The 72,089-nt window shown below is 43.2% G+C and overlaps 1 protein-coding gene across 1 annotated transcript; it reads left to right on the top strand.

The window, feature by feature from the left end:
• Nucleotides 1-18,850: 18,850 nt before the first annotated feature.
• Nucleotides 18,851-55,424, top strand: SEPSECS (Sep (O-phosphoserine) tRNA:Sec (selenocysteine) tRNA synthase). The gene is made up of 11 exons (XM_028508200.2): nucleotides 18,851-19,109; nucleotides 19,931-20,085; nucleotides 22,194-22,312; nucleotides 22,652-22,810; nucleotides 25,406-25,559; nucleotides 29,291-29,393; nucleotides 34,917-35,046; nucleotides 35,178-35,269; nucleotides 47,175-47,268; nucleotides 48,899-48,989; nucleotides 51,030-55,424. Exons 1-11 carry the CDS (start codon nucleotides 18,996-18,998, stop codon nucleotides 51,289-51,291), a joined length of 1,473 nt encoding a protein of 490 aa, XP_028364001.1. The 5' UTR covers nucleotides 18,851-18,995; the 3' UTR covers nucleotides 51,292-55,424.
• The last annotated feature ends 16,665 nt before the right edge of the window (nucleotides 55,425-72,089 follow it).

Genomic DNA, 72,089 nt, shown 5'->3' with positions numbered 1-72,089 from the left:
CGTTGTTAGGAAACCAAACCACGTCCTGTCTGCGGAGACGAAGTGAGAGACTGAGGCTGCGTGAGCAGCGCTGGTTCTTCCGGAGGCAGACCTTCAAATCACAGCTCTGCCACTGACTGGTGTGCCCCGGGGCCAGTTCCTGCCCTCTCTGAGCCTCGGTTCTTTACTTGCAGAGGGGGAGAGTTGCTTGCTCATTGCTTCATTCATTGAGGCACTATGATTTGGGCATCCACTAGGTGGTAGTGGCTGGGGATGCAATGATGAGCAAGCACAAACACAGTCCCTTACAAATAATACTTTCTATTTCATAGGATTGTTGTGTGGATTAAATGGAGTAATTCAAATAAAGGGTCTGGTACAGCATTTATTGTTAGTATTAACTTTAAATTACATGTGATCCAAATGCCCAATTAGAGCAACCTGCTTTGGAACGTGGTCCTATTGGTTGAAGATGTCCAGCTTTTGGGGGGAGAGCTTGCAGGCTCTTGCTCCCCACTGCTTTCTCTGGCCTGCAGAAGTCTCACCACCACCTCACCGACCTTGGATAGTGCTTTGGATCTGAACAAATTGTTAGTAAAAAGGGAGAAAGGGGACAAGAGATATGTTTCCCACCCTGGCTGGCGTAGCTCAGTGGATTGAGCGCAGGCTGTGAACCAAAGCATCGCAGGTTCGATTCCCAGTCAGGGCACATGCCTGGGTTGCAGGCCATGGCCCCCAGCAACCACACATCGATGTTTCTCTCTCTCTTTCTCCCTCCCTTCCCTCTCTAAAAATAAATAAATAAAATCTTTTTAATAAAAAGAGATATGTTTCCCTTCCCCTTTACTCTTCCCACTGCATCCTGGATTCCCTTTGATTCATGCATTCTAGAGAAAACATTTCATTCTTTCAGCATTATTGAATGTCTTTCATACATTGGATTATGTACTAAATGTGGAATGTACAAAATCAACAGACTACGGTTCTTGTCCTTCAGAAGCCATGAATATTCCGAAGCCAAATTCTAAAAATGGACCAGACAGACCAAGAGTGTAAGATGGGTATTCTCCAAGTAATGTTCAGGGCAGTGTTTGGCAAATCCCAGTTCTCATAATTTTATAAATTCAGATGCTACACGGTGTCACCTGGGCATGACATTTTCCCTGATGCCTGACCCATCTGCTCACCGTTTTCTGCCTCAGTTCGTACTGACTTTTTGACTTCGGCTGGACATCTCCTAACATCCTGAGAAGGAAATGTTTCTAAGCTATAAAGAACTTGGCCTGTGTTTTTCAAACGTACATTTTTAAACATTAAAAGAATTTTAAGAAATGTACCATTTGCCTCCGGGCAGATGATTTAAAAGATCTCTCTTGTGATGGCTTTAAAATAAGTTGGTGATTGGAAAGCTGATGCATGAATGCAAGCATTATTATTCCACAGTGATGCTTCAGAGGAGGAAACTAGTTAGGGGAATATTTCCTCCCTCACATTTTATCCCTGCTGAAATAAGTCAAAACACCCAGTGTTCTTTGTATTCAGAGGTGACACCGGTACAAGCACGACTGTCAGCGGCTGTCAATCCCGGGCTTTGGAAGCAATGTCACGGTGCTTTAACTTGCTTTTCAGTTTGCTCAGCATGTCTTTGAAGCACTGCCTCTACTCATCTCCTCCACAGCTCACTGTTCAGCCAAATTACACTATCTCAGCAGGAACTCAGCTAAATACTTAAAAGGGAGTGGGCCAGCCTCCTCCTTGTCGAAGATTAAATGCGGTGTTTTTCAAAGAGTGATCTTCAGGTAGGCAGCAGCCGCGTGCCTGGGGTGGATTTTACACTGCATATTCCCAGACCTCATTCCCAACCCAGGCATTGGGAGACTCAGGGCACGGGAGACCAGGGAACCTGCATTGGCCCCAGTGATTCCTGTGCACTGATGGTTAAGACCTCTGAGGTAGGGCTTTCACAGCCGCTAACTGTGTTTTGGTTGAGCCTGTTGTATTCTTCACACACAGGGTCACAAACAGTCTGCAGCAGCTGGGTCCCAGAACGATACACCTCAGTATCACAAAGGACAGGTCTATTCCTATGATTCGAATCTTCCCAGAAAACTTCCCGTCCCTTAAATATTTTATGGCTTATATTTTGAAAACGTCCCACATCCAATCAAATATAACTTTTGAAATGGCCAGCTAGATCCTAAACAATGGCAGAGAACAGGTCAAATTCAAAACACTGACATACCCTGAAAGAAGGGGAAAAGCCCTGAGCTTGGCTGACAGGCAGGCCAAGAGCCCTTTCACGTGTTGGTTAAGAACATACAAATAAGTGCAACACCACCCTGGGCTTCCTCCCCAGACAGGCAGCACGCCCCCGCCCTGCTCAGGGCAGGCCGCACTTCTTCCTCTGGCCACCTGGAGCTCAGAGCTCCACTTCTGCCTGCATGGTTTCTACAACCAACAGACAGCATTTCTACCCAGTTTTTTAAACTTGATTTTGAAATAACTATAGATTTGTAGAACATTGCAAACAAAATGCACAGGGATGTTCCATATACCCTGCACCCAGTCTCCCCAAGGGTAACGCCTTGCACAACTACAGTACAATAGCACAGCCAGGAAATTGACACTGGCCATGGGTACAATTCACAGAGCTTACCCAGATTTCTCCAGTTTTACTTGCATTGTATGAGTGTCTATGAGTGTCTGCATGTGTGTCTGCATGTGTCTGTAGTTCCGTGCAATTTTATCACATGTGTGGATCAGTACAACCTCGACCACAGCGCAGCTGTAGAACGGTTCTATCACCAGGATGCTCCCTGCGCTATCCCTTCAGAGCCATGCCCGCCCCTCCCACCACTGCCCCTAACCCCTAGCAACAGCTAATGTTTTTCATCTCTATAATTTTCCACAATTATTTTTTAATAGCATTTTAATAACCTTGAGGCAACCTCCACCCATGCTGAGCTTCCTGCCTGGACTGTCCAAGCTGTCTCTCAAGGTGCCAATTACTATTTTTGCCAGTGCTCAAGTTAGAAAGCCACATACATTTTTAGTGCTCTGATTATAATCCCGATGTTCCTAAAAGCATTCTTTTCAATGTCCAGTTTTGCTGAATGTGTGGTTCTTTCAGCAATGCCTATTCCGTGTCACAGCGGAAATAATTGTATAATGGCTCCAACATAATAGAAGTGTGTTTGTTTTGTTTTGCGTTGTCTTTCTGCAGAAGAGTCTAAGAAAGCTCATTGGTCTTGCAAGATTTCTTGTCAAGCAACCCAGACTCCTCATTTTGTGACTCTACCACTCTGATGGTTGATTTTCTGTGTCAATGCACTGGGCATGGATGCCCAGAGATTTGGTAAAACAGTATTTCTGGGTGTGTCTATACAGGGGTTTCTCAATGAGATTAACACTTGAATTAGAAAACTGAGTAAAGCTGATTGCCTCCCCGCTCCTACCCCAATGTAGTCGGGCCTCATCCAGTCTGTGAAAGGCCTGAAGGAAATCAAAGTCTGAATAAGAAAACTCTTTCTCTCTGCCTGACTTTGAGCTGGGACATTGGTCTTCTCCTGTCTTTGGACTCATACTCCAGCTAGAATTTATACCTCCCGTTCTCCTGGTTCTCTGGCCTTCAGACTCCTACTGGCTCTCCTGGGTTTCCAGCTTGCCAGCTGCAATCTCAGACTCCAGCCTCCATAGTCACATGAGACAATTCCTTGTAGTAAATCTCCTTCTATGCATACACAGCCTGTTGGTTCTGTCCCTCTGGAGACCCCTGGCTAACACACCCTCCCTCTAGGACCACGGTGGAGCTGCAGCTTTGGGCGCATCCAAGCAGATGGGCACAGAGAGAATGGAAGAAGCACAGCCGCTTCTTCACGTTGACTAGGGAACAACACATACAACTTTCATTTAAGTTCCATTGTCTAGAACTCAGCCCCATGGCCACGCCTAACTGCAACAGCAGCTGAGGAAAGTTGAGATCAAAGGATAGCTCTCTTCTAACCTCTAAAAATGGAGGTTTCCTTAGGAGGAAAAATGGGGAGAGTAAACGGCTTTGGATTAGGCAAAAATAGTGTCTGAAATGGCTGCAAACATTTTCATCCCAGAATTGTTTATAATGGTGAACACATTCTAACAGCTTAGATCCGCCATTAATAGGAGATTGGTCGAATGTGTTATGATGACTTCATACAACAGAATAAAGTGCAATGTTAAATACGGTGTTTTAGAAGAATACACGGTTTAGAACGACATGGAACATGTTTAGGATGCATTGTTGAGTGTATAAAGCAGGTAACAACACACATATGCAGTACGTTCCCTTTTTTGTAAAACAACCACAAAACGGCAAATACGTGGACTGACGAGAGAATGAATGGAGATCCAGTATATCACAATCTTAACAGTGGTTATCCCTCTGGGAAATTATAAGTGATTCTTATTTTTTGTAATGTGTAATGTGTAGTTTCTTTTTTTTTTTACATTTTAATCATTGTTCAAGTACAGTTTTCTCCCTTTTACTCCCAATCCAGCCCTCCCACCCATAATGTGTAGTTTCTAAATGTTTGGGAATATAAAAATGTATGACGCTTGAAATGCAAATAATAGACCATTTAAAAATAAAATAATGAATACCGATGACCATAAAACAAGGATAAAAGGCACAAGGTTGAAAGGAGTTGGCGAGCTAGATTTGAATCCTCCCTCTACAGCTTATTAATGGTTTTGCTTTGGATAAGCTATCAACCTTTCCAAGTCTTGATTTCCTCATCCATAAAACAAGAACACGGGAAATAAAAAATACTGACCTCAGTGGCTTGTTATGAGGCTTAAATAAAAGATTGTTCTCCTGGTTCAGGCCTTGGCACGCAGTAAGTGCTCCCGGAGCATAACCATTGTCACCGTGAGCGCTATTAACAGTCACAGAATTCTGTGGGAGGGCAGCGTGAGGTCGTGGGATAACTTGGGACACTCTCTCCACTTCTGGGCCCAACGTCAACCTTCAGAAATGAAGTCCTGCCTCTTCTCCCACACCCACATTGCATTTCTTTCACCTCGGTTTTCGCACTATTCTTATTCATAAACTTTCAAATATCCTCTGTGTTGTTAAGACCATTCAGCCTAAACTCTAATCTCATTTTTTTTGAAAAACCTACAAATTATAACCTTCATGATTTTATTTTAACAGAAGATCACACCACAAATTTGCCATCCTAAAAGATCATTTCTAAAGAATGTGGCTTTTAAGACATTTCTAAGCAGTTGCAAAGACCACAGTTTATAGAACATGTCTCCCTCATCGCTACCACCCGCATACCTGTCCCCATTCCTGGAGTTGCCTTGTATGCGGAGGTAACGCTCCTGGCTCCCTCCAGCCTCTCACCCACTCCGACCTTCTCCTGCATCCTCCAGCCAGGCCTTTCTCCTGCCCTCTCTCTGGGGAAGGCAGCAGCAAGACTTCACTGTGCCAGCACTGAGTATGGATAAGCCCCGTGAATTCCGGGTATTGTATAAGAAACCATTTGACAATGCCTCTGACGTAGACTTGATCAGTGTTTAAGATGAATTTTGGCCTCTACCTGCCTTCTGCTCTGTCTTATTTTCTTAATTGGTTTAAAACCTACATAGGGAAAGCAGTTCCATTTCTGGCCCTACTCAAAGGTGCCAAGAAAACACGCACACACACGTTTTCTTGAAAATACGACTTCAAAGAATATAGGCCAAACCAACAGTGAAATATCAGAAACAGAAATTAGAAAAAAAATCCCATTTGCTATAGCAACAAGAAAAATAAAGTACCTAGGAATAAACCTAACCAAGGAGGTAAAAGACCTGTACTCAGAAAACTACAAAACACTGGAGAAAAGAAATTAAGGAAGACACAAATAAATGGAAGCATATACCCTATTCATGGATCGGAAGAATTAACATCAAAATATCCATACTACCCAAAGCAATTTATAAATTCAATATAATCCCTATTAAAATACCAATGACATATTTCACAGATATAGAACAAATATTTCAAAAATTTGTATGGAACCATAAATGACCCCAGATAGCCTCAGCAATGTTGAGAAAGAAGAACAAAGTAGGAGGGATCACAATATCTGACATCAAACTATATTACAAGCTCACTGTAATCAAAACAGTCTGGTACTGGCATAAGAACAGACACATAGACCAATGGAACAGAATAGAGAGCTCAGAAATAAACCCATGTCTCTGTGGTCAATTAATATTTGACAAAGAGGGCAGGAGCATAAAATGAAGTAAAAGTAGCCTCTTCAACAAATGGTGTTGGGAGAATTGTACAGCTACATGCAAAAAAATGAAAATTGACCACCAACTTATACCATATACAAAACTTAACACAAGATGGGTAAAAGACTTAAATATGTAACGACACCATAAAAGTCCTAGAAAACAACATAGGCAGGAAAATCTCAGATATTCCATACAGCAGTATTTTCACCAAAGTATCCCCAAGAGCAAGAGATATAAAGGAAAGAATAAACAAATGAAACTACATCAAACTCAAAGCATCTGCACAGCTAAAGAAAACACCAGCAAAATAAAAAGGGAACCAACCATATGGGAAAATACATTCCAAAATATATAAAGAACTCCAAAATATATAAAGAACTGACGTGACTCCATACCAGGAAGAACAACAATCTAATTAAAAAATGGATAAAGGACCTGAACAGACACTTCTCCAAGGAGGACATACAGAGGGCCCAGAGACATATGAAAGGATGCTCAGCATCACTAGCCATCAGAGGATGCAAATTAAAACCACAACAAGATACCACTTTGCACAGGTCAGAATGGCCACCATAAACAAGTCAACAAACAACAAGTGCTGGAGAGGATGTAGAGTGAAGGGAACCTAGTGCACTGTTGGTGGGAGTGCAGACTGGTGCAGCCACTGTGGAAAGCAGTAGGGAATTTCCTCAAAAAGCTAAAAAGGAAACTGTCTTTTGACCCAGCAATTCTACTGCTGGGATTATACCCTAAGAATCCTGAGTCATCAATTCAGAAGGACCTATGCACCCCAATGTTCATAGCAGGATTATTTATAATAGCCAAGAGTTGGAAACAACCTAAGTGCCCATCAATAAATGAGTGGACCGAAAACTGGGGTACATTTACACAATGGAATACTACGCAGCAGAAAGAAAGCAGGAGCTCCTGCCCTTCCTGACAGCATGGAAGGAACCAGAGAGCATTATGCTAAGTGAAGTACGCCAGGCGGTGAGGGACAAATACCGTATGATCTCACCTTTAAGTGGAACCTAATCAACAAAACAAACAAGTGAGCAAAATAGAACAAAAGAAATGGAAATAAAGAACAAACAGACAGTGACCAGAGGAGGGGTGGGGAGGACAATGGGGAAAAGAAGGGGAAGGGTCAAGGAATATGTGTCAAGGACCCATGGGCAAAGACAACTGTTGGGGTGGGAGGGGAGAACTGAATGTGGGAGGTGGGGGTGGGTCGGGCAGGAGAGAGTAATGGGGGAAAATGGGGACAAATGTGATTGAACAACAATTAAAAAATAGAAAATGCAACTTCAAAGGATAAAGGCAGTTTTTAAAATTATTTGTGGGACAGAATTACCTAAGGATGTGGCTACTAGGAGGGGGAGCATTTGCAGCCGCTTTTGCAATCTGAATATTCAAGTTCAAATTGGCCTTTAAGGCCTTCCTCAGAGAGGCCCATCAGGTTTGCTTTTTCTCCATCCTGTTGCTCTTTCACTCCATTCCCCCGGGCCACTTTCTATCTACCTGTGAACAGAGCCCTGGACCAATGTTCCCATGCGAACTCCTACTTATAAGCTTGAACTCTAAATTGGACGGGCTCTTCAGCCATGTGGCACATCTCACTCAGACTCTTAAATTCACTTACGTACAGGCTGCACCCTCGCCTACTAGATCGGATATTTCCAAAGGGTTTTGGCTGTGGCTTGTTCAGTTCTGCATTCTTGTAACATTTAGCAAATAATATCGATTGCGACTATTTCTTAAATGCTACCATTTATTGAGTGTACTTACTTTAAATATCTTTTATCTCATACAAACTCAGTATTTTTATTGGCTCCTTTTTACAGATTAGGAGATGAAACCCAGAGAAACGAAGTAACTTGTCCAAGATCACAGAGCCAGACGTGGCAGACTCAGGATTTGAACACATTATCTGTTGGAACTCGGAACCTGGCCTTTTCCACATCTCCTCGTTGAGTCAAAGTAAATGTCTTTGAATAAGCCGCATGCAGATAATTAAGAACTGACCAAGGAATGAATATCCACTTGGTGGGAATGCAGGTCAGGCTTCAGGGGGTAAAAGAAGGTGCAGGGTTAATGGGCTTCTCACAAAGATGAGCTCAGACTTTCAGTCAAGTCTATAGGCTCACAAATAGTTCTTGGTTCTCGGTAGAACAGTTTCCAGGCTGTGTGGAAGAGAATCATTGATAAAATGATTTTCAAACTCACAAAAGACTGAAAGAAAAAAAAACTAGAATGCTTACTTATTCGTGTCTTAAAGCGGTGACAACCGTACCAGCGCAGATATTAGTTGATGAGCATAATTAATGCTTTATCAAAAGTGAAAGAAGCTAAGATGAGAAGGTTGCAGAGTGTGTTCACTTCCTGCCTCCTTCCAAAAAGGATCGGAGCCCACTGCAAAGGGAGTGGCTGCTCTTAAGCAACATAGTTGCTGCGGAGGCATGGTGAGTCATGCTGGATTAAAATGCTGAATCCGCCAGGCTGACGGGAAGATGCATATTGAGTCATCAATGCTCCATCTCTCTCCGGCAATACTGGAGGACTTCTTTCCTCTCAACGCCTCCATTTTCAATATTCCGTGAGCACATCAGTATTGATTGGGCTTCGCTCTCTTGGTTCGGGATTGCGAAGTCTGCTCTATTCTGACTCTGGTTAGTCACGTCCCAGCATTAGAGCAGCTTGGGCAGCTGTTGCCAGGGGATGACAGTGGCTTAGGTTTAGTTATATAGGGATGGGGTAATTGGTCAGTCTTTCTGTAGGTGTGACTAATGCAGGAAGAGCAATATATTACCAGGTGAAGCACATAAGGCTTTCAAATTTTTTTCCCTTGTAAAAATATGGTACACAATTGAGACTGTGGAGGAAAGAAATGTAAACAGCTCGTGTAGCAGTCAGGATTCAGTGCAGGAAGCAGATATGACCTTAGAAAGGACTTACTGTAAGGAATAGTGTGCTTACAAAATCTCTGGGAAGTCTAGGGAGGTGGGCTCTAGACTGGACTTCTAGAAACGACCCAGCATGCTTCAGTACTGACCCACCAGGGCAGCTATCACCGCTGAGGCCACCACTAGGGCTCCTGATGTCGAGAAGCCACTGCTGAGACTGTGTTTCTGGTATCAGGAAGCCACACTGCCTCTGGACACCCGGGAGGCCAGAGGATGGACTCCAAAAGGCTGAAAAGATCTCACGTCTCTACTGCATAGCTTGTCAGTGACGACACAGTTGAAAGAAGCGGGACATGCTCTCCACCTTGCAAGTCTCATGCAAGCACATGTAACTGGACAAAGTTGCTTTTAGAATTAAGAATTGTTCAGTGGAAGGGAGTCTGGAAACTAGAGTTTGTAGCTGTGCAGCCTCTGGAAGGTCCAGAGGAGGAGGCTGACCCAGCCAGTCCACGCTCTCCACACACAGGGTCTTGTGGCGTACCTCCGTGGCAACGGCTGGCTGAAGTACCAGAGATCATGGTCTCCTGTTTGCTGAGCACTCCCTTTGTGTCACGGCTGCGCTGACACTTTTACATCTGCCACTGCCTCCCCCTCACTCTTACTGTGCCCCTGCGACAGAGTGAGGCAGGAGCGTACCGAGACAGTGGGACAGTGGAGCCAGCTGGGCCTGCTCCTTTCCACTGTGTCGTCATTGGCAAGCTACGCAGCAGAGACAAGAGGTCTGCGCCTGTACAGATTGGGTAATTTTGCACAGATTTAGGCTGGAGGGAGAAGAGGGGCCAGGCTCTGAACCCCACCTGCCTGATTGCCAGCACTACTTGACCACTTCCTGCTATCACTGCTACACTACCCACCACCACTCCAAGTCCAAGGCCTCTGAAACTCTTCTTCGCTCTCTTTCAAATGTCAGCAAGCCCCAGGCTCGGGGCCAGTTCACAGACTCCTGACAGGTCTCCTGCCGCTTTTTTCTTGCTCCTGCTTTTAACTGGGTATTGTAACTTTATAACTATGTCTGCGGCTTTACTGCTTGGAGGAAGCTTTCTCTACCAACTGTCTTGGCACTGGGGAGAGAATTGGCTTTACTCATCCCAGGGAAGTCCTGAAATTACTTTCTGCTACATCCACATCTACTTTTATTTCATCCTTCTCCATCTGAAATAGGGAAGATGAAGGTGAGACCATGCTTTCTGAATTCTCTGAGTCTCAGCGAAATGTAATTACTGCCTTTTTTCCCTTTTTCTAATCACAGGAGACTTCTCTGAACAGCCTAGTTACAGATTCCACTGCTCCCTCACTTCTCCCTTCCAACGGCTCTTTGAAGCTTGGCCTTGGTGTGGAAGTTATTTTGCTTCAGATTGCTTGAGCAGCCTCATTAATGAGGTTGATGACAGCCAGATCCTGCCATGCTTCTTAAAAGACTTGTCATTTCCCCTGCCCCAAACATCTGAGAGCACACACGAATGGAATGACAAAGTGATGTGGTCATCATTTGTCTGTGTGCATTGCCATTGGGAAACACTTCCTTGAGTTAGGGTACCCTCATCACGTGAGGTGTCACCTACTCATCCCTGGCCCCTGCTCTCTCTCTGCTCTCCACTTCTGGGTTTATTCATCAATGGTCAAATGATAATCCATCTTTGGGACCTGTTCTTATCACTTATTCACTCAAAAATGTTTCTCAATGCACACCATGGGCCAAGCACATGCTAGCTGCTAGGAGAAATAGGTAAAAAGTCAGGGTTCCTGTCTTCCAGAAGCTTCTAATCCAGTTGATTACCACAAGTAAGCAACTCATTAAAAAAATTGAAAAAAAAATTTTTTTTACTTCGAATTAAGTTCCCACTTCAATAACGTGGTCGGGGAAGGCTTCTCAGAGGAGGCAACATTTACAGTGAAGGAAAAGAAAGAACCAGCCATACAGATGCGAAGGGGAAGATCATCTAAGGCAGCAAGCACAGCACGTGAGAAGGTCTGGAGGTGGGAAAAGCGCAAAGGTGTGTTTTGCGGTCTGCAAGGAGGTCAGTGGGGTGGGAGCCCACCCACTGAAGGGAGGGCAGTGCTCGATATCAATGAGGGCCGGACCTTACGGACGGAGCCTTAGGAGTCACAGTGAAGAGTCTGGACGGCGTGCTCAGTGTGATGGGAAAGTGTTGAAGGCTCTAAGCAGGCGAAGGATGTGCTTTGATGGATACTGTCTGCTGAGTGGGAGCTGGACAGGGATGGAAGACGGTCAGCCAAAGTAGAAGCAGGCAGGCCATTGCGGTCGTCCTCCGCAATGGGGAGATGGCAGAGGGTGGTGGGGGGCAGGTGGAGAGAAAGGGGTGGGGTGCACCTGACAAGATGGCCGGTAGAGGAGATCTGAGTGGTGATGCAGCGGAGGGGTCTGTGATGCCTTTTGGGTTTTCAGCATCAACGACCCCTGGCACCAATGTGGCGGGCATCTTTTCTCGTCTCTGACAGTGGGAGGAAGTGGTGAAGAGCTTAGCCTCCTGAGCCAGACAGCCGGGTGTGAATCCTGGCTACTTCCTTTGACTCACATGCAGTCTCACGTGGCTTCTCTGGGCTTAGCCTCTTCACTTGTAAAATGGGGCAAGGCAGATCACACCTACCCAAAGGGCAGCTCACTGCAGGTAAAGCCCTTAAAGCAGCCCCTGGCATGCAGGCTCAGGGTTAGCTCCTGTTAGTGTAAGCCACACCGGACCAGGTGCCTGAGCTGCCTTCCCTCTCCGCCCATCTTTACAGCAGGATATAGTGCTTTGAGGCATCTCCGAAATAGACCTAATAATCCCATGGTGGGTTAATAAGAAAAAACTATTTTACTAAGTGTTTTACAGGGTCACAGAGGGTGAGGTTTCCTCTAGAGTGTACCACATTTCATTGTAAACCTCCCACTGAAAATCTGGCCTCTTTTCTCCCTCCCTGGGCACTTGCTGCATTCCTACCCCCGAACCCCCATCCTCTCTTCCTTCTTGCAGTTTTCCCAGCCTCTGGACCGGGACTCGCCCTCTCACCTCTCCCTTAGCTTTTCACAGAAACCACGATTGGTTTTGCTAATAGTAAGGGACTGGGGGGAAAGCATATAGCAGAAAACAAAAAAAAAAAGGCCAAACCTTTCTGAGCTAAGATTTTACCTGGAGTTAGTAAAGGAATAGAAAAATAAACCTAAAGAAAGTAGAAGGAAAGAAATAATCCAGATAAGACCAGAAACTAGGAAAATAGAGAACACAGAGAGGATTGGCAAGATCAATGGTGAGATGTTCTAGGAAATACCTGGCAAACACTTTTCAAAACTTGCAGTCATGGAAAACAAACAAACAAACAAACAAACACCCTGAGAAACAGTCACAAACCAAGGAAACTAGGAGACATGATCACGGAAAGCAATGTGATATCCTGGGTTGACATGTCGGGACAGGCAAGCAGAGTAGCTTCAGGGAGAGCTCACGCCAAGTCTGGTATCAATGGCAAGCGAGGGCCAGAAATTCTGTTGCTTGTCCCGAGGTCTTGAATAAAATGATATCTCTATCCATTCGGTGTCTTTCCTTGCAAGACCGAAGTGTTGCAAGGGGTGGTGCAGGGTCTGAGAAGACCTTCCGATGTCAGGCTGACAGCTATAGCGCTGAACCCTCCTCCCTCTGCTTCTGACTCCAAGAGACACTGTGGACGTTTGTTTGGGTACTGAGATCTACCTACCCTCTGGGTTCCACCCCAATTATTTTTTTTGGTGTCAGTGGACTTTGAAGGCCACAGAATGTTGGTACGATGTTAAAAACCCATTTTCTGGGTATGCATCGAATATAATAGGAAAGGCAAGGTTATAGCCAGGGCAGGCACAACTTGATAATGAATAGAAAGTTCTCTAGACCTTTAAGAAATAGTTCCTCTGTTGAGCACTTAATAATACAATTCTATTTGCAGAGTAAGCCTCTCCTTATTAAATTTGCAGGGGTGATGTCACAGTGCAGGAAGAGATATTTTTCATTCAAGGGTCCAAGGTTACAGGTAAGGGCTGGGAGACAGGAAAAATTTGTGGGTGATTTGACACACAGGAAGAAGTTGAGCAAAAATGAGGGGTTTATGCGGTAAGAGTAGCACCCTGTCTCCCAGAAGTGATGAGGCTGACCATCTGTGTTTATTGAACTTCAGTGTCTAAGGGTAAGTTGGGATATTGGGAGGTTTTCCTTCATCAGAGCACCCTCATTGATCGGAATCAAGGGATTTTCACTGTCTTGGTTTTTGTAAGATGGGAGGTTCTCTTTTCCAAGTGCCCCTTCTGTTTACATGATATCCTGGGTCAAATACGGTGGCTTGGGAAGGGGCCACCTAGCTGTTTGATTTGCAAGATCATAGTTTATTTTGGATTCTGTCTGTCTTTCACTCTAAATCCCTCTCAGTGTTCTGACCAGTGTTTTAGCTCAGGCAAAGGTGCTATTTCCCGTTCTAATTTCTGTTTCTGAATTAGGCTTCCAGTTTCAGGTTTCACTCCACTGATGGAACGAGATGAAAAAGCTGCTTCTACACTCACACCTTCATTAACTCCAGAATGGTATCTGAAGATATCTTCTCGTCTATCATAAAAATCTCCTATATGTTCATCTTCTTCTGTTTGCATGATTGAATTATGGCCCAATAAATTTTTTATTGGAAATCTTTTGGGAAACTACTTTTTAGGAGATTTTGCCCTACTTTTCAGGCTGTTTTATTTTTTTAAATTACTTATTTTTTTAGAGAGAGGGGAAGGGAGGGTGAAAGAGAGGGAGAGAATCATCAGCGTGAGAGAGAAACGTCAACTGGTTGCCTCAAACCCACAACCTAGGCATGTGCCCCGACCAGGAATCGAACTAGCGACCTTTTTGCTTTGCAGGACTATACCCAGCCAACTGAGCCACACAGTCAGGCTCTTTTTTTTTTTAACCCTAGGTTTGTTGTGGAAAGAGAGACCCTATAGGTTCCTTTTTGGGACAGTCCAATCAGCCATCCACGATTTAGCATCTGAGGTTCTGACCAATATGGGTACAAGCTGATATAAGTGAGGTAACCCTGAATCATACGCACCCAAAATAATTTTAAATTCTTTTAGGAATAGTTGCTGCTCTGGTTGGAAAGTAGGGAGGGTCCTTAACCACAGCCCTTACTTCATCTTGGGTCCAAAGTTGAAACTCTACAGTTGCCTGCATACCTGGCTCTTTGGAGGGATATATTTTTATAGGCAATTAGTATTCTGTGGTCTTCACAGAGTTTTGGGAACAGGTAGGGGGTCTGGTCAAGAGGAAGAGAAGGGAGTAGTTGATGGAGGTGAGGAAAGAGAGAGATCGGAAGGATAAAGGGGAAGAGGGATACTGGATGTAGGGCGGCAACCGAGGCACAGGGAGAGGAAGGATATTCTAGAAAATGAGTCTAGTTGGTTGTTGCCTAAGTTTGTCAAATCGCTCAGTAGCTTTGGACAAAGAATTTTTTAGTGAAATAATTTTCGAACCAGAATTTCTTTTGGAGGCTTCTACATACCAATCAAAAACTGCTTCCCTTTGACCTGAGAAATCTTAATTCCCCTTCTTTTCTAAGGCGCCTATTGAATAAAAAAATAATTTATGTCAAATGTCCCCCAGAGTGGCCACTGAAGGTTCAAATCCTCGTTGCTGAAGCTACACCACTTGGAGAGCGAGGCACCCGAATTAGGATTGTAAAGAGAACATGGATAAGCAGCAGCAGTTTCTCCTGGAGGAGGAAAGGATTTAGGCTTGGAGGACCCCAGGAGAGCTGGCCAGCTAGTTTAAAGTGACGCTCATGCTCTTAGTGTCTCAGGCCCCTCTCCTGACGGTTGGCCCCCTCTGAACACAGACCTGACAATCTGTGCCCCATGGCAGGTGGAAAATTAGAGTAAATTCTCTCTCTAACTTACAGGCAAATTCTCAGGAAAAAAAAAATCAAGACAGCAGGGACCTCACCTAGTTTTGCTGGTTATCTTCAACAAAGTTCGTCCAGATGGATGCCAGTTTGGAGAGAGCTGCAAACTGACTGGGCTACAAGGCCGCTCCAACAACAGGTTTCTAGGGCCTGGGCCTGTCTTCCACCCTGTGATTCTGCCTCTGATGACAAACAACACTTTTAGGCAGCACCATTCGAAATAAAAGTACAAAAGAGAGACAACAAAGATGAAAAAGAATAGCTTGATCCCACCAAAGATGACAGACAAAGGGAACCAATAACAAAACCTGGGTGCCAAACTTAGGATAAATAGTTGAGGGGCTCAAAGCAAAGACAGCAGAGTTCATACCCAGCACTGACATACCACGATGACACAGACCTGACAAGCCACACGCTGCAGCAAGGTACCAGGGGCCACTGCGAATGCCTTGTTGGGTCGAAGGCTGGGGTCCATGGTGATAGACAGTGAAGACTGTGTCTCCATGGAGTCTGCAGGAAAACTGTGGAAATAAACAAAGACCACTCGAGTAACAAACAGATTTTCAGAGCTTTCTAGAGCAAGGGCGTTAGTCACCATCACTTACATTTGTAAGCCTCAAAGGCAGGCAGGGGAATGGAAAAGCTTTACAGATAAAAATTGAGGAAATGTTCAGCCCTTGCTGGTGTGGCTCAGTTGGTTGGAGCATTGTCCTCTACACCAAAAGCCTGGGAGTTTGACTTCTGGCCAGGGCACATACCCGGGTTGTGGGTTTGAATCCCTGGCCGGGGAGCATATGGGAGGCAACCAATTGATGTTTCTCTCTCATGTTGATTTTTCCCTCTCTCTCTCTCTAAAAAAAAGTCAACAAACATATTCAAAAAATGAGGAAAGTTCAGGTGTACTCTGGGTGGAGGTTGTTGGCAAAGGAAAGATGAAAGTTGGCTAACTAGAAATGAGCACCTTACGTCACTGGTTTGGTGAGTCTATTTGGCTTTCTCTGGTTTGTTCTGAGTTAGATGCAGGGGGAAAAATTGGGAAACTGGCAGTCATTGACCATGTTTTAACTGTTCTGGGTGGATGACTGCAGGGGTTTTGGTTTGGCTTCCTAGGCTATTTGCTGCCAAGGCTGTGGGTTGGGGTTCTCATCTGGCCCTTGTCCATTTGTATAATCAGTCTATGGAGGCGAAGGTGTCATTGAGCAGTTGGATCTCATTGAATCATCATAACTATCCCCTCCCTGTCCCTATTTTACAGATGAGGAAAGCAAAGCTCAGGGACTGTGAATAATGAATGCATCCAAGGCCATACAACTGGTGACATAAGCAAAATTCAGACCCATAAATGTTGGACCTATTTTTCACTATGTTACATCTTGTAAAGGCCACAGAATTATTCTGATGCTGTCCTATTCATTAGAAATAGTAGGTACTCAAAAATTTTGGAACACTTCTTTGGAGGTTGTCTCCACTGCCTGCATTTTTTGAATACTTCAATGATGGCATGCCTTGATGGATTTAGTTTTTGGAAACAAACATTTTTCCAAGTTTAGACTGGTGAATAGTGTTGGAGAACCCGCTGGCACAAAACCTAGTGTAGGCATTCGTTGTTGGGATGGATCTTGGGATTTTTGCACATTTTGCATGCAGTCAACAAAGCAGCTTTGAAGGCTTTTTCAAAGGAAAACTTGTAAAAACAGTTGCATATTTGGGAGTAAGATCTCCACTTTTCCAAACTTTGAAGGCTAATGCTTATTTTTTAAAAAGTGAGCTAAATTTTCATTATTTTTGTGATGCAGACACCAGCCCGCAGTGTCCGAATCATTATGGATGAAATGAGACATTCACATGGATTACCAAGTCCCGTGGAGGGAAAGGGACAGCATGGCTTTTCTCTCAAGGGGAGCAAAAGCTGCAGCCTCCGCCATGACAGGCCTTTATTTCTATCTCTGGGCACATTACCTGTTGGTCCTCATTTACTATGCACACGTTCACTTTAGGTGGTTACCTTATACAGAAAACAAAGGAGCCAATGCTGCTAATCACATCACAAAAGAGGGATATTTGCAAATGAAAAGGCAGAAGTGGTTGAACTGGTTACACTCATCCTTGGAAGGTTTTACATGGATTTTAGGAAGTTACTTTGCAGTGAATGTTCTCAATTCAGGGTGAGTGAGTTTTAGCAAAAAGCAAGACTCATAGCGGTCTAGGTACATAGCAGGCCTGATTCCCCACGGGAGAACCTATCCGTGGGTGTGGGTCCTGTACATCTCTGAGTGGGAACTGAGCCCACGCCATGCAGAGCGTTCTCCTACATTTTTACAATTTACCTTTCTGTGTAGTTTTACACAGTTCTCAAATTGTCTACATCATTCAACAAATATTTGCTGAACCTCTATTATGTGTTCAGTGTGTGCTTTGAACATAGATATGAAATATAGCCCCATCAGCCAGGATCTCAAGAGTCTAGTTAAGGAAGATAGAAAGTTAGAAACTGAAATTCTATTTAGGCAAGTACCATGGCTCATAAATGGTAGGATACCCTGGCAACATGCAGTAGGAACAGTGGTGAGTTAGTACATGTCAAACCACTGACTCCTGGTGGGTTGGGGGTACACATGCAAGGGCCTGATTTTTAGTGTTTGCTGATTTCCATGGTGTAAATGCTCCCACCATGGCAATTTCAAGCTACTAACATGATGCTACCAAAAAGGAAGTTGGATAGGGATGTGTAGGCACACATTACACATTACATTCTATTTCCACTGTACGGATGAAATCAATGTACATTATGTCAAAATCATAGGTAACAGTAAAATGTAGTAAAATAGGAAGTGAAGAGTTCAAGCATTTATTACTTTTGTTTTTTAATATAGTTAACAATTGTAAACTTATTGTTAAAAAGCAGCCGTATTTAAAAACCTGCTCACGAAATTACTGAACATTTAACAATCAGCACTTGCAAGTAAGTGTGAACCAGGGCAAATGGGCTGTAGCACATCCCTGGACAAGAGCGATGTCAGGAATTACTGTCGAGTCACCTAAGGTGAAGACTGCAAGCAAACCGAAGGCAGGGATCCTGCCTTTTCATTTCTATATCTCTGGCACCTAGCTCTAGGTTGTTGACTGGTCAACGTAAATCATTAATGCAATATTTTTTTAAAAGTTAGCCCCTAGTATATTCTGGGAACTATTCTAGGGGCTTGACGTTGGGACTGGGTGGATTTGGCAGTAAAAACCAATGAACTGCCTTTAGGGAGTTTGCTTCATGGGGGTGCGTGTGTGCATGTGTAAGAACGAATTTCTGCCATACAAGGCTGTGAGCGACAGGGGTAAAAATTTTGTAGTGCAAAGGAGAAAACGAGTGGAGAACTGCTATTTCATAAGGGTTTGTGTGCCGAATTAAGTAACGATGAAATGTTCTGGAATCCGAGAGACACGGTCCAAGGAAGGCTGAAGCACAGACATTGCGCGAATCTCACCATTCAACAGGACTGGCACGGAGTAATTTAGGAGATGTTTTCTTCGGGGAAACCCACGCCGTTGCCCTTCACTTTCCTCTGCCCTCCCGCACAAGTGCAAGGTCCTTCCTTCAAGTCCGTCTGAGACACTAGGGATCCACTAGACCAATCCGAGGCAGCGAGGCGGGGCTAATTTTCAGTGTCCTCCGAGGCTCGCAGGACGCGCTGACACCCCTGCGCATGCTCAAATTCTCCGGTTTCCCGGTGCACCGGCAGAGGCGGTTCGCGCATGTGCGAGAGCGAGCCTTGAATTTTTGACCCGAGGTCTCGCCGTACCGTCCAGGCGGTGCGTTGCCTCCCGGTTTCGTCCCGTGTCCGTTTCGCGTCGACTCTTCGCGGTCCCGCCACAGTTGCTACCGGCACGATGAACCGGGAGAGTTTCGCGGCCGGCGAGAGGCTAGTGTCGCCGGCGTACGTGCGGCAAGGCTGTGAGGCCCGCCGCTCGCACGAGCACCTCATACGGCTGCTTCTCGAGAAGGTACCGGACTGTCGGGTCCCTCCGCAGCCGCTGCCGAGCCCCCAGGCTCCGCCCCGCTCCCGGTGACTGCTGAGTCCCGCGGCCCTGGCTCGGGTTTGCAGGTTGAGAGCTGTCCCCGCAGGCTGTCGCAGCTTGTCGTGCACTGTGCGGACTTGCAGCGCTCAGCTCCTTCTCGACCTCGCCAACGCCGGCGGGACCCAGAGAATGTTATTAGGGGGCGTGGGAGGGTCGAAACTTTAAGTCTCGCTTCTGTAACTGCGAGAGGCGGACGTGAGTGGAAGTCCCACTTGGTTTACTCTTTTGTTTGCGGAAAGGGCAAAGTTCGCACCTCCGACCGAAAACTCGGGGAACACGTGTTTGTAAACCGCCGTGTATACCAGCTCGAACCAAGTGCTGCCTCGGAACGCCCCAGGTGTCCCTTCTGCCAGCATTTTGAATTTTAATTTCACTCAAGTTTGACAACCTCTAGTTTTAACACTCTGGTTTGAAGAATCTGCGTTGAAGAGAAGGTTTTCCTGGTTTTCGGTGACCTTAACTTACTGCAACTTTAAACCCGAGTAAATTTCTCATCATGTTCACTTATCCCTTGCAATCCATAGTTAATTGTAGTACAGTGGAACATACAGAGTTTTGCCTATTTGAGGTTTCTTCATAGTACCCAATTTCTGTCTGAATTTTAGACAGCAAGGGGTAGGGCAAAATAACACATTAAGAAGCTTTAAAACTCATTGAAGTGGGTTCTGGGGAACGACGAAGCCCTCTTAAATAGTATTAAATGATAATTCAGTATAATTACGTGTTTTTTGTTTGTTCGTTTTAAGGGCAAATGTCCAGAGGACGGTTGGGATGAAAGCACACTTGAACTCTTCCTGCATGAGCTCGCAATCATGGATAGCAACAATTTCCTGGGCAATTGCGGTGTGGGAGAAAGGGAAGGGAGAGTGGCGTCAGCATTAGTTGCTCGGCGTCATTACAGGTATTTTCTTCAAATAGCATGTGGAACCATTTCTCTTTTCCTTGCTTTTTTCCTCCTAAAAACAATGGTGGCAGTATTTATCATATTAGATTATAAACTGTCTGTCTGGGATCTACTTCTTCCTTACTTAAATGGGCATGTAAACTAGATGCAACAATTTAATCTGAGTAGTTGCTTTTCAAGAGAGGAGGGTAAAAGTTTTTGACAGGTTCTGGGTAGCTAACCATACTGGCTATACATTTTGTTAAGAACAGTTAACCTAGTAAACCTAGTGTTTGTAAGAGTTTAAAACATGTTACGATTTCTTCTGTGTTTCTGTCCTACAGTCACAGGTCGTTTTTTTGTTTGTTTGTTTGTTTTTTTGAGAACGACCTATAGGTAGGACTTCAAGCATTGTTTATGTGCATCTAAACCAAATCCCATTTTATAGGCACCTTGTTTTTTGTTGTGATAGATGTAGGAAAAGGTATATTCAATTTAATTTTAGATGATTAAGTCACTCTTCTATATTTTTGTAAAAAGCATTTCTTCAGTTCTAATAACCATTTATTTGACAGTGATTCCAAATGTAATCATTTCTCTATTCTCCAACCTTTCTGTGAGATACAGGTATACTCTTAAAAACTCCTGTCTTCCTTGATTTCACATCATGGTGAAATTTTCCATCCTGTAATACGATTTTATTTCAATCAAACCACCCAACTTCTAGTTCGATCAAAAGGTACAACTTCAAGTTATAAAATAAGTACGTGGTGGGATGTAAGGTACAGCATGGTGTCTGTAATTAATAATACTGTATTGTGTGTTTGAAAGTTGCTAAGAGAGTACAACCTTGAAAGTTCTCATCACAAGAAAGAAAAATCTGTTACTGTGTATGGTGATGGATGTAAATTTACTTGTGGAGATTGTTTATAATATATACAAGTATGGAATCATTATTTTGTATATCTGAAACTAATATAATGTTGTATGTATCAATTATGTGTGTCAGTTAAATCCTTTGCAGTTAAAACCAAAGATAATGAATGTATATCTTGGGTGAAAAATTCATGTTAAAAATGGACTGGTAATGGTTGATATCAACTGTAAAAAATTCTTTGTACGTGAGGTTTCAGTGGTAATGAAGTGCGAAACTCATGTCCTGTGATAATTCCAGTGTGTAGAATTTCTGATCTATTTTACTGTAAATTACAAATAGATTTTGATTTTGAAGACTATTCAGAGGTATTCTTAAATAGCATTATAACATCTAATTTGAAATGAGTGGGTTTGCACACATATTCGAATAATGCATAAAGGCAACACTTGAAGTATCAACTCATCCCCACTGTAGCTTAGCCCCCTGCTCCAGTTAGGGGAAAAGGAAAGAAGAGAATTTAATGTAGCATATGATTTGTTTTTCTATTATTGCACAGCAAACCGCTTCAGATTTAGTGGCTTCAAACAATCATTTATTATCTCATAGTTCTGTGGGTGAACTGAGCTCAGCAGGGTGATGATTGCTTTGGGTTTCTCATGTAGTTGCAGTCAAATGGAGAATTTAGTCATCTGAAGGTTCAGCTGGACAGTTTATCCACGGTGCCGCACTGAGATTGCTGCAGATGGCCTTAGAGAGCTCAGATGGCCTCTCCATGTGGCTTTGGCTTCTCCCAGCAAGGCATGTGGATTGTAAGAGGGAGTCCCTAGAGAGCAAGCCCTCCAAGAGGCTTAGTTGGAGCTTTAAGCTTCTTATGATCTAACTCAGATCATGGGTCTAACCAGACCATTCCTTCTGCTAGATTCTCTCTGGCCAAACAAGTCACTAAGGCCAGGCCAGGTTCAAGTGGAGGGAATTAGACTGTATCTCTTGGTGTGGCAGTACCATGTGGGCATAGGGAAGAAAGGGATTAATGGTGGCCACCTTTGGAGACTAGATACCACAGCATAGTTGATACATTTGTTTCAATTTAATAGGATATTTGTATAATAGTAATAGTTAATGAAATAGATCTGTAATAGTTAAGTATTGCACCTGGTATTTTTTTGGTTATTGTATTTGTATATTTATACAGTGGATTACTTAGAACGCTGAATATTTTTGTCTGGTTGTTGGTCCATTTTTTGCTTAGGTTCATTCATGGAATTGGACGATCAGGTGATATTTCTGCTGTGCAACCAAAAGCTGCTGGTTCTAGCCTTTTGAACAAAATTACCAATTCTTTGGTCCTGGACATCATAAAAATAGCTGGTAAGTACTGTGTTAATCATGATACTTTTGGCTGACCAGCTCATGCTGGTCAAATACTCATGCCTTTGCCTAATTTCTTTTGTTAATGCATCTTACAAAAAGGATATAAATGGCTTTTGAAAAGACATATGTATATATAAAAACTTCTAGAATAAGATAGAAAATCAGAGCCATAAGCACGGAAGATGAATTTGGCTGTGAGCTTCCTGACAGTGAGTAAGTAGAGGAAGAAGCTCTAAACCTACAACTTCTGTTATTTGCTAGAAGTATATCGTTTCTTCAAGAAGATGCCGGTTTTTTAATGAAATAACTAATTTCTCTTTTACTTCTTATTCCTAGGTGTCCATACAGCAAGCAGTTGCTTTGTAGTGCCTATGGCAACTGGTATGAGCCTGACTCTGTGCTTCTTAACATTGCGACACAAAAGACCAAAGGCAAAGTATATTATTTGGCCACGGATAGACCAGAAGTCCTGCTTTAAGTCCATGATCACTGCAGGTAAAAGAAGAGAAGTGTTGTATGTAATGTCCTCAATTTCACAGTTAGACATTTCAGACTTTTAATGTAAAGATACATAAATGGAAAGAAACTAAACCTATTCCTGTTTCTTCTTTTTATTGTGTAACATACACATAAAGTTTGCCATTTTTAAATGGACAGCTCCGTGGCATTCACCTTGTTGTGCAGCTATCACCACCATTCACCTCCAGAGCTTTTCATCCTCCGAAACTGAAGTTCTGCCCACTGGACAGTAGCTGCCCCGTCCTCGCCACTCCCAGTCCCTAGCTATCATCATTCTGCTTTCAGTCTCTATGAATTTGACTGTTGGAGGCCCTTCACATAAGTAGAGTGTTTGTCTTTTGTGACTGACTTATTTTACTTATGTCTTTAAGATTTAATCCATGGTGTAGTATGTGGCAGAATTTCTTTCCTTTTCAAGGCCTGATTGATATTCCATTCTGTGTGTGTATCCCACGCTTTGTTAGTGAATTCATTCATAAATTCATTGATAGACACTTGGGTTGCTTCTACCTTTTGGGTACTGTGAATAATGTTGCTGTGAGCATGGGTGTACCAGTACCTGCCTGAGTCCCTGCTTTGAATTCTTCTGAAAAGTGGAATTCAAAATACATATTCAAAAGTGGAATTTTTGGATCGTATGTCCCCGTTTTTACAATGGGGTTATGAATAGCTACCTTACTAGATTGTTTTGAGGATTAAGTGGGATGATGTGTAAAATGCCCAACAGTAATCCCTGGAGCATGAATCGTGCTTAGAAATGTTGGTTGAATATACATGAGTGGAGTACCTGTAAATTTTCACCATGAGTCACAGTGCGAGGATAACAGATACCATTTAGTACAGATGAGACAAAACTTTGCGTTGGTATTTTAGTATTTGGCTTTCTCAAGTCAAATTTGAATATTTAAGGTCATTTTTTAATGGCTTCAGTCTCTTATATGAAATGAACAGTAGTGGGCTGTAATTAAACTGCATTATGTGTAAATAATCCTAAAGAAACTCATGTAAAAAGATTTGTAAGAAGGACATATAGCAGAAACAAATCAACTTTTAAAAATATGCTGATTTATTTTAAGTGGCATAAAGTTGTCAAGTCTGTTAATTTACATCCTGTTAACCAAATAATTGATAACCCAACTTAGGGAAAAGATCGCCTTACTGATAAACTGGAAACTTTTTTCCAAAAGATGTTACGATTTAAACTACAATGTACAGTTTATTCTTTTCCAGGATAGCCTCTACTCTTAGGCAGCAGCACAGTTGTATTCTTTAAAAAAGCTTGTATTTTAATTGTTTGAAAGCCACAGTAGTGTTGGGTCTAGAGAATCTGAGAAATAGAAAATTAGCCATCCTCAGGGAGCTACTTACTTAAGTGAAGTTTTATGTGTTAGTTTTAATAGCTGTGAAGGTTTGAATTAACCTGTACATCTCTGCATCGCATATTTGAAATGATGACTTTTTAGTGGCAAAGGTTTTATTTGTCTGTCAATGGAATGCAGACACCTTGATGTGGATTCTAAAACACAGAAGAAAACTCCTTGCGCTTGACTGTGTTATAACGGGCAGTGTGAACTCAGGGAAGCCACTTAATCTTCCTGAACTCTGGCTCCCTTATCTTTGAAATGAATGAGTTGAGCTAAATGGTTTCTAAATCCCTTTAGGCTTTTAAATCCAGGAATCTAGCTGGGCTGCTAGATTTGGTATTTGGGAAGACAGAAGATGGGACTATAGAACTTTCTGTGCAAAATTTCCCAGGTTTATTTTTCTATCCAGTTTCTGAAACTTAAACACTTAGGGCTTACTTTTACCCTCAGTAAAGTATTCTCTAGTATCAGAGTACTTGGTTATGTAAGTGCTCTGTACATTATTTAGTATATATATTGCTTATACACCTTTTTAAGTTTATGGATACCTAAATATTTACTTACAAGTTTACATAGTTATTATTTGGGTGGACCTTTGATCACATGATAATTAAGTATACTAATTCAATTAAAAATTGAAAATAATGTTTATATTTAGGTTACAGAAGGCCTTGTAAGCTATGAGATGAGTCAGTATTCCCTAGACGACTAAAATTCATTACCCTTTTCTTTAGAGGTAAAACATTAAGTTGGTGATTGTGATTTGTTTTCAACACTTGAGTTATTATTTTTGTTTATCTCTGAATAAAGTGAACTTTAAGATAAACCTTAAGCATTTGCGAGAGAATGTGTAGATTTACTTTTCCGTGGACTGAGACTGAACTGGACTACATGGTCCTTTTCGTCATCCGTGACTGTTACTACTTTTGTAGGTATCTATGGAACATTTGTTTTCCTTAACTCCCAGAATTAATCTTGTCATATCAAAGCGCTAAACAGATTTGTGGGTCTGGCTGAGGCCTAGCTGTCCCTTGCGGTATTCGGCCTGCGCCGGCCTCATCCCAGCACCGAGCCAGCTCTTTGTGGCCAGAGCAGGGCCCAGCAGCCCCATGAGCGTGTAGAGTACAGCACTGTGTTCTAGAGTGCCGGGTCTTCTCTGGTCCCAGTTTACGCTGCTCATGTTTTGATTTCTGCTTGGCGTGGTCAGGTTTTGAGCCTGTGGTGATAGAAAACGTTTTAGAAGGCGACGAGCTGCGCACAGACCTGCATGCAGTGGAAGCTAAAGTCGAGGAACTTGGGCCTGATAACGTGCTGTGTGTTCATTCCACTACATCCTGCTTTGCTCCCCGGGTGCCTGACAGGTAAATGACGTGTGAATATCGTCCTTTAGGTATCATCAGTCTCTTACATAAAATGCACACATGCTCATTCCCAAAGATACCTAAGTAACAATTGCAGTAAATAGACGAATGGACTGTTGTAAGAGAATAGATTGACTTTGTGGAGAAACAGCATTATTTCTTGAGAAAATTAAAATTTGATATATAAGAAGGAGAAACAACTGGTACCCAGTGTGGAGACCCCTGTATCCCCTGAGCAGATGCAGAGCCACTGTTTTCTTGCTCTGTTTTGGTTTGTGATCTCCTGGCATCTTTTCCCTCATCATTTAATAGGAGTTTCTAAGCTAAGTATTGGGTTTTTACTTGTTTTCATTGCTATCTCCACTTCTTTGATCTTACAGTTAGTTTTCATATGCAGGAACTATCAGTAGTGACAGATTTTAAACAGACATTTTTAGAATTATTTACTGCCCTTTGGTTATGTTTTAATTAGAAGATTAATTTAGGTGTACACAGTGGTTATCTTTGCATTCTGAGAAAAACGCAAATGTTTAAGAAAATAAAAAGCAAAATGAAAAAAAAAAGCAAATGTTTACTTTTCTAAAGGATGCCCCCAAATTTTTGTTCTGAAAGTGTAATAGACTTAGGTATAGGAGTGCCAGGTTCTTTTTTTAAAGATTTTATTTATTTATTTTTAGAGAGGGGGAAGGGAGGGAGAATGAGAAGGAGAGAAACAGAGATGTGGTGTCTGAGAGAAACATTGACTGGTTACCTCTCACACACCCCCTACTAGGGACCTGGCCCACAGCCCAGGCACGTGCCCTGACAGGGAATTGAACCAACAACCTTTCAGTTCCCAGGGTGGCATTCAATCCACTGAATCATACCAGCCAGAGCCAGATTTTAAGCTTTGACATAAAGTTTTTGTTCCTTTAACATTTTGAATAAAGTCCTAGAATTTGTTAGAACTATATTGACTTTGTGCTATTTTTATAGCATCCATGGAATCACACACTATAGCAGTAACAAATGCATATTAGCTTTTACTATCTTTTTTTTTAAAGATTTTATTTATTTATTTTTAGAGAGGGAAGGGAAGGAGAAAGAGAGAGAGAAACATCAATGTGCGGTTGCTGGGGGCCATGGCCTGCAACCCAGGCATGTGCCCTGACTGGGAATCGAACCTACGACACTTTGGTTCACAGCCCGAGCTCAATCCAATGAGCTACGCCAGCCAGGGCAGCTTTTACTGTCTTAAAGGCAGACTTTAAGATACAATTTGAAAACTATGCTCTTGAAAATTCACCTTGCTTCAATCATGAATGTGAATTTGCTTTAAGAATATCTTGAAAATAATGCAATAATTAATAAATAATATAAGAATAAACTCTTACATTTCACAAACTGCAAACCTACGTTTGCCCCACCCTGTATTATATATGCTTTTATTACTTACCAGCCATAGGTATTTTAAATTTATATTGAAATATTAATATGAAACATCTTTGTTCTTTTTTCATTGATGGTGTTGCTATCTAGAAAAATTTTAATGTGATAGAAATAGAACACATTTCCAAAAACAGCATATGGATATTTGTATTATCTATTTATCCTTGAGGATAGTGTTGTTTTGTTTCACCTTGAGTAAATCTTTTTGGATGTTCATATATGCTTGCTGCAGTATTAAGTATTTTACATGTATCATCACGTTTTTTATCATTAAAATTCTCATATACCACTTTTTAGCAGTGTTATCTGATGAATGTTTCTTATAAGAGGGGACCTTAGGAAAATGATCATGCACTGTTATTAATAATATGTTTGAATATCTGATTTATTAAGTCTAAAAATACATTTTGATTTCACATTAAGCTTAATTCTTTTGTACTCTCAATTTGAATAGATAGATATCGTCCTTATTAGTCCATTAATTGGACAGAGAACATTGTGGGGCAAAATCAGCCAAAAGAAATGTTAAAAAAAAGAGGAAGGGTATCATGTCTTTAATTGATAAACACCTTAAATTAGAATACAATTTTATTCACACAGAAGATATATTTTCAGTATCCCTTTGCCTTTCACTAAATACCTGTATATACATTCTTAATATTAGTAGATTTGATCAATTCAGAATATTTAAAACTACTCACAAGTGACTTTAAAAAAAAAACAGTGCTTTTGTTATTATAGTGCCTTACTGTCAAGGAAGTTTATTATTAATGAATGCTTTTGTTAGAAGACAAACATCTGAAACATTTCTTCTTTTATGAAGAAAAAGAAGAAAAAGAAAGAATTGTTAGAAGACAAACATCAAACATTTTATTCTTTTATGAAGAAAATACTGTGTGTATCTCAGAAGGTCTATTTTGTTAACAACATTGATTAGTTTAAGTGAGGTGTTCTGTGATTTGTGAGATATATGAAAATGAGTGATAAAATGAGTTTTTAATCATAAAACTCTAAGGGAGGAAGTTGAGAACTTCTGACAGATTAACAGAATAAAGTAATTTCTATTTGTGGTTTAAAAACATATGAATGCACATCTATAAGAAGAAAAAATAATACATAAATAGATATAAATCTATATACTGTATATTTGAAATACATTCCATGTAAAGGAACTTTTATTGTATAAAAATATCTTCCAAATTCTTTGTGTTGTAGAAAGAGTATTTTTTAAAAATTAATTTTATTAAACCATAGAATTTAGTCTTTGCTTTATAGTGTGAAGACATTCTTGTTAAAGATAGCCTGTGTCAAAGTGTTATTTGATTTTGCAAAAGGATATCATTTATTATACTCTAATTGAAATTTAATTACCTTTGCATAAAGTTAGACTCTCAAATTGTCTTTTCTTTATGTTTCTTTTTTAATTTAAATTTTATCTTTCAATAACAGTTTGCACTCGCTATTATTTTGTATTAGTTTCAGGTGTACAGCATAGTGGTTAGACAGCCATATACTTTACAAAGTGTTCCCCTTGGTATTTCCAGTACCCATCTGGCACCATACTTCGTTATTACAGTATTATTGTCTGTATTCCCCATGCTGTACTTTACATCCCTGTGTCAAATTGTCTTAATGTAAGGAGTATCAAGTGAGAAAGTAAGAGTGAATTTAAAACCAGATTTTTTAGTATCCAAGTTGTTGGAAAATCTTATTTGGTACTGAAACATTTTAATGTTCTGTATTTTTTAATACACTGAAGTCTATATTTGAAAATGAATTTTTTACACTGTAAGATGTTTGATGTGAGACCTTTGAAAGATTTTTAGATATGCTTATTATTTTGCAGATAATATTTTTAGTATGGCAAGCAATGTGAGATTTTTTAAAGATTTCAAGATATGCTTACTACTTTACAGATAACATTTTTAGTATGATAAGCAGCCAAAAATATTTCAGCATGAATGTATCACATTATAAGGGGTCATTATAAATAATCTGCTTCTTGCATTTTATATAGGAAATTTTAAAGTGGCTGAAACCGTCTATACAGATTTTTATAAATACATATTTTCTCATTTATTGGTAACATTTTAAATTTAAAAGCTTTTTAAAGTTTATCCTAAAGTGCCTGCTATGCCTTGCCAAACTGCCAAATTATATGCTAAAATATTGCTGTAGAAATTTAAGTTTTGTTATTTTTTCTCCTAGTATACATTAACATTAACTATTAAATTAGGTTTCACACTGTAACTTATAAAAGCACAGTAGGAGTGTGTCTTTCTATTGAATGTTTTTGTTTACAGGTTAGAAGAGCTGGCTGTGATTTGTGCCAATTACGGCATCCCACACATAGTCAACAATGCCTACGGGCTGCAGTCTTCCAAGTGTATGCACCTCATTCAGCAGGTGAGAGAGTTTAGGAAAACGTGCCAAGAAAAAATGGATTTTAATATGTAGAATTATTACTTTTTCCTGCAACTTAATATAGTAAAAACAGTTATTTGCACCCAATATTCACTCAGTAAAACTCTTTTTAAAAAAACTGATTTTAGAGAGCAAGGGTAGAGAGACATTGACATCACCATGAGAGAGAAACATTAATCGGTTGCCTCCCACAGACGCCCCAACGGGGATCAGACCTGCAGCATACATATGCGCCCTGACGGGGATTGGACCCACAGTCTTTTGGTGCACGGGATGAAGCTCCAACCACCTGGGCCACCTGGCCAGGGCGCTAAAAGTCATTGTTTGGTAGTATGGTGGTAATTGGACTAATAGCTTTGGTCAGAACCAACATAGAAATATTTAAGGGGCTTAGTTTTTAACTTTCTGAGAATGTTTCATTACTGGGATTCTCATTTTTCTGAAGACTGGATTATAGTATTTTTCAAACTATATCGATGATTTGTTCTGCATTTAATATGTAAGGAAATCACTTTATCTTATCCTGGACTGGAAGTGACTTCATTTATAAAAACATTCTAGCATATAACTGGAGTAGGCAGGTTTTAAAAAATTTTATGACTTACAAGGATCAACTAGATCCCGGTCGTCTGTTTGAGGTTCGTATTTGAAAGTGTGCTTGGGTTTCCCACCCCTCGTAGAATGCGAGTGACGGCCACGGCCTGCTGCTAGGCTTTGTGTATTCAGGCCTGTGCAGCTTCTCCGAGTTCATTTCCTCCTGCTCTCCTCTTGCCCGCTCTCTCCGGCTGCACGCGCCTGCCTTGTGTGCCTTCGCGCCTGCCTTGTGTGCCTCCGCCTCCGTGGAGCCACAGGTGCGCGCACCGCCAGGCTTCTGCTCGCGCATCCCTCTCACTGGGTCCCTCCTCTAGGAGGCGCATGGCCGCCTGCCCTTTCTAGGCCAGTGAGACCGTCTCAGGCGCTCTGATCTAAAATAACTCCTCCTCTCCCTTGCCACCATGTCTGTTCCCCTTTTCCTGTTTTACCATTTTCATCAATTTTAAGACGCACATTTTTCACTTCAACATTTCTGAAATTGGGATGTTTTACAATTATTGGTGTCTTATAAATGTTAATTGGCAGTTTTTCCTACCTACTGCTATGTAAAATAATGTTGCTTCTGAAAATGGATGGCCTCTTGCTCTTTTTCTCATAGCACTTATTACCATTTAATAGAGTATTTATTTATTGTCTAGTTCTTGATAGTAAGTAGAATTAAGTTTCTGTCAGGACAAGGACTTTGTTTTGTTCACTGTTATGTCCTCATTACTTAGGACACGGTACCTGGTACATAATTGACACTCAATAAATAGTTACTGAAAAAAGGGAAAGACTACATGAAGTATTATGAAGTATAGTACAAATAGTTAATTATTCGTATTATTATTAGGAAGTGGATAGGTATTATCCCTGGATGACAAGTTATATCATTTGTGTGTGTGATGAGTTAATCACATACTCAGTTCTGAAATACATGTGATTTATGTCAGGTAGACACAGGTTACTCACAGATTACCTGTGGTCTCCTCCAACGTGGTGGTGAATGCTTATGAGCCCAGTAAGTCTTTCCTAGTAAATTTTTTTTTGTTTTTTATCATTTGAGTATACTAGTATCATCTCTGATATAAATGTGGCTTATATGATAGTAATAGCTGATTTACTAATTTTTTTACTCAAAAGTTGTACTTGTTAGGATGTACTTGGCAGCAAGTAACAGAAATTCCAACTCAAATTAGCTAACCAATAAGGAAATGGATTTGTTTATATAACGGAAGAAGTCCAGGGTTGGAGTACACTGGAGACATGGCATGTCAGCGTTTCTTAAGATCTTTGGAGGAAAACTACCATTTCCTTGATTCCTTTTCTGTTATTCCTTAACTTTCTAAGGCTTCCTCACAATTCTAAACTAGGTTATATCTAATTTGATTGGTAGCAGAGGAAGGTTGTATAATTCTCTGTGCTGGAAATATTAAAAATAATTTTAAATCAGTGATTTATTTTTATTTCCTCTCCCCTTTTCCCCTTCTCTTCCCTTCTCCTCTTCCTAAATGTTTAGCAGCCTCCATTTTGAAAGTCAAATGTATCAGCATTATGGAAAGTTAAGAAAAGGGTGGAAGGAGTAGAAACTCATTCATAACCCTGTGACCCTAACACTCATAGTAATTTATGTATCCACTTTTTTCTTATTTTATGTGCATTTATTGCTTTTTATATATTGTCATTGTGTGCATTTAGAATTAACTTTTCAAAACAGTGAAAATATATTTAATTTTTAAATTTAAATATAAACTTATAGCTTTGTAGTCTGTACATGCCTATGAAGTTTTAAAATGATTATTTTAATGGTTCCTTAATGTTTACTTAAATATTGTTTACTTAACCTGGGAGTACTCCGTGTTTTGGTGCTTATATATATTTTTGAATACTAGAAATCAGGTGGCACACTTGAAGAAGTTAAGATTGAAAGAAAATGAGCTCCAGGATAGGATACGAAAGGTGCCCTTATAGTTGTGCATCAGGAATACCCTGCTCTGTCATCACCTCTCTTCATTCATGAGGTGGTTTTACTAAAATTTTAACCAGAAAATTACACGGTAAGATCAGTGAGTGAATTTTTTTACATGTAGCTATTCTGGTGTTGAAGATACTATATTACCTTCTATAATGGTCATTTATTTAGAAATTTTAAAAAGCAGTACACAAACATTCCATTTTCCCAAATTGCTCCTTACAAATAAAGGTGGTGCGTCAGTTGCTTTAAATCATATAAGTACTTGGGTCTTACTGAGTGCTGATTACTATTTCCGACATTCTGAAAAATTAGTTAGCTTTAATTCTTCCCAGTAGTTCGTACTAGTGATATATGCCATTTACTGAGTACCCATCGTGTGTCAGGCATCTTGCTAGACTTTCAAAGTTTATTAACTTAACCCCAACCATTTAGGTATGTTTACTGTTTCCATTCTACAGATGAAGAGACAAGCTCAGGAGGCCTGAGTGACTTGCCCAAGACTGCAGAATGGCCCATGTAATTCATTGTGACTCCAAAGCCCCATATTTTGCTCTAAAAGACAAAGTACTAACACTGCAGAGACTTTCTTGGGAAGCTCATACTGTAATAATGAGACAGTTGGCGAAGAACTAAAATGTGTCAGGATTCCTTTTTTTTTTAAAGGGCAGTGCCCCAGAATGACTTACTGCAGCATGTAGGACATGCTGTATGCACAGGTAGTCCCCAGGAAGTCAGTTTTAAAGAACCTACACTTCCGTTTATATACTGAACTAATTTAGGAGAGTCATGGAATATGGATGTTAGGACGGCGTAATGGAGAGGGATATAGTAGAATTATAAAAATACATAGAATTAATTATTGTAGAGTTAGAATGGATTGTAAAGATCCAAAGAGTAAGGAAGCAGCAACTTTGTTTATAAAGAATTTGAGAGAAGTAGGTCTTATATTACTCATTCACAGACCTAATTGTCAGTTCGGTTAACAAATAATCTACAGGGTTCCCACTGATGTGCCAAGCACCGGGGTAGGTGCTGGGGATGCAGGAGCGAGTACAACAAAAGCCTGCCCTCATGGAGCAGAAGCAGACAGTAAACAATGAGTATGACAGGTCTTGGCTGATGCTCTCATATTTTGGAGGGGAGGGGTGAGAGTAGATGGAGTGATCCACCATCCTCTCCTGGAGTCACGGGGTTGGGAATCTGCCTGTGCTGAGGACCGACTTAAGTTATATGTGGATGGTCAACTCCGCAGGCGCCCAGTACCTTTAATCCCCACGTTGTTCGGGGTCATTTGTATTATTCCCTGCTGCTGTCTGCAGATCCTGGAACAATGTTTGACAACTGCTAAATGGATGAGCTGACAAATTGCAGTTCTTTACTTCATAGAGCATGCTTCTGTTTTCCTATTTAAACTCTTCCAACCTTCAAGGTTTTTTCCTGCTCTTTAATAGCCTCTGACTTTAGTGTGGAGAGTGAGGTCCATATACAACATAAATCCTTCGTGAGATGGGTCCAGCCTCTGTTTTCTTGCCACAGATGTGCTGCCAGCACTCTCTGTGCTGTAGTGATGAAGGAGTTCAGCAAAGTCCGGGGCGCTGATTGTTCTCTTAGTAATCCCACTCCCAACTGGGGTTCAGGTTTCTCTCAGGAAGCCCTGGACAGTACTTAAATGTCAATAAAAGGCAACTATAACTGTTTGCTTGATTTTTATATGCTACTGCTTTGCATGTTTTCCAGTTATTCCCTCTATCAGCCTTACATGCTTCTGTTTTCCTGTGGTACAGTGAGATTTTTCTCTGATCACAGTTTATGAGAAAATTAGAAAAGTAATAGGAAGGTTGAGAGTTAAATAATCCTGTGATGGCCTCCAGCTTTTGCTGCTTTTACCTGTGGCCTGGCTCTGGTCTCTTAGATTAGGCCAGCTATCTGCTGCTCCTACTTTTCCTGAGATACGGATGCAGAGAGAAAGTGCGATGCTGAAGGTCAAATGCGGTTATAATATTAATAGGAATGTAGATTCTGAATACAGATTGAAAATCTGTCACCACAGATAAAGAAAAAAAATTCTTAGTTGAAATTTAGATAGTATCTCTGTTTTTAAGAGGAGAAAATTGAAGCACATTAGACAGAAGGTCATAGACTAGGTCAGATTGGAACTAGAATTTGGTTTTATATTTCTGTTAAGTAAGTGTTCAATTTTTCATCAGAATATTAGATTTTCAGTTGAAGTTCATTTGCAGCAGAATGAGATCACCTAAATGATAACATTAGGAAACATGAGTTAAATGTAGAAACACTGCCAAGAGTTAACAGGAATTTCTATTAGTCGATGTTAAAAATAAAAATTTTCTTTTTCTCTTTTGTTATCTGAGTGGTGGTAGGAGCAGACTTGCTGCTTTAAGTGGTCATGCAGGTAGTAGGTTATCCAGGAATCAAAGAGAGGCACATACACGTGTGACTAATCGATTGGCAGCGTGGGTGGCTGCAGTCCATTAGATTATGGTGTCCACTCTTAACCTCACAGAGGGTGTTTAAAATTACTTAATAGCTTTAGGGCCCACTGTTGACATTTATTGTTGAATAGAGGATCACAGATGATAGGCACAGGAGGAATCCACTCTCTTACCCAATTTGAAGGTGAAAGGCTCTGTTTCAATATAGTTCCCTCCTGAATTGATACTAAAACCCTGCCTTCTCACAGCGTTGTTGTGAGGATTAAGTGATTTTTGTGTGAAAGCAGGCTGTAAACTATAAAGTGCTCTTCCACATGAAAGGAGTATATGTTTAATATTTAGAGGTACTCAGTTTAATATTGTAAAATATTTTACTGGCACTGTTGCAAAGAATAAAAATATTGTATCTGTTTTGATTTTCATGCATTACTTTACTGGTGTTTATTTGTTAATAGTTATTGTTGTCTCTTCTTCTAGAAACTAATATGTAATATTTTATTCTAGGGGGCCCGGGTTGGTAGAATAGACGCTTTTGTTCAGAGCTTGGACAAAAATTTTATGGTTCCAGTAGGTGGCGCTATAATTGCTGGCTTTAATGATTCCTTCATTCAGGAAATCAGCAAGATGTATCCAGGTAAATAAATTAGTTGCTCTTCAGAAAAAAGTAACTAACAAACAAAAATCCATTTGTAAATAGGCTACCATAATAAATCTTAATTTCCAAAGCTTTTTTACCCTCCTGATTATAACTTGTTCTTATTTCAGGAAGAGCTTCAGCTTCACCTTCTTTAGATGTTCTTATTACTTTATTATCACTTGGATCAAATGGCTATAAGAAACTATTAAAAGAAAGAAAGGTAAGTCTTCTCTTTAGGTATAAAATAATGATCTTATCTAAAATGGCACTCCAAATCATTGGTGGTTTTGCCTATTAGTTTATTATTTTGGATTATATTTAGGTATCCAGTGCGGTCCTACAGGATTTCGTTTGATCTGGAACCACCCTAGGTGGTTTGCAATTAATCATTGTCATCCTGTTTATCCAGGTAGTCCAAGGAATCTTGGACAGGTGATTTTGCTTTTTTTTTTTTTTTTTTTTTTTAGAAACTTCTGCATTAGGGATTCTTATACTTCAGTAAAATTCAACTCATTTATCACTTAGCACTTCTTGAAAGGTAAATGGAAAAGGCTCTTCTTTTTATTTTCGGAAGCCTGGAGACTTGTTCAGGGATGAGACATCAGTCAAAGGAGGAAGCACCAGATCAGACGTTGGCCAGCTTCTCATTCTAAAATAATACATTTATCCCTTGCCATTATTAGAATGTTGACCTCATGGTTATATGGACTGTGAAAAGAAAAGGGAAATTTGTGCTTGAAAACTGAGCTTTGTCTCTAACACTAAAAACTAGCCCAACTCAGGACAGCTCCAACCTCGTAGACAGAGACAGTGTTGACAAGGTGAGTCAGACTAAGGTGTTTTATTCATCTCTCTTCGCGGAGAGCCGGAGGCCCCTGCGCAGTTTTTGTATCTGTGTAACTTTTGAATGCTTAGTAGCAATTATAGCACCTTGGATTTTCTAATAGTACTTTACATATTTTTAAATATTTCCATCTGTGTTATTAGATAGATCCCCTTAACAGCTTTATAGATATGAGTAAGTTTAAAAAAATTTGTGCCCCGTTTTACCCTAGTCTTTCTACCCCTGCTTATTCAGTCCATAGGAAAGTATTATTTACATTTTTTAGAATTTATTGGTCTTAGAAACAGAAGAATGGAGAGAGAGAAAGAGAAACATCAGTATGTTGTTCCACTTATTTATTCATCATTGGCTGCTTCTTGTATGTGCCCTGACTGGGGATTGAACCTGCAACCCTGGTGTATCAGGATGATGCTCTAACCATCCGAGCTATCTGGCCAGGGTTAATAATTATTTACTTTTTATTGTGAGGATATCTTAAGATTTATATGATAGAGGAAAAAATGTGTAACATTATTAGTCAAATTAAACCTACAATGACATACCACTACATATATGCCTGTTGGGGGTCTAATTAAAAAAAAACAACAACCTGACAATGTTAAGTGTTGGGCAAGATTACAAGCAAGTAGAACTCACACATTGCTGGTAGGAATGCAGATAGTATAGCAACTTCGGAAAACACTTTGGCAGTTTCTTACAAAGTTAAACATACACTTACTGTATTAACTAGTCACCCCACCCTGTACTACTTACTCAAGAGAAATGAGAATTTATGCCTATACAAAACTATACATGAATGTTTATAATGATTTTATTCGTGATTGCCAAAATCTGGAAACAACTCAAATGTCCGTCATCTGGTATGTAAACAAACTGGTATATACGTACACAGTAATAAAAAGGAACACACTACTAATATATGCACCAACATAATGACTCTCAGCTACACTGTGCTAAATGAAATGAACCAGACTCAAAAGTTCTACATGTTTATTATGGTTTCATTTATATATCATGCTGGAAAAGGCAAAAAATTTCAGGACAGAAAAAAAGTAGTTTCATGACTGTATGTGTTTGCCAAAATTCATAGAAGTGGACACTTGCAAAGTGGACATTTGAAATTATACAGTATGTAAATTATGCCTTGATAAACCTGATAATTTAAAAAAATGATTAGAATGAAACTCTAGTTTGATAAACTCCAAAATGTAACCATCATGGTCACAGATTGTCGTAGCCAAGAGACCTCAGAAGATCTTTCAGTGAATGTTCTCCAAGAACAGATGGAGGCGCTGTTTATAGATGAGGAAAACTGTCCTCTCTTTCTATGAGAGTTAAGTTGCATTAGATACCAGTGGTCTTAGCTCTCTCGTAACTAGTTGTTTCACTATGGGAAAGGTACTTGAATTTGCAGATTTTATTTCCTTACTTGTGAAAGAAACGATTGATATCTCAGGCCACTTCTAGTTGTAAAAGACTACAGAATATTTTTAAAAATACTGCAGTTACTTCCTGGGCCAGGGCAGCATGATCACAGTAATTGGCTTATGAATTAGTAATCCAGCACCAGACCCTTTGGTGATGTACAGACCGGACACTTTGTAAGGTTGAACAGTTGAAGATGTTGGTGTCTTCGGTTCCAGGGTGCCTCGTGTCCACTTCGGCCCCTGCCCGTCGGTCTTGGCCCTGTATCTGAACGATGCAAGCCCACACCAGACAGCTTGGTCTGAAGTGTGGGCCAGTGTTTCTGTGAAATCCACAGCAGATAAAGTCGAGTGTGGGATAAGTTTCCTGGCATAGATATTTAATTTACCAGGTATTATTTATTGAGTATATGTTTTGTTTCAGGCACATTGTATTGATATAGCAATCAATAAAATAGACAAAGATGGAGCTTACATTGCATTCAGGGGAGACCGGCAATGAACGAGTAACATAAAACATAAATTATAAAGTTTGCTTAGTACATAAGTTAGAAAGGTGAAAAGTGCTCTGGAGAAAAAGGAAGAAGAGTAATATAAGGGAACTTGGGGATGATGATGTGGTTGGTGGTGAGTGACGGGAATTGTTTTTTAGATACAGTGGTTAGGACAGTCCTCACCGAGAAGGTGACATGTGAGTTGGCATGAAGAGGTTTGAGGGAATACACACATGTGATGGAGAAGAGTGTTTTAGGCAGAAAGCCAGACATGGTGTGGCTTAAAAAAAATTTTTTTAAAGTTATTTATTTTTAGAAAGAAGGGAAGGGAGGGAGGAAGAGAGGGAGAGAAATATCAGTGTGTGGTTTCATCTCATGCACCTCCTACAGATGACCTGGCCTGCAACCCAGGCCTGTGCCGTGACCAGACATTGAACTGGCCACCCTTTGGTTCGCAGGCCTGCACTTAATCCACTGAGCCACAGCACCCAGGGCTGTGCATCACTTCTTTATCCACTCATCTTTGATGGACACTTAGGTTGCTTCTGTATCTTGGCAATTGTAAATAATGTTTCAATGAACATATGCATGTATGTTTTTTCAATTTAGTGTTTTGGGTTCTTTGGGTAAATACCCAGAAGTAGAATGCTAAGTCCTTCCTTGTCTCTTGTTATAGAACCTTTGTTTTAAAGTCTGTTTTGTCTAGTGTAAGTATTGCTACCATAGTTTTTGTGTTCATGAAATATCTTTTTCTGTCCCTTTACTTTCAGTCTGTGTGTGTCTGTGGATAAGGGTCTTGTTTCATTATCCATTCAGTCTCCACGTGTCTTTTGATTAGAGCGTTTAATCCATTTGTATTTCAAGTAATTGTTGATAAATATGTATTTATTGTCATTTTATTTGTATTTTTTATCGTTCTTATATACTGGTTAGGTGGTAATAAACTCCTTTAACTTTTGCTTTTCTGGGAAGCTCTTATCTGTCCATCGATTTTAAATGACAGCTTTGCAGGGTAGAGTAATCTTGGTTGTAAGTCCTTGCTTTTCATCACTTTGAATATTTTTTGCCAATCCCTTCTGGCCTGCAAAGTATATGTTGAGAGATCAGCTGACAGCCTTATAGGAGCTCCCTTGTACATAACTAAGTGCGTTTCTCTTGCTGCTTTTAAGAGTCTCTCCTTGTTTTTAATTTTTGGCATTTTAATGATGATGTGTCTTGGTGTAGACTTCTTTGGCTTTATCTTGTTTAGGACTCTCTGTGCTTCCTGGACTTGTATGTATGTCTGTTTCCTTCACCAGGTTAGAGAAGTTTTCTGTCATTATTTTTTCCCATACGTTTTCAATTATTCCTTGCTCTCTCTCTTCTCCCACTGATACCTCTATAATGTGAATGCTGGTATTCTTGAAGTTCTCCCAGAGGCTCCTTATACTATCTTCATTTTTTTGGATTTTTTTTCTTTTAGCTTTTCTGATTAGGTGTTTTCTGCTTCCTTATCTTCCAATCTCTGATGTGATTTTCTGCTTCATCTGCTCCCCTATTGATTCCCTGTAATATGTTCATTTTAGTTAGTAGTTAGTGTACTCTTTATTTTTGATCAGTTCTTTTTTATATTTTCTCTGTTTTTATGTTTCCTGCCTCTTTGTTGAAGTTCTAAGTTCATCTACTCTCCCCTTAAGTTCATTAACCATCCTTATAACCAGTGTTTTGAACTCTGCATCTAATAGATTGCTTGCCTCTATATTATTTAGTTCTTTTTCTGGAATTTTGCCCTGTTCTTTTGGGATACATTTCTTTGTTTCCTCATTTTGGCTGCCTCCTCATATTTGTTTCTATGTATTAGGTGGAGCTGCTGTGTCCCATGGGTTCGCCTTATATATTAGGGGTCCTGCAGGGCCCAGTGGCACAGCCTCCCCATCACTTGAGCTGGGCATTCTAGACCCATCCCCATGAGAGCTGTGTGTACTCTCCTGTTGTAGTCAAGTTTCAATTACTGTTGGCACTTCAGTGGGAAGGATTTCCCCCTAGACGGATTGGGGCAAGGACTGGCTACAACCACCGTGGAGGATCAGCTGTGCAGTGGCTGATTCTACAGAACAGGGCTTATTACTTCACTGGGGCCTGGTGCCTGCTGAGTCCTCCCCCGCAGCACGTTCCTCATGGAGGAGGTTGTGTGGTGTTTCAACATGGTGTAAAGCTCTCCACCAGGTGTGCTGGCTTTGGGGCCTTCTGGGAGGTGCAGGCCAAGGTCAGCCAGCACGTGTGCCCTGTTCAGGGTCACCCAGCGGGAGCTACAAAGTTATCTGCAGATGACCACTACTTGTGCTGGGCTTGGAGGTGCCCCAGCGAGGCCAGGCTGTGCACCACGGCCAGCTGCTGCTAGTGCTGGGCCTGGTTGTGGGAGGACGTGAGTGCTGCATGCACCCTGTGCTGCCGTCTTGACCAGAACCCTTTCATAGCATTTTAATACTTATGCATAGGTAGGTAATATTTTATGGAGCTTGAGATAGACTGTATAAATATCCCAAATATCAAAGCTTTGAGATATAATTCATTATTGTCTATTTATTTTTTATTTTTCATAGTTATTGTCTTTTCTTATGTCATAGCTGCTTTTTGCCTTGTATTAATCACTATGGAATATATAACAGCTGTGACAATAAGACTTTTACACAAAGTTAGACACTTAAAGGGTATAATTTATTATGTATTGATACATAGAAACTTAATAATGCTGTTATGCCAAATGAGCATATTTCTATTTTCTATTTTTGTTCTTGAATTGAAACTAAATAGCTAATGATATTAAATATTTGCTATAATAAATTAATGTAAGTCTCAAAGTGGTTTTTTGGTTACACTTGCTTAACTAGCAGATTAAACCGATTATTTTAGTGCACGCCCCTAAGAATTACCATCAGGCGTCCGGAACGAAACTTGGTCCTTGATTACAGGTGATCCTAGTAGACTAGTGTCCGCCTTGGGGTTTGCCGTTGATCTCTCTACTCTGGGCACCCTTTGCTTGATATATGGTAGATGCTCATCGGATGCTTGTTGCATGAGCCAGTGCAAGGTATTTGGGCACACTTAGGTTCACCGTTGTGTAGTCATCTCTTGTTCTGGATGTAGAGTCATCCAGAAAGAAGAAGCATCTTTCTGGAAAATTAGTTAAAAAGCAAATCCCATTTCGATACTGACTTCATTGAATTAGATGTTTTACAGAACATTTCCCCATGTGAGTATCGTTGAAACCTCGTGGAAGGGACTGGGTTGAAATGGCGAGTGCCTGTTGTGTGTGGCGGGCACCACACTTGTGGGCGCGGGACTTCCTCCTGGGCAGGCGCTGCCCTTCCAAGGCTCTTTTCTTACATCCAGGTGATGGTGCTGTTGACTTGAGGGGTGTTCTGTCGTCATTTTGGAATCTAGGCATTCCTGTTATACCATGGTTCTTCTAACTTTTGACATTTGGGGTTTGACTTGAAAGTTTTCGGCTACTTTTAGATGACTTCACAGGCCCATGCTTGTGTTCGTTGTGCTTAGTATGAGTGAAAAGGCACCCGCTTGGAGAATGGCCTGCAGGAATGTGTAGCTCAGCTGGTGAGTGGCTCCAGGAGGCAGCCCATCCCTGCTTGTCCCTGGGATGTTGTTCTTACTAATCATTGGATAAATATTTCATGGGAGAAATTTTATCTCCTAGTGATATTTATGAATTGGGTGGCTCTATCTCAGATGTCAAGAGGTAACTGTTTTTGTAACATCCAGAACTTGGTTCTTTTCCTTTTATCTAGGTAGAGAAGTGTGGGATACACAGGGACAGGACGAGAGTAGGATTATAGCTACCAGGCATTAGCATGAGTCTGTAGGAGTCCTGTTAGCTAATGTTAGCTGTAACCAGAAAACCCTTGTAGGCTCTGGGAAAAGCAGGTGGGTGGGGAGCAAACATTTTTATGAATGTGTGCTATACTCCAGGAACTCTGCTAGGTTTATTAAATTCAACATTCCATATGACTCAGAGTAAGTTGATGAGGTAGCTATTATTCCCGTTTTGCAGATGGAACTGAGGCTCAGAAAAGCTAAGTACTTACCCAGGGCCCACATGTAAGTGGCAGAACTGCCACTGAAACTCAGGTTGGTGTGACGCTAAAGCCTCTCCTTCCTGCCTTGCCGCTCTGCTCCCACTGCGTCCAGGGGCGAGGGAGCGCTCGCCTGCTCCGTGCTGGGCCTGAGAGCCGTGAAATGATGGTTTCGTGACTGCCCGCATTTTCTCTAGTGGAGGTATGTAAAACCCCACAGACTCTACTGGGTTAACCGGTTTTATTTAAAATTCTTTGTATAGCATTTACTTAGAATAGAGACCGTCTGCAGTAGTAACCTTCAAAGTGTTGGAGTGCTCATTTGAGAACTCTGTCACTGTAAGCGAATAAAATTGTTCTTTAACAACTTCATTCATCAGGCAAGTCTTTCCATTGAAAAATGTCGATGTCCTCCATAAACCATAATTGCACATATGTAGCATAAATATTGTTTTTTTTTTTTATTGGATTTGTTGCAGAAGTGAGGGCCTCTTCTGTTTAAATGGACTTGCTTCTGAACTGTGAAAATTTAATCGTAATAGTTTATTGGTTCAGCTCTGGAGAAGCTGAGGCAAAGCTATTTTGCTCCATCCAGAGCTATTTATATACCATCACTGAGAGCTCCTTTTTATATTATTGGTGTAACCACGTACTAAAAAAGGAGTGTTAAAAGAAAACTTAGGATTTTTTTATTCTGTGCCCTTATTCACCACAATGATATTTTTAGAGGTTATTTCATCTAGTATATCCCTTCAGAAAAGACTATCTTTTTTCAAAATAGAAGCAGACAAGAACTCAGCTTGAAGCCATTCCTTCTCAAGCCATCATTTTTACAGGGTGAAAGGATCAGAGAGAGTGGAACTGTGTGTTTTAATCTAACCTTTGTCCTTAGCCCTTTCCCCATCAACACATCTTCATTGAGGGGAGAAATGACCGTGAATTTAACTGAAGCAGCCTTGAAGAAAAGGGGTTAAAACTTAAGAGACTGTTTCTTTGGGTTTCCCTAAGAAAAAGATCAGTCTCAGAAGTTTATCCTCGCCTCTGTTTTGCTTCCAGAGAAAGCCATTATTCTGCCTAGCTTCCGTTTTAGAGGAGTGCTGTGTGGAACAGGGCCAGCAGGTAATCACGGCTGCAGATAGCTGCGGAGTCGGACAGGTGCAGAGGAGGGATGACACGGGAATGGCCGCTCCAGTGGCGGGCATTTCTTAGCTGAAGCTTGGAGGACGGGCTAAGTTCTAAGAGGACATCAGACATCTACTTCAAACAACGTCCTATAACAAAGCTGAGTCTGGACACATTAGTATTTCTGCACCCCTGAAAGTGGAGTAGTTGAATCTCAGCAAAAGCATGAGATCTCAAGCCTGGCTGTGGGGCCTCAACAGAAGGGTTGAAATCAATGCTTTAGCCTACGATGCAAAGACCGCCACGCGTGCCTGGACCCTTTAACCCGGCCACACCCAGGGAGAGCGGCACACTGTGTCTGTGCTGCTGTCTTCGGTACGGGCAGCTGTGGGCGGACAAGTGCCTGCAGTCTGCTGTCCACTCGCCCTTTCCGGTCATCACCGAACTACGGGGCTGCTTGTTACGTTTCTCATTTGATGTATTGTCCACCTGCGAGGCATACTGTAATAATATGTGGAGTTCTTTTTACATCTTATTCTGTAACATGAAACAGTATGTTTCAAAAAACATGATTACAAAAGACTTTTTTCTTTAAAATTTAGTGAATTATGTGCATCTTTGGGTTATGGGGAGGGACAGGCTGAATGTTGGGCGTCATGACTGCAAAGTAGTTCGCAAAAGGCCACATGAAAGGTAATGCTTAATATAATTCGACTTCTGTTCCATTAACATCTTGAACTATGGTGTAAAGTTTTGGATTTTTAGTCTGGAAATGTAGCTGACATTAGCATTCAGGTATACAGCTCAGTTTATCTCTACTGAGAGTCTTTTAAAATTAGGTTAAGTACAGCAAAAAAGACATAGAAAATCAATAATATTTCATTTCTTTTAAGTAAGATCTTTCTATATACATTTGCTTGGGGTGCTAATAAATTTCTCCCTTTATAGAAGTATTTTATAATAAATGTCAGTTATAGATTTAACTGTAGCAAAAATATATAGTGCAGGTTCTGTAGTACCTTTAATATATCAGGTAAAAAAATGCTTAGCTAAGTATTAGTGTAGGAAATAGTGATACGGTCTCCTAAATGATGTATTTTAAATGTAGTGATATTAACGGGAGAGCATTTAGGACCTTAATATCTGGAATATTGTAAGCTTCAGTGTATTATGCTTTCAGATAATTTAAGCTCCTTTGCTTATTGGATTACCTATCATAACCCTTCACATAGAGTAGAGATACTATAAATATTTGCAAGTGGATGTGAACTTGACTCACAACTATTTTTTTTGTCTAATTACTCCCATAGTAGTGGTATGAGATTGTTACCTTAGTGTTATGTTTATTGTCTAAAGATTTTTATCCCATTGTTAGCTGCAGTTAACACTGAAGTCTAGTGCCATTTCCAAGTGATTATAGAACTGATTTGGTTAAAATTAATTTGTTCAAGTATTAGAAATTGAAAATTGGGAAAAAAATCTCAGTTTTTTAATAGGCATGTATGCAGTAGTAAGTTTAAAAGCACTGCTAGGGCTATTACTAAGGATGCACATTTCTCTCTTTAGAAATAGCTAAGTACAAATTAAGTATAGTTCATTCAGACAACACAGTGTTGAAAACCCACATATAACTTTTGACTCCCCTGAAACTTAACTACAGTGAGCCCTGGCTGTCTGTGGGAGATTGGGTGGCTCTAGGCCACTCCCCCGCCCCTGTAGATAGATCTGCAGGTGCCCAAGTCCTTATATAAAACGGCATAGAGCAGTGTATCCAGTAGGCCCTCCATATGCACAGATTCTGAACTGTGCATCAAAGTACTTAAATCTGTGCTGTTCAAGGGTCAGCTGTGCTCTGCAAGTGTGGCCACATTGGTGAGTGTTGTGGCAGCCATACTAGACAGAATAATATTTTAAATTGTTCCTCACTTCTGAAATTTTTTTTTGTTACACTGGAGGGAAAACATAGGAGTCTGTAATAGGCATTTCTGGGCTATTATATTTATTTCTATTTATGAGAAGTTGATGAATACGAGAATAAGAAAATGCAGATTAAGACTTTAGTTTATAATATAGGAGAAGGAAAATCAGCAATTAATATTTAAAAATGTGACTTAAAAAATACAGAGCATTTAAATTTGTGACTTACGTACTTTATAGTAGATGAAAATATGTAAAAGAAACCCAGGAATTCTGCTCTTCATTAACACTGGTATGGTACTAAAAGATTATGAATTGTTCCAGTTGCTAGAAAACCTCTTAGCTTCTTTATTCCATTTGGTGATTGTTTTACCTTCTGAAGTGAATATCGAAATACTAATTTAAGAAGGCAGAAATCTTTATATGTTTAAGATGCCTACCACAACTTGTTTTTTCTGTTTATGGTGATAACATTTGTCTCCTTAAATATTTCTCTACAATTTTTAAATGACAAAAGAAAAAGACATCACATGTATCAGTGGGTTCAATAGGTATGACAAATATGGATATCGACTTTTTAAATACAAAAAAATCAATTTCTTTTAATCTAAGATTTCATAATTCTGGCATGTTGAGATCAGTCTTATATAATATCCTAAGAATTTAAGAACAACAATTAGTTTAAAAATTTTTTATGTCAGAATATGAAATATACTGTGTGTCAACAGGGGTAAAAATGTTGTGGTCTTCAGTAGACTCATTAATAATTCATAAACTTGGTAGGAATTGTCCTTTTCTTTTAACCTTTAGCTAACAAAAGATGGAGTTCATCATCTTTGTGCTTTAGACATGAAAAAGCTCTCCCGAGGGCCCGTGTGGGACCAGACTCTGTAGCCCTTGCCTTACGGAGACTACGGCAGCTTCTGTGGCCTTGGGCGTCAGAGAAGCATCTTCTCCTGCTGTCTCCCAGGCAGGGCTGGCCCCTGGCCCTTAGTGTATCAGCTTTGACTGTGGCTGGAGGAGGCCAGTACGGATGGGTGTTCAAGGGCAGACTTTGGTGGGCAGATTTTCATTTCTGTTCTTTTGAAAGGGCTTACTAGGAGAAGAAAGTATAATTCTAGGTCAATTTGTAACTTCTTACATGTGCCCGTGAAATTTTATACTCACAAAATACACATATTTTAATTTTATTTTCTTCATTGTTTTCTGGAGTGGGATCATGAATACAATTGTTAGTTTTTAGTTGCTATATTTTTTAATTGAGTTTAGAGAATCATTGATTTTCAGTTTATATGATTTAAAAGAAATACATCTTTAAACTCCCTCTTCCTAATTTACTTATATTCTAAAAGCCTGGCATGTTTTTCTTCGTGTTGAGAAAACTGGTGAAGGAGACAGAGTCCCTTTCAAGGAGTTTTTCTATTCTACTAGGTCATCATAGGCAATATGCATTTTAGCAAATAAATGGGGTAATTTCACATTGTGATAAATACAGTGAGGGAACCAACATAGGTAATGGTGTTGCAGTGAGAGCGGGAGTTGGGAATGGGCAGGGTTGGAGAGCTGCTTTTGTAGGGAAGTGACAAAGGAATGTCTTACTAGTCTGTGTCAGAAGGACCGCTGGTGGGATGACCTGGGGGAAGAGCTTCTGAGTCTGTGGAAGCAGGTGCAGGCATCAGGCGAGAAGGCTGATGTGGCTGGTGCCATAGTAGGTGGAGGGGAGGGCAGTTGCCGAGTTGGGCATGTTGGGTAGGCAGATTGTTTTGGGCCTTATAAATGAAGAGTTTGTTTTTTCATACCTACAAGTGGAAGTCATTGGGAGGGACGGGATCTGATTTATGCCTTTGAAAGACCACTTTGGCCTCTGCATGTAGAGCAGGTTGTAGAGAGGTGGGAAAGGAGGCAGAGAAATCACTTAGAATGTATTGCTGTGGTCCCGCACAGAGGGCGACAGCCGCTTGGATGAGAGCAGTAGCCCTGGAGGTTCTGAAAAGAGGATCGATTTGTGATAGATATGTAATAGCCCCAAATCAGGTTCACTGCCTTCTTCACCTAAATCCTGTGGTTTCTGATCAGTGTGGCAGCTCTGAATCTCACTGGATTGCAGCAAAGGACAGAACTGCTCCTAGGCACACGGAGTGTAATTTAATTTACATCACACGCTTTCACCAGGCAGGTTTTGTCTTTCTAAATTTGGCAAGTTGCAATACAAATTTATTTGATTTTCTTTAAGTGTAACATTTTGTTATTGCAGGAAATGTTTTCATATTTGTCCATCCAACTAAAGAAGCTGTCAGAAGCCTATAATGAAAGACTGTTGCATACACCTCAAAATCCCATATCTTTAGGTAATCTTTTTTTCCTTTAAAAAAAAAAAAATCAGCACTTCGGAACCATCCCCAGCAGGAAGCTGGTATTTCTAGAAAGAGTATGAATTCTTTCTGGTTACAGTGTTATTTCTAAATTTATTACAGTATTAATTTGTAAATTGAAAAGATTTAGTTAGCCTTTAGAAATGCTTTAATGTATTTCTGAGATAAAAAACTACATACTGAAAGAATCCAAATCAATATTAAGTATTATAATGGAGAAACAGAGAAATAATACTTTAACTCCTGCTTCTAATAAAAATCATTTGGTCACTAGTAAGGAGTCTATATAAAAAATTTCTACCAGTTAACAGAACACCATAATATTAGAAGTTTGTTTTCTTGAGTGTCTCTATGTTAGAGAATTCTGTATTTATGATAATTTCCTTTGTTTGTATAAGAACTATATATTTTTGTCATGTAGTACACGACCTACTAAACAGGGTAATATGAATGTTGACTTTTATGCATTAAGGAACTTTTAAGCTTCATAATTATCCTTTTTAGTTTGTGAATATATGCAGTGTAATATGTTTCATATTTCACGTACATTTGAGGAAAGTAAGGAAACAGTCATTTGTAACTGAAACCTTTTTCTGGAATGGGCTGCCATGTAAAACGATGTGACTATTAATATGTAATAAACCTCATCCCAGTCAGTCCTTCGCTAGCCTATAGTCCTGGTAGATATTGTGGAAGGGGATATAGTATAGTTTGAATCCCTGTTCTGCCACGTACTAGCCCCTAACTTCCTTTCTCCTGTCCGTAAAAGAGAGATAATGATCCCTCACATGCAAAGTTGGTAAAGAGTGGTCGAGATTATGTTTGTAAACCCTCTAGTATGGTAAGTCTGTCCTCAGGAAGTGGTGCCCAGTGTCCGTGGTTGGCGGTATGAGGAGAGTGTAGTTTGCCCATGACCTCAGAAGGAGTTTTTATGTCCATATGCAGAAGCTGATGTTACTTAGTCTTACAGGTGTGCTGAAATACACCCCACATTCTCATTTCACAACGTCTTAAAGCATGGCTGAATTTGAATAAACTGCCATATTGATCACGTCATTGTTCCATCTGTTTAATTGGAAAATTCACTCTTTACAGGGGTGATATGGAAATTCTGTCCGATTCTGAGTATGTTCATTTATATTAACATATTTTTGTCTGATATGCAAACAAATCCTGACTATAATTTATTAAGTGCATTCAAGTAAAATCACACCACTTGACAATGAATAAAAAGTAATGTCTCTGTGAAATAAGCCAGTTAGAAAAAGACAAATACTGAATTGATTCATTTATATGAGGTACTTAGAGCAGTCAGAACCACAGAGACAGGAAGTACAGTGGTGGCTGCCAGGAGGGGAGAACTGGGAGTCATTTGTGTGAGGTGCACAGTTTTGGTTTTACAAGATGATAAGAACTCTGGGGAGGGCGGGTGGTGGTGGTGACCGCACAGCAGTGTGGATGTATTTAGTACCACGGAACGTGCACTTGAAACTGGCTGAGATGGTAAATTCCATGTTACGTGTGTTTTTAGACACAAATAAGTAATGTCTCTGTTATTATGTGTTGTTTTTTTGAGGCTCATTGGGATACTTTTTTTCCTTTTCAGCTGTGACACTTAAGACATTAGATGAACACTGCGACAAAGCTGTCACTCAGCTGGGCTCAATGCTTTTCACCAGACAGGTTTCTGGAGCCAGGTATGTTTAAAAGAGGCTTGGATTTGTTCAGCCTGTAAAAGTTAATTTTAATGAAGCACCTTTCTTTAACAATTGCCCCCCACGCATATGCTGAACTACCCGCGAGGATTCATCGTGCAGTAAGTGGTGATGCGGTAGAGAACCCAGGCGGGTAATGTGCATCTGTGGGCTGCCTGCACTTGAAATCGTCACAGAGAGATATGAATCTTGTTGGTTTTAATAGACACACAGAAACAGAAGTCCATTACCTCTCTGTGCAAATATTTGTCTTTATTTTCTTTTGTTAGATAATCTGCCTTGTGGTTTCACTTAATGGTGTTAGAAATAAGTCATCTTCATTACTAAATTTAAGTGAAAATGTTTTTAAGGAAAAGCCCATTTTCTAAACTAAAGGTTATACAATTCTTTTTTAAAAATTATTTTTATTAAAATATTTTATTTGTTTATTTTAGAGAGAGGGAAGGGAGGGAGAAAGAGAGGGAGAGAAGGAAATATCGATGTGTGGGAGAAACGTTGACTGGTAGCCCCTCACACACGCCCCATCTGGGGACCAGGCCTGCAACCCAGGCATGCGTCTTGACCAGGAATTGAACTGACAACATTTTGCTTTGTAGGATGACAGTCAACCAACTGAGCCACGCTGGTCAGGGCAGGTTATGCAGTTCTTGTCTAAGTACTGCCTTTTAAAAATGCAGTTTTTGCTTTTTTATGTACATGGCTTAAAAATTAATTTAGCTTTTAATTTGCTGGTGTCAGAGAAAAATGACTTGAAAAGAAATATTGTGGTCTAAGTATTCTTCTGTACATTCTTCTATTATTTTTCTCTGACCACCAGAGGTTAGAGATTTTACATCGAAGAACAACTTTTTTTTAAGGTTTTATTTATTTATTTTTAGAGAAGGAAGGGAGGGAGAAAGAGAGAGAGAAACATCAATGTGCGGTTGCTGGGTGTCATGGCCTGCAACCCAGGCATGTGCCCTGACTGGGAATCGAACCTGTGACACTTTGGTTCACAGCCTGTGCTCAATACACTGAGCTATGCCAGCAAGGGCCGAAGAACAACTTTTTAAAGGAAAAAAAAAAGATTAGTTGAGTTTTTACCTTGAACTATGTCTGTTTAGCACAGCATAGTTGGACACTCCTAAAATGCTTTTCTTGGTTTTGTTTTTAGTGTTGCCATGATTTGTCTTTATGTTAGAGTTGATCTTAATTGACTTCTTTGGGGGAAAAAAAGTATCTCTTAGAAATCTTCTTATATCAAGTATACCAGTGAAATCAACCTTAAAAAATACATGTGCCATTGCTGAGTATTATTGATTGCTGAGAACTACCCCACTGTAAGCAGTTACATAATTTCTTCTACATCCTTGCTTTAAAACCCTTACTGCATAGCACTGGTTAGATTGGTGGAATTTTTGTTCGTTGATTATTTAAGATGACACATGGCAATTAATCAAAATGGTTTTGGCTTACTAGTTTCACCATTCCATTAAAGTCTGTATATGTGAAGTCACATTCCATATTTGGTATAAAAACGAATAATTTTCACCTTTTTGAAGAATATAGGTGTTTGTGATTCTGCGAGCTTGTACCTCTTTAATACAAGATGAATACATGGTAATCACGTTTCCATGTAAAATTGAGTGCATTGTATACTTTTTACCATATTTTTGGACCAAAAGACGCACCTAGGTTTTAGAGGAGGAAAATAGGGAAAAAAATTCTGAAGCAAAAAATGTGATAAAATATTTAATAACATAAATAACATTATTTCACCAAGGTAAATGTAAACAGAACTCAACAGCAGCATTAACAACCATTATTCCTCCCAGATTTGTGGTGGGGGCGGGGAGGGAAAGAGGGCGTGCGTCTTATAGTCTGAAAAATATGGTAGTTTAAGGCTGACAGTCTTTTTCCATGGGCAACGAATTATAACCCTCTGAAGTAGATGTAAGGCTTACTAACACAGACATCTTTTGCTTATGGGTGGTGTACTGACATCACCAGACATACTAAACTGGTAAACTTTTTCCATTCCAGAGTTGTGCCTCTTGGGTCTGTGCAAACCGTGAACGGCTATACTTTCAGAGGCTTTATGTCACATACAGATAATTACCCATGTGCGTACCTCAATGCCGCCTCCGCCATCGGAATGAAGACCCAGGACGTGGACTTGTTCATACAGAGACTTGACAAGTGTTTAAAGACAATAAGGAAAGAACAAAGTAGGGAGAGTGACGTGTCTGGAATTGACAGCAGTGACAAAACGGAAGATGTGGACGCTGAAGAACTCTACAAGTAGTAATCAGATTCTTGACACATAGCGGGACCCTTCCTCATGACATGTGAGGGGGTTCTTTTTGCTAATTTGAAAGAAACGATGCGGCAACAGTACAGGAAGCAGTGTAAAGACAAGACTTGAGATGTTTGGATTGAGAATGTCCTGGAGCATGTTTGGTCAGGGAGTAGAATATGGCCTGATTGGCCACTGATGATTGTTACATTTCTTACTCTTACACTGCCTGAGTCATTATGATCCTTAACACATTACAGTATGCAATTAGCATTTTTCTAATTGTGAGAATATTTGCCAATTAAGCATTATGATTCAGATAATTCTTACTAATGTGAGGGCAGGGTAATTACCACAGTACGCTTTGAAATGTGTAGACTGCTTCTTCCTGACCATCTCTGCTGTTCACAGACCACTTATGCTTCTGATCACACTGAATTTAGAGGGTCTCTAATGCCACTAAGTACTAGATGTTTGTTGGTACATGCAGGTCACCATATGCCTGTAAAATGGGAGGCAGAGTCAAGGTGTAAGCTGTGATTTTCTCTCAGCAGCAATGGTTCTCAACAGGGGACGATTTGCTTATATCCAGGCAACATCTGGGACTTTTCTGGTTGTTCTGACTGGAGGGATGTTACTGTCGTCTGACATCTCTCAGTGGACAAGAAAACTTCCTAAAACAAAGAATTATCCAGCCCCAAATTTCAGCTGAGCTGAGGTTGAGAAACACCGCTGTAAAGCCAGCGAACTCCTCAAGTAACGAGTTTTCCGTAGCAACTTTAATTGTTCACTAGTGCTTCAAAGAAGACAGCTCCATAATGTTATCTCAGCATATGGTAGAGTCCTGAGTAATAACCAGGGTTACCAGTTCTAAATATGTCATTATAAATTGTTTTATGTGGCACTTACATGTTTTTCCATTTGGGCAAGTGAAAACTTGAATTCCACTGTTTTTGCTCTAAGCAGACTTTGTGTGTTGGTTGGTTTGTTCGGGTGTTGTGCAGAGCCACCAGCCAGAGTGGTTGGCCATGGGTATTTTTGAACACATGTTTAGCTAGGGAGGTGAAAACGATACAGGATGATCAACAGGTGTAATCCCCCTCCCTCCCACATGCTCGCTTTTTGAGTCTGAAATCCCAGAATTATTGGCCGTAACAAGTGTTTGGTGGTTAATTTTAAGAAATAGATAATGTCTCACAGTCTGAGGAATCGGTGAAGCCTCTGAACACACCAAGTAGGTGGTGAAGCCGTGTGTCCTGAGACCTGCTCTGTAGAACATTGCTCCTGAGACGCGCTGGCACGGATAAAAGGTTCTGCGGACAAATAGTTTGGGGACTTGGAAAACCTGCCTATCAGCATATTAAAGGCTCTGAGAATTCCTTTGAAACCAGTTTGAATGTATCCTTATTTGAAGACTTGAGTGCATTGACCATACTTTTAAAGACACCACGGGAGAGAATCCTGCCTTCATTTCTGGGTGGTGTTTTCCCGCTGACCTGGCGGTGTGAGCTGTGACGCCCGAGCTCAGACAGACACTGCTCCCGCTCGGGTGCGTCAGCCAGCACGCTTCAGACGCTGGCGTGGTGACAGCCTTGGAAGTCAAGGCCTGAGATAAAATACTCAGTTATAAATGTCACAAAAGTTACTTTTAAATGAATCTTTGGAGTTCAAATACTTTAAATCTGTTTTTAAAAATAGGTTTAATAGCTCATTGTAAAGGAATAAATCCTGGATCAAAAGGTCGTGTGGTGTTCTCCATGTGAATTCGGGGCTGAACTGGAGAACCCGTAAAGCTGGAGAGTCCCCACAGAACCTCTGGAGTCTGCGGAAGGGGGAGGAGGGCCGTGGCCGGTGCCGGTGCTGGTGGCGCACGGCCCCTCCAGGTAGGCCAGGGCTGGGTTACAGAATAAGCGCTCTGTGCTGCGTGATCGTCATTTAGCTGAAGGAAGGCCAGAGCCGAGAGACTAGCAAATGTGGTCTCATCTGCAGTGTCTCAGCAGTTCTTGGGCTTTGGCTGCTGAATAGATAATAATTCTAATTGAAGATAAATTACATGAACCCACATGTGAATGATAGATACGTTACAACGTCTCATTCCTGGTCCATGAAATCAGCTGCCGTTTTTATTGTCAGTGCTTTCTTTTCAGAGGTTTTGGAATTTCAGTTCTGTTCCTGCTGGTTTAAATTCGACCTTGAGATTACAGAATTTCCTGAGTTTTTGAAGGGATGTTATGGGTTCTGTGTGTTCAGGCTTTCCTTCGCCCCCACCCTGGTGTCGTTTTCCCATGTTCACTCCCGTTTCCACGTGTAAATATACAAGAGCATGTACAGGCGGTTGTTCGTTTCAAAGTGCTAGTATTGGGGGGTCACTGGCAACCCACATAACTGGCCCTAGTTATCCCGAAACTGTGGCAGACGGGCAGCGGATGGTGCCTTTTCCAGTCGTTGGCTGGGGTGGCCTCTTCCATCTTTATGGCCCACCTGCTCTTCCCTCAGGCTGTCAGGTAGAGATTTGGAGTTTGGTTTCTAAAGCCCTCGGGCTGTGGTAGTCTGCCCAGAAAAGAAAATCCAATACCACAAAGTATTGTTTAGGTCATTCCACGTTGTGTCGCTTATACGCACAGCAGGGAAAGGAATTTTAAACCCAGCTCTCCGCTCGGCTCTCGCCTTCTCAGCTGATGAATTCCCCCTCTGTCAGGGGATGATGTGTGATGCCAGCCTTAGGAACTCAGTGTTCGACAGTAAATCTTTCCACTTCGCTTTTTCTATTAGTTGAATAAAATTATAGGATGTGAATTATTGAATACAGTTCTGTTTAGCCAATAGGCACTTGATATACAAAATGGAAAATTTAAATATAAATTTTTCCAGTATTTTGCCTTAGCACGTAACTCTGCCGTGGCTGTTTCTCTAACCCCCCAGAAGAACTTGAACAAGGCCTAAGCTCCAGGATGTGCTTTTACTTTTAGGTTATATGCCTAGGGTAGGTTTTAGTGAAATTTAAATGAAACAAAAGTAAATTGAAAAAAAATAAATTAAGCAAAGGCAATTTTTTTTTTAGCCAGTGATGTTGCTTTAATATTGGATTAGTAGCTCCCTGTGAGAGTTAAATTCTTGAGTTCTTTCATGGAGGAAGATAGCCAGCAATTGACAAAAACAACAAACACCGGTGAGTCTCGTTCTTGTTACACTCAGAAATTTTTCTGAATACGAATCCACTTGGTGCATATAATAGCTGGGTTTTCTTTTCCATTTTGTAAGATGTACTGCTTTCTGCCAAACCCTTAAATGGTTTTGTTATCTTGTGCTTTTCTAAGACTAATCTTATTTTGTAATCAAAAAGGAATCCGGTTTATGTACACAGCTGTTTGATACCCTCTGAATGCTTTGATAAGAACAATCGAATTTGCTTTGTTAGGGAAAAACAAACAAACAACCTGTAAACCGTTTTTTTCCTTGTCTTTCACATTGTGTTGATGCTACGTCTTTTATGGCTACTTATAATATACAGGGCCAAGACTTACCCACTGTATTCTTTTGTGCTTTTTTTTTTTTTTTCACTTTCCTGCTCCTTTTGGCCATTATGGTATATACACATGTAAGGTGATGACGAGTTCAAGGCTAATGAATATATCTTTATAATTTTTCACCTAGTATTCTACAGTTCAGTCTAAAGCCTTAGGCAAAATGGAAATGTTTATGCTGGGTTGTTTTTTCAAGTAGTATCAACTTGAACTTTCAGAGAAGTGTGAAGAAAGGCTGTGTTTAACTGTATGATTGTGGGGATTGTAGTCATTAGAATTGAAGCTGACACTAACCTGCTAAACTGTTTGTTTTACCACAAAAAGAAAGATGTTTCCAAAAATATTTTTGGTGTAGACTGTTTAAAAATGAATTCTATGATTTATTACATGAAATAAATTTTTAATAAATCATTGACTGTACATTATATTTTGCCTCATCATTGCTATAGATAAAATCTGAAAGTACACGTAACACAAAACTACTCGCCTATTTCTGATTCAGTCATCGGTATCACCTTGCCTAGATACCAGCAAGAAGAGTCACACATACCTTCGATGAGAATCATGAGTCATAGGGGGTGGGGGGGTGGTTAGAGTATTTTATTTAAAAAAAAAAAAGAGGAAAGAGATGACAGTCCAGCAACCATTTTGTAAAGGGTCTGTTGACTATATAAAGTTGGATGCTTAGAAGTTACTGTTTTCTAAAAGAAGCACTTTACCTTTTATTTGAAAATAAAATAAATTAGTGTCACTTCCTTCTGCAGCAGGTTTCAGTTGGGTTGTTTGAATTTTGTGGGTAGTTTTCATTTCATTGGGAGTTCGATTCCTGCACTGGTCCTTATTACCATATGAGCTCAAATATTTAACCTCTCTGAATCTCAGTCTCATCCTAAGGTAAATGGGTACAACCCGATGGGATTGACACTAAGTGAGATGATAGTGTAAGAGACTGGTTAACTCAGGGCCTAAAACACAGCACTTGATAACCGCTGTAATGAGCTGCCCCAGCTACACTGTACCAAGTGGTGCTAGATTTTAATTAACGTAGTCATTATCTGGTCTAGTAGGACTTGTATTTTAGTACAGTTTTTTTTTGAGAGGGAATCATCCATCAGTTTTGTCCATTCTCCAGCAGAAATTAAAACGTATATAGTTGATTTTAGATGATCATTTTTTTTCCAGAGTTTTTCAATTTTGGTTTCTATGAGTACCTTTGGTTTTGCATTTATATTTGAGAATATTTTTTTTAAAACATAGTTAAAGTCTGCTAACTGTTTTATGCACCTGAAGTTTCAGATCACAGTATATAGAAGTTGTGCCCCCCGCCCCCCCGTGACTTCCACATCGATTGTGTTATATGACCACACTGTTCGGTGTAATCAGCAGATCCAGCTCTGTTCTTAGGTGACTGTAGTGGGGTGGTGGAGCATGGCTCCCAATTTACATCTATCTCAGCAGACAGACCTGTGTTCTGAACTCCGCACTTGGGTGGAAAATGCCCGATCGTTTCTTGGATGTCTGACAGACACCTCACCTTCCGCATGATTTCCTGATCTTCCCCTCCCAAACACCGGTTCCCCCCACAGCCTTCCCCACTCGAGTTCTTTCTCACGTCTGTTCTTTCAGCTGCTCAGGCCGAAAGCCTTGGACTTACCCTCAACTCCTCTCTTTCTCATATCCTACATCTAATCTGTCAAGAAAGCATGTCGGATGTGATACACCTTCAAAACTGACCCCGAATCAGACCACTTCTCACCTCCTCCTCTGCGGCCAGCCGGCTGGGGGCCACCCATGTTTCTCACCTGGATTTCTGTAGTGCCCCCCACCCCGCCGTCTTGCTCTCAAACACCGTGGGCATTGTTTGCCTTCCAGCCTTGGTTCCAGCTGTTCCCTCTGCCAGTGAACATCTTGCACTAGATGCTCGGCTAACTCCCTCACCTCCTCCTTCAGGTTTCTAATCAAATTTTCCCTTTTCAATGAGGTCTGCCTAGACTACATTTTTTAAATACTGCAGTCATTTCCCCCACTTTCACATTGTCTAAAAGTTATCTCAGAATTGAGAGTGGAGCCTCCATTTTACTGTGCGTGAGAATCACTTGGGGTTCTTGGTAAAATGCCGATTTGAAGTCAGTAGGTCTGGGGCTAGGCTGGCGTTTCTAGCAAACCCCTGTGTGATCCTGGTGGCCCATGGACCACATCGAGGAGCGGAAGTCCAGCACACTACGTACTTGACATGTGTATCATGTCTCGTAGTTGGGCTCCCTCCGTCTCTGTAGAACATAAGCGGCACCAGGGCAGGGTCTTTGTCCTGTCCACTCATGGACCCCGAGCACCTAGGCACCTGGCACGTGACGGATTCTCAACTATTTGTCCTGTGGATGACTCAGTAGGCATTATTAAATACTTACATAACTATGAAACCCCAGCTTGTCTTGTGTCATTGAAACTACTCAGTGGTTTTCCATTGCTTTTAGGACGGAACTCTTAAAAATTTCATTTGGTGTGGCTGACGCAAAAGGTACCGCTCCGCTGTCCCTTCGAGGAAAGGCTTGCTTCCCGCGGCAAGTCGCGTGCTTAGCCGACAGCCTCCCTGCTATTAGTTCCTTCAGGTTGAGCCCAAAACTCATTGTTTGAGCCAAAGTCAAGCTCTTTGGTCAATTTCAGGGCAAGGTGGCAGTATAGGTGCCTGGCTGTTTCACCCGATACAACTTTTCTAACAGGCAGTCCTTGCTTCAGAGCCCCCCCGGGGGGCTGGCTGAACTTTGTGGGGTCTACATCACAGGCTGATGGCTCCCCCTGCCCAGCCTGCTTCCCCCCTTTTCTTTTATAAGGCATTACTCCCCTATAAATGTGTGTCTTCTCTTTTTAGCTTTTAAAATTGATTTTAAATTATAGTCGACATACAGTGTGTCCATTTCAGGTGTACAGCAGTGATTACACATTTGTATACCTTATCACAGAAAGTTATCACAGAAAGTGACATTACTGACTGTATTCCCTTTGCTGTACATTGCATCCCCCGGCATTACAAAGATGAGTGTCATTTTGCACTGCCCCCTCCAAAAAATATGGTCATAGGCAATACAAGGGTCCTTTTATACCATAGAGGTAGAAAGTACTTAGAAAGCTGTCAGGGGAGGAAAAACAGGGGAAAAAAAGGCAGAAACAAACCCCGGCTTGGAGAAGTGAACCTGGAACTGTGCCATCGGAAAAGCTCCTGGATACATTGGTGTGATGAATGCCCCCCTCCCCCGCCCCCCAGCCCTTTGAAGCTGCCCCCAGTAAGAAGACAGGTTCAGAGAATGACTACTCTAAGTCACACAGACAGAGGCAGATCTCAGTCTTGGAGTCAGGAGCCGCCAAGAAAACATTTGCACACCTTTAGGTCAGTTTTCTTTGTTTCCTTGTAAAATGCATCCATTCCTCTTCGTGCCTTCAGTTCCCCCGGCCTGCTCTCACCAGGCCCGCTGTATTCCCTGTTTGTCACTGCCAGTGACTCACACCGTCCAGGGTGGGCGGGGTGGGGGCCTGGTGGGGTCTGGGGTGGGGGAGAGGAGCCTTCTGCACAGCTGCCCCTGCTGACTTTCCTTCAAGGCCAATAAAAATACTCTTCCGTTTTATTTACTAATTATAAGTAAATGGACCTTTTAACATTGGTAAATTCAGCAATTTTTGTTTGCATTTATGATCACTGTCTATTTTCCATTTATTCCCATCTATTTGCAATAAGTGTATTTTTGAGCCAACTTGGTTTATGCTGTTCCCCAGGACAAAAAAAAAAGACAAAGAAAAGCCCACAACCAACCACACCGCGTGCACAGCCATCCCCACGGAGCCCGGGCTTCCTAGGCATGAAATTGACTGACACGCACAAAGGCAGCAGGTGCGGGGCCACATGCCACTCGACGCCTTTTTTTCGTGTGTGTTTATAATCAGTAAATGGCTGTGGGTATTTAAACGGTTCCCTAATACTGATGGAGAGCGGATGCCGTTATAACTTGAACTTGTATTGCCACGCAGATGGTGGAAATAAACATCCAATTCTGCGTACAGTTTTGTCCGTCTCTCACGTGTGAAAGATCGGCTGAGTGTCAGGCCAGCACCGTGCCAGCCGGGGGCCTGGGCACGGCCGAGGGAGAGTGGGCTGCCTCACATTCCAGGTTGGCTTCTGTGCTGAGAGCCCCCAGGGCGGGGGTTTCCAAGTGAGCGGGAGGAGGTTCTCTGGCAGGGGACCCCTCCCTGGCGTTACTGGCCAGCAACCCCAAGAGCCCCTTCACACCCTAGGTGTGCCTCACACCTTTGACCACCTCTATTACAGAACTATTCCGAACCTAACCGCACCTCCAGGAACTCTCCCTGCACCTTGCTCTCCACCTTGCCCTTTCTTAGACACCTTGAAAACGGGGGTTGGTTCAGCACAGTGGTGTCGGTTCCCGATCCCACAGCACCCACTTAGCTTCCCTCCTTGTCTCTCGGATTGCCTCCCTTCTGGGGATCGTTGGTCCACTTACATTGAGCTCCTTCTCCTCAGCACATTGGAGAACCTTAGTGAATACTTGTTGAACAAATGAACAGCTAACTTGTTCACGCTAAAGAAATAACTGATAGGGTTTAACGTTAGCCTATTCCAGAAATACTTGTTTTAACAAGTCCGGAATAAAGATAGAAATGAATCTGGGTGGGTTTGGGGAAGAAGGGAAGTCCTAGGAGCACCTTAAGATTCCCCAGGAGCGGGGGGCGGGGATGGGGGGTGATGAAGAGGCGGAGCTCCGGAGGGCTGTGAGCCATTTGTCTGGGGGAGCGGCACAGGCCCCAGAGTTGAAGCCTAAGGGATGATTCCAGTCTTCAGGGTTAGGGAAACTGCTACCTGAGCAAGGAGGGGCCTGGGGCTCACACAAAGGCCCTGTCTAGCAGGTGTGGTCCGTTTCACTGTTGAATCACACGAATGCCAGGCAGAACCCTCCCCTCCCCCAGCTGGCTTACTTCCCCGTGCCAGCCTCCTTTCTCTGAATCAAATCATGCAGTAATCCTTCCCGTTGTTACCGAGTGCTTCCTGGATTACAAAATGCTTTCACGTACATTATCTTGTTTTCGTCTCCTGACAGACTTGGGAGCCGGGCAAGACCTGACGATGCTTCGTGTTTTGCGGTTAAGCCCCAGAGAAGCCGGGCGGCGTAGATGGCTCATCTGGCCCCCTTCCAGGGGCAGGATCCAGAAACCCTGGTGCCCAGGGCTCTGATGCGGGCCTCAGAGCCTGGAAACTTTGGAATAAGGGTTAAATCCTGCACTTTGGAGCAGGGATAGGTAAGCTTTTTTTTTTTTTTTTTTTTTTGCTTTTTTTGTTTTGTAAAGGGCTAGGCAGGTAGTAAATAGTTTAGGCTCTGCAGGCTGTACGCCTACCTCTGTGGCAACTACTCGAAAGCAGCCACAGACAGTGTGTGAAGGAATGGGCATGGCTGTGGTCCAGTAGCTATTTATGGACACTGACATTTGAATTCCATGCAATTTTCATGAGTTGTGAACTATTTCCGTTTGATTTTTTTCCCCAGTCATTTAAAAGTGTAATAACTATTCTTACTCCGCGGGCCGTGCAAAAATAGGAGGCTGGCTGGCTTTGGCTCATAGGCCGGTTGGTGCTGACCCTCCTGTAGAGCTGGCCACTGCTTATTAAGGATGCAACTGGGGCGGGTTCCCCGGGTGAGTCTCAGCGCCCGCGAGAGGGGAAGAGTCACGGCGATTTCCACCTTTGGGGCCTGGAGGGAGAGCTGCAGCGCCCTGCCGTGTCTGGCGTAGTACCTGCTGTACCCTTGGCCCTCCGTCAATGGGAGGCGTCATGATTCGATGATGCCAAGTTCGGGGAATGGCTTGTCCTCCTGGAATACATGGAAAGGGGATTCTGGTCTTGTTTAAAGCAACCTCAGCCTTTTCTACACCTGGAGCTAATGAAAAATTGTGTGTTGCAGGGAAATCCAGACATGCCTACAGACATGCTTTTTTCCCCCCCAAACCAAAGATAAATCTTTATAAAATAATAACTTGTCAGTGACAGAAAGGCCCGAACAAAATGAAAACAGGCTGCCGACAGGAGCTCAGGATGAGTGTCTGCTTTCGGTAGAACGGGGGTGATAGTAACCGTCCCTGCCTCGCAGGGCTGGAAAGATGAATAGGACAGTGGGCATCGAGCGCACAGCACGGTGCTTAGCATGTTCTGAACATGATTCCCAACATGGGTACAGCTCCCTGCCTGCCCCTCATCATGCCTGCGTTCTGAGAGACCAGCACTGGTGTTAGTGGTGGTGCTGGTATTGGTGGTGTGGGGGTGGGGGAGCAGGCAAGAGAGTTGGCCGTTAGCCGAATATGCACCTTTTTTCCCCGGAGGACGGTGAACTTTGGAAACTCCCCGCTCCTGGCACCCAGAGGATTCCGCCCAGACCAGGGGCACGGTCTCCAGGGGTCCGACATCAGTGGGGAAGGCGAGGATGGGGGCCGGCGGGAGATGTCTGCGAGCACAGAAGGCTGCTGAGGAGCCGGATCCAGGCAAGAGCCCTGTGTCTGTCCACTCAGCATGTGGGGACCTGGCCTAGATCTGCCCGGTCGGGCTCCCTGCACTCCGCTCTCAGAGGCAGGAGCTTGTGACTTGGCACCTGTCTCTGAGCCCTCTGGAGACCAGCCCTCTGGGATGACTCCACACCCTTGAGCGGGGGACGGCGTGGTCCAGGGGGGAGAGCGGGGCTCTTGAGACCCAAGAGGCCGAGTGGGGTGTCCTCCTCCCCAGCCTGAAGTTCCTGTCAGCTGGACTCTGCGCACCTGCCTGCAGGACTGCTGATGCTCCCGCTGCCGGGGCGAAGGTGACATTGTGCATCATCATGAGGCAGTGGGTGGTAAGAAGCATCACGGAGGGACCTGAAGTCCTGGAGTGAAACGCAAAGGAAGAAGGTAGCCCACTACCAGTCAGTCCCCCCTTCTGTGCTCAGGGACAGCTCTGGCAGTGAGGTGGGGGCCTTCTGCATGGGATGGAGCGGGTAAGGCCAGGGCTGAAGTGGGGCTGCTTCTGCCTCCCCCATCCCCTCTCCTGAGCCAGCCTCCTGTCCTTCTGACCCCCACTCAACTCAGGCGGCAGTCACAGCCCCCTGCAGGCAGGGCTGGCGTAAACTGCAAGCTGACTGGCCTTCCGTTCAGCGGGACTCCCCAGGGCACAGCTGGAAAGGGCTGCTGGCTGAGCACCGGCCAGAGACTAGTCTCTTCCCATCTCTAACTGGGAATAATGGCACCCTTCCGATGGATTAAATTTCCCAGCTTGCCTTGGCGTTAGGTGTAGCCACCTAGCAAGGTCAGGCCAGTGAGATATAAGCTGAGTTATTTTGTGGGGTTGCTGGAAAGTTTCCTTAAAAGACAAGCAATACACATTTTTATGCTTCCTTGTTCCTAACACAGGATTCAGTTAGGATGGCTGGAGCTCAAGCACCTGTCTTGGGCCATGAGGCAGATAGCCCAGTGTGACAGAGGAGCTGATAAAAATAGCTTGGGCCTCTGACGATGGCAGCTCCACAGAGCTTTCCGTGGGCTGCACACCTCCAAATGTGCTTCATGTCAAGCAGATAAACTGCTACTTTTTAAACTAGTGTGGTCATGCGTTCATGTGTTACATACAGCCAAACCCAACCTAAAGTGATACAAGTCCCTACTGTGTGCCAGACATTCTTCTGGGTGGTGAGGGCGCTACACATGGTGCCTGCCCTGTCCACTCCCATTCTCGTGGACAGAGAGCTGCAAAGGAGGAGACCGAGGCCTTCCAAGGAATAACTGCTGCTGTGAAGAAAACGAGATCATATAGAATGAGGTGTGATTGTGAGCTGTCACGTGTTTTAACCAATGAGTTTTCACGTCAGTTGGGTGATAGAAGGCCTGCTGTTGTCCCCATTGCACGGATGGGGAAAACAGAGGCACAGAGAGGTAAAGTTGCTTTTCTGAGGGTGCTCGGCCAGTAGGTGGATAAAGCAGCACATGAATCAATGGCATTCAGCCTTGGGAGCCCACATCCTAATGGTTTGTCCCTGCCGTCCCTCAGCAGGCTCGAGAAAGGAAGGAGTGCTCGGAAACTGCCACCCGGCTGGCCACTGGGCCTTCTGGGTCCCCTCCAGTGGTCTTTATACCCGTCCTGTTCCGTGGTGTGGCATATTCAGCATAGTGGTCCTGGGGTGTGAGACTCCTGAGGTGGTGCCCAGCCCCCAAAAGCAAGCATCCTTTGAGTACCGGCTAGAAGCTACATGGCCTTTCTGACCTGAGCCATGCTGCCTCTCTTCCATTGCATTTTACTGGTAACAAGGGAGTCACAAAGGCTGGTCTGGATTCAGGGAGAGGGGACACAGATCTCCATCTTTCCGTGTAAGAATATCAAAGGATTTGTGGACATGTTTAAAACCACCACACATATCAATAAGTTATCTCGGTACTGGTACCTCTGGCTGGGAGGCCTCTGGGAAACAAGAGGAGCACAGATGTAATGGCTGGAGCTCAAGCAACTATTTTGGACCATGAAGGTTTCACAAAGATACCAGGAGCCGAGAGCACGGAACAAGTGATAGGGATCACGGGTAGCCAGTCTTTCCAGACCTAACCTAACATGGTTGTGTTCTGAGATCCAGGAGGCTGAGGAGGACTCTGTGCTGCCCTGGGCATCGAAAGCAGCTGTCAGGTGCTGGCCAGCCCCCTCCCTGTCTCTGAGGGCCCTGGGAGCTGCCAACCATCACACCAATTCACCTAGTAAGATATGAAATGATATGAATTGAAATGAAATGAACTGAGGGGCTGTGCCCAGTGTGCATTTGCCTGGGCACAGGGGAGTGTCTGTGCTGAGGCAGGGCCAGCCCTGCCGGGGGGTGGGAGATGCCTACCAGTCCCCAGGCAGGCAAGACCACTCGCAGACGAGCTGATGGGAGCATTAACAGCCTGCTTCTGAGCATTGACATTTTGTAAGAGGGGTTTTGAGGTCAACCTACCTTTACAGGAACTAACCCCAAATCCAGGACAGCCTTGTAAGGGGAATCCGTGGAGGATCCTAAAAGCCGTGCCATTGCCTGAGGTTTGGGGCATACGGACCAGTGCAAGAGAAACTTGGGCTTTTCTCCAGACGTCTTCCAAGCTCTCCATCCCTTCACCCCTCCCCAGGAAACAGCGGGCCGCCGGCTCCGAGGAGAATCGAGGGATGGTTTGTGGGCCAGTAAACATAGGGAAGGTGGTTATTTATTAAGGGCCTAGGCTTTTCGTATATCATCATATGTTATCTGGTGTAGACATCACAGCAATCTTGCACAAATAAATCATTGCTCTCCTTCTGCGGAGAGGACTCTGAAACTGAGAAAGAGGTGAACCACATGCCTGAGGTCCCAAGGCAAGTGGTCAGGACACAGCTGAGGGCCAGACCTGCCTGGCTTCGCATCTCGTTTTCCTTCCCCTGCCCTAGTCTGATCCTCACCCGGTGCTGCCGTAGCGGGAGTGGGGAGTCGGACCCTTGAGTGACAGCAGATATATGTCTGCATCTGTCTCAAGTTATTTGAACCATCCAGGTTCAGGGACAAAGTCTGTAGGAGGGGAGCGTTCTCAATGCTCAGCAGGTCCCAGGGGTAGCCTGGGGGCCATCTGCAGCACGGGACAGCTGGGCTCTGGGCAGCTGGGGAGATGGCTGTGGAAATATTTCCCAGAAAAGGAGAACAATGGAAAGTGTAGTTGATTGGGGGGGGGGGGGGGGGGGGGGGGGAAGGTGGGGAGGAGTCTGGCACTAAAGAAAGGATCTGATTTTCAAAAAGAAGTCTTCCCTCTAGCCTCTCATTCTTCAACTTGCTTCAAGAACAAAGCACTTTTTTATACATTGAACAAATGGTTTGTCCCCAACAGCTTCTTGGGAACCCCCTTCCCAAATTCCCCCTGGCTGTGACCTGGGAGCACCACGCAGGGGAAGGGCTCTCTGCCCTGAGCACTTCCCTCCTTAGCAGTGGGAAGTGGAGCAGAGACGGCCTCAGCTTGGCCTCGCGCCGGTTCGGAGCCACACTCCATTAGCGTCATCCCAGACTCTGAAAACCTCCCGTTGAAAGCAATCCGACTTGACGAGCTGTGCAAGGCTCCAGTTAGTCTTCGGGAATCCTGCTTTGTACACGAGCCCTCCGCTTTTGCTGCAGAAATGTCAGTGTGTTTGTGCACAAGAGGCGACCCCGTATGGACCAGGCCCCATGGTACCTTTCTGAACACGCCCAACATTCAGAATATGGAACTGTTTGGTCCCAAGATACCAGATGAGGAACTGTGAACCCATATTAGAAAAGGGGCTGAACATCCTTCTCACCCTGCTCTCTTTCTTTCTTTGTCTGTCTTCCCCTTTCTCCTCCTTTTTACCTCTCCACGAAAACAATCTGTTTTTAAAAACATCCTGTTTCTTCTTCTCCGTCTTAGTTCTTTGCTCCCTCTGCCTGCCATGGAATCATGCATGTGTGCACCCATCCATCCACCCATCCATCCACCCACCCATCCACCGAGCAGAGAGGCACGGTGGGCCAGGCACACGATTAGCCAGGCGCACGATTAGCCAGGCAGGTACGAGGGTGACAGAGTGGGTACAGTCCTGACCTCAGTCGGGTCCTGAGAGTTGAGTCTAGTGGGGCAGCTCACAAGCAAAGAGGTGGTCATCAAGCCGGTGGGTGATGAAGTGAAGACAGGGAAACGTAAGGTGCTATGGAGCACGTGGGAAGACCACCCCTCCCAGACTCGGGGGGGTGCAGGTCAGGATGGGGCCCAGGTGGGAGCAGTTAGGTGGCTTTGCTCCCTCCCAGTTTCACACTGTGTGCTCCAAAGGCACCGCAGCAAACAGAGTAGCACGTCACCTGTGCAGCACGGGCTCAGCCCCATCCCTGACTCGCTCTTCACCGGGGAGCTGCCCCAGCCCCCTCCTGTGGACCGCTGTGGGGCTCTGGACGCTTCCTGAGGGGGCGGCACCTCAGTGAGGAGTCCAGGTATTTCATTCGCTGGGATTTCCTTCTTTCCTCTGTATCATGTCATATCCAGTGTCTTTGTTTGCAAGGGCTGCAGTAACACAGTCCTTAAATTCCGCCAAGACCACGGAAATACCCGGTCTTTCAGTTCTGGAGGCTGGAAGTCAGGTCAAGGTGTCGGCTGGGCTGGTTCCCTGCGAGGGCCGCGAGGGAGCCGAGTCCAGGCCTCTGCCTGCTCCGGGGGTGTGCTGGTCAGCCCCACACCCCTGCGCTCCGGCTGCCTCACCCTGATCCCTGCCTCCCCCCCGCCCCCTCCCGCCCCCCCCCCCCCGCACGGCCTTCTCCCCGTGTGTGTCTGTGGCCAAACTTCCTCCCTGCATACGGACGCCAGTCCTCTTGCGTTAGGGCCCATCCCACTCCAGTTTGACCTCGTCTTAGCTAATGGCGTCTGCATTTAACCCCTTTCCAAAGAAGGTCACATTCTGAGGTTCTGGGCTTAGGACTCCAACCTGTGAATTTTGGGGGTGGGGGTGGATGCAATTCAACTTCTAACATCAGGTTTTTCCCTGTGGAGGACGCCTCCAGGGAAGAGGCTGCTGTCACGACCATTGACAGTCTGGGCCCGTGGCTCCTGAGAGACGCGTGAGCCAGGTGGCAGCAAAGGAAGGAGCCTGAGTGGCTGTCCTGGTGAGGACCGGAGAAGGGCCGCAGCCTGCCTGTGGTGAGCCGGGACGGGCAAAGCAGGGGCGGCTCTAAACCAGGAGCCCAGGAGGCAGCAAGCCAGGGGGCTGCTGGGAAGAAGGCCAGGCCAGCCAGCGGAGCCCGAGCCACCTAAAAGGGCTTTAAAACACTACTCACCTGAGGCAAAAAATTTAACAGGAAACCAAAAATCATCTCCCATAATTCCATCACATCATGAAGGGCTTTCAAAGCTCAGTTCCTGAAGGCGACATGATATGGACAGATTGTAGTGCAGCGCAGTGGAGCAGGATGTGGGATTGAACGGCAGCCCTGCTGCCTACTAGCTGTGTGACCTTGGATAAGTTACTCTCATTCTCTGTGCTTCAGTTCCTTCATCTGCACAAGGTGGGGAATACCTATCCTTACTTCTCTAAGCTGTTGTTGCAAGAGTCACTGGTGAGGCTGGAAGTAAAGCCCTCGGAACACTGCCCTTCCTACTTCATGCTCTTCAGTAAGTGCCGCAGTGATTATGCCAGACGTGAACAGGTGAATGTGAGGCCTGGAACACACCTGACCACGTTCGCTTTGCCTCTAGCTTCTTCGGAGAGGCTTGCCCTTAAACAGCAGTGCAGGGAACAGTGAACCGATTCTCAAGACCAGGAGAATCGTGAAAGTGTATCGAGCTACTCCAGATTAGTGCCATGCCTGAGGCTCAGCTACGTGGCACCCCAGGACGCCGGAAAACTTGCCGGTGTGGCCACAGAACTGGCGTCCTGCAAGGAATCAAGAGGTAGAGGAGTGGCAGGAGAGAACCAGAGATGAAAAGGGCTTTTCTAGTTCTTTTTTAAGGCAAAAAGGGGGAATCGTAGACACTCCAGACTGGTGTGATAATAATCCCTTACGAAGACATGAGACAGTTTGGGCACAGATGTCCTGTCCGGCACTGTCACGGGCTCCCTGCAAACAAGTCGTGCCAAACCCACTGTATCCCTTTCAGTGATGGGTTAATATAAATTTGGAAAATGCCAAAGACCTGATGGACCTTGACCTGGTGGACCCTGACCTTGTGAGGTATTTATCAGAGACACAATAGCCTTTTGAACAAGAAGGAGACATATAGTCTGGCGGCACAGCATGGACAACTCGATTCATCTTTGGCTGTAGCCGAAAAGTGTTGAACAATGACCTGTTTGAGGGGAAGGTTTTAAGAGCTCCGTCCTGGACCCACACATCTCCCTGTGGCCTCTTAGAAATGAGCACCATCCTCCCCAGCAGTGGGCCTATTATTCTGTTTTTCTCCCCCTCTTACTATTAAAGGTTTTTTATTTGTTTGTAGGAGCACCTTAACACTAACAACAAGCGTGGGATAGCTTTTTATTTGCATTTTTTTTCTTAACTTTTCTCCCAACGGTGAAATGTTTCATCAAAATTCGAACAGTTCGGTACTCATTTCACGGTTCATTAATCCTGAAGTCCCCGTAGAATCTGCCGATGGAGAAGGAAGCCTCTTGGTCAATAGGCATTCTTTTCCGTTGCTCTTTCAAAAAAAAATATTTGCTTAATATCAACTATGTGCCAGGCGCTGTGCTGGACAGGAGCATGTCACAGGCTCACGAGGAGGCGGGAGATCTCCCAGAACACGCACGCAGCGTGCTCCCAAGAGAGAGCGTGGGGGCTGCGGAAGCATTGTCACGGGAGCCCGTGCTCTCCCGCCCTCCTCAAAGGTTTGTTAGCTCCTTACCTCCCCTTTGTGCTGGGGTTTTATTTTTGAAATAAAAGCTTATCTCAAGGGAGAGGCCATAAAACAAAATTGCAGCCCAGGCATTTTTTTTATTATTTAAACAAGGAAGACTGTTCAGAAAGGAACTTCAGAATGATTACATTTGGCCAACTGCAGAAAAACAATCACCAACCCCCGGCCCTAGCCCCACGGCTCCAACAACGGAACAACCCAATAAAAAGGCCAGGTGTGGCGGGATCCCAGCCCTGTCTCAGCCAGGCCCTGTCCTGGCCCTCACGCTGCTCCCTGTGCCGTGGGTCCAGCCCTGCTCCCTGCACATCACAGGGACATGTGTGCTTGTAAGTGCTGTGGGACAGAACATGGATCATGGTGGTGACAAGCCAGGAGCCACTGTCCCTGGAGTTTCTCACTGCAGCTGTGCTTTGTCACTGCCTAGTCCTATAAAGTGTGCCTTCCAAAAATGACAGGCCAAACGAAATAGAGAAGGAGCGGTCTCCTCTTTTCTCCTGGCCCATCCCCCACCCCTCACTTGGCGCCTGCAGATCAGATGGCAGTGCCATCAGTCAGGGGTGGACGCGACCCGCGTGATCCAAATGGAGGTGTTTAGTCAAACTGAGGGTTGTCCTGAGCTGCTTGGAGTCACCTGGTTTCGCGCAAGGGGCTGGCACTGCCTGAGAGGAGTAAGAACTGTATTCTCCATGAATTCAGGCTCTCCAGCCTGCCTGCCCATGAGGAGCATCCAGGGGGCTTTGAAATATCATTCTGGATGTCTCTGAGGTGTTTTTGGGTAAGACTAACATTTTAATCGGTTGACACTGAGTAAAGCAGATTGCCCTCCACAGTGTGGGTGGGCTTCATCCAATCAGTTGAAGGCCTGAATAGAACAAAAATTCGCCTCCCCCCAGCACGAAGGAATTCTGCCTGCGGACAGCTTTCAGACTTGAACTGCAACATTAGCTCTTCCTGGGCCTTCAGCCTGCTGGCCCACCCTGCGCACTTTAGATTTGCCAGCCTCCGCAAGCACCTGAGTGAATCCCTTACAACATGTCTCTCCCTTTTTGTCCACACACCCTATCAGTTCTGTTCCACTGGAGAATGCTGGCTAAAACAATTACCTAGCAGGGTGCCTGGGAAAAAGCGAGAGTCTGTGTTTGTGAATATGTGAGTGAATAAATGAGTGAATGGGTGGAGGGATCCTGCGTGGGCCTCAGGCCCTGCACACCCAAGGAGAAACCTCTTCATCTGCAGCGAATGGGATTGTGTGTGGCCACACACTCGTAAAGGGCCAACCTCTCCACAAACGTTTGTCATTGTAATTGTCACTCCTGCCACCACTTACCACCACCACTGTGGCTTCTGGTTCCAGGCCTCGTGCCAGTGCGGGCCTCAATGTGGTCTGCAGCTGCTGTGCTCGTGGGCTGCCAGGTACCTTGTTCCAAATGACGACCCTGCTCCTCTTTCCCCAGCTGCCTGGTGCTGAGCTGATCAACTGGTGTTTCATTTCCAGTCTCCTTGTCATGTCTGGGCCACAGTGTTTGAAGCTGTGACTCCCTCTGAAGGAAGGAAGCCATGATGGGGTGTGGCATGGGGGCCGGGGGAGGGGAGGCGGTGGCAGGTGGGGGAGGGGCATTTCCCGGCCATCCCTTTTGTTCTGTCATCGTGTTGTCACAAAGAACCAAACTGTGTCAGCAGAGGGAGGGGGCCTCTTGTGCTGGCATATCTGGCGGGAGGGGAAAGCTGACCACCACGCCACACTCACGTGGTTGCCCGTATGGGTTACCGTCTTTCCTGAAAAGCCTTTGCCGAAACTCTGGAGACAGTGCAAACACCTGTGAGAGCCAGGGGTGGGGTGTGGCAGGTGTCTAGGCAGAGCACAGAGGACTTTTACTGCAGTGAAATACCTGTATGGTATTATACTGATGGCTACATGTGATTATACTTTTTTCCAAAGCCGTTGAGTGTGCAACACCAAAAGCGAACCCTGAGGCCAGCGATGGCCTTTGGGTGATTACGTGTCAATCAATGTGCGCTTGCCCTTGGTGAAACATCGGCCAGCCTGGTGAGTTACGTTGATCGTGGGGGAGGCTGTGCGTGTGAGGACAGAGGGTCTATGGGAAACCTCCGTGCCTTCCTCTCAATTTTATTGTAAACCTAACATTGCCGTAAACAAAACAAAATCTTTTTAAAAAGCTTTTGCTGAATGAGAACAGGTTCTGAAACCGATGACAAGCCCCAGATGAAAAATCACCCCGATTTATCGCAAGTCCGAACAGCTTGGCTCAGACGAGGGGCTGGCGGCACGCAGGGGGAACAGCTGTGAGATCAGCGTGGGTGTGGGTTTATTAGCCGTGAGTCGGGCTTGGAAGGGTATCCCTGGGAGAGGGGTCTTAGGCAGGGGACTCACGCTACTGTGAATAATCCTGACAGCCCATGCGGTTGCCGGGGAAGATTTAACTGCCTCAGCTGTGCCTCTTCCCTCGGCCAGTACAGCGGAGCCTCGGCACAGCAAGCCAGGGCTGGGCCAGCCAGCTCCCAGCCTGACACGGGCCCTGGATCGGTTTCACCTGTCTGACGGCTGCCTCGGCCTCTCAGAGCCTCGGCGCTGGAAGAGGCGCAGGAAGGTCATGGAGGTCAATGGTTGGCGGATTGGAGGAGACCTGTGAGGCTTTCTGGGCTCACACCCTCCCAGGGAGCATGTGAGGGGGAGCTGGTCTTCGGGGAAGGCTGTCTAGCCTTCCCAGGTCGTTAATAGTTAGTTCCTTGGTTGAACTTTATTGTTGTTTTGCTTTTTCCTCATTCATTCATTCTGTTCACAAAGATAATATTTGCATTTTGTGTATATGCCTTCGTAGAAAACTTCAAACACAAAGGTAGAAAGAGGTACCACTTTCCTAGAAAGAATGTACAACTTCCCACCAATCAGAAACAACTCCTCGAACATTCTGACATGTGACAGTGCAGTTTTCCACACCTTTCTCTCTGTACACTCTCATGTTGACATGTGTGTGTCACTCAACATGAGCCTTTTTCCGTTTCCCAATTTGCATGTTTTGTTCAACGATATCCCAGAGAGCCCCCTCCAACAATGACTATAGATGCTCAGAAACATGGTAAATGAGTGTTTTGGATGGTGTGTGTGTGTGGCTTTACCAGAATGTGGTCTCCATCATCCATGGATGCGTGTGTAGGTCGCTACTGGCCTTTTGCTCGGAGAAACCCTGCCACGGTGATTCCCGGGGACCCTGCGCACTCTGACACCCTCCTGCCCTGCTGAGTCTCAGAGGCCAGCCCCTGGTTCCCAGCCCTGTGTAGAGCAGGTTCTTAGTTGGTGTTTGGGGAATAACTCGAGCAGAGAGTTTTGTGTCCTCATTCTATTATCTCCTTAGGGCAAGATCCCAGAACTAGAATTTTAGGAACAAATGGAAGAAACATTTTGACGAGTCACAAACGGCCAGATTGACCCCCAGGACAGCCCAATGCACGCTGTCAGAGCTCCTGCTCACCTCTGACAAAGCTGGGTGGTCTCCTTTTCCCTACCCTTCCCCCATCTACTAGGTTCCATGCTTTATACCCTGAGCACCATTTATCAATTTGGGTTAACAGTGTCTACCGTTTTTCTTCTCACCGGTAGCTAGCCTGGGGTCTGAAGAGAGGTCAGTGTTGCCGTATATGTAACGCAGTTGCTCAAGCATATCTATAAAGCTCTCATCGTGTTGGGCCCCTTCGGACGTGAGGGGAATGTGGCATCATTTCCGCTGTTGCCCATGGGGAGCCCAGCACATGACCTGGCGTGTGTGTGGGGTGGCCGCCCCCCTTTGGAGAGGAAGAGGCTATGCCGGGGAGGGAGGTAAACAGGGAACTGAGGGGTGTCCCACACGG

Source organism: Phyllostomus discolor, chromosome 1 (assembly GCF_004126475.2).
Source record: "Phyllostomus discolor isolate MPI-MPIP mPhyDis1 chromosome 1, mPhyDis1.pri.v3, whole genome shotgun sequence".
Lineage (NCBI taxonomy): Eukaryota > Metazoa > Chordata > Mammalia > Chiroptera > Phyllostomidae > Phyllostomus > Phyllostomus discolor.
The sequence above is the reverse complement of the archived record's forward strand: the minus strand, read 5'-3'. Positions and strand labels throughout refer to the sequence as shown.

Bases quoted from the DNA above. Each gene is read 5' to 3' on its own strand.
- SEPSECS (XM_028508200.2), top strand. From the start codon at position 18,996: ATGAACCGGGAGAGTTTCGCGGCCGGCGAGAGGCTAGTGTCGCCGGCG. The intron at 22,313-22,651 runs GTAAGTACTGTG...TCTTATTCCTAG, and splicing joins GGACATCATAAAAATAGCTG to GTGTCCATACAGCAAGCAGT. The intron at 22,811-25,405 runs GTAAAAGAAGAG...TGGCGTGGTCAG, and splicing joins TAAGTCCATGATCACTGCAG to GTTTTGAGCCTGTGGTGATA.